Source organism: Glycine soja, chromosome 17 (assembly GCF_004193775.1).
Source record: "Glycine soja cultivar W05 chromosome 17, ASM419377v2, whole genome shotgun sequence".
NCBI classification, from domain to species: domain Eukaryota; kingdom Viridiplantae; phylum Streptophyta; class Magnoliopsida; order Fabales; family Fabaceae; genus Glycine; species Glycine soja.
In genome coordinates, this window is record NC_041018.1 from 11334313 (window position 1) to 11406401 (window position 72089).

Below are 72089 nucleotides of genomic sequence, written 5' to 3' on the forward strand. Positions count from 1 at the left end.
TGTCCTCTTTTGTTAGTTAGTGTTGGCTCATCTATTGGCATGGCTGATACTATTAAGCAATGATCTATTTTTGTTGATGCAAACACATTAGTGACAATCTTTGTTGTGATGGCCTCAAGATTAATGTCACTAAATTAAATATAGTCACAAATGTCAATTTTTTATGATTAAGCCGACACTAATTGACGTTTTTTTAGTGATTTTGTTAAAATTAAAATAATTGATTTCACATTTTATTTATTTTTAAAAACCTTATTATAAGAAAAAAAATGTCAGCTAAAGAATTATGCCCATGAGCATTTTCACTGGCCATTCCTTCAGTATAAAACTTAAATACATGAAAGCCACTTATTTTTTCTATTTTTTACTTTTAGGTTAACTAAGTTTTTTAAAATCTTCACTTTTTTAGATTATAATTTTTAATCCCTCAATTTGTTTTTACAATTGTTAGTCCTTCATTAATTTTTTGTCAGTAATTTTAATCTCTTATTTATTTTTATTACTTAAAATTAATCCCTAAATATGAAATAAACAAAGAACAAACAATAAACAAAATATGAATTAATTTTGAGCAATAAAAGTAAATAAACCAAAAAATGGACAAAACTTTTTCAAGGGATGAAAAATGCTAACAGAAAACTAATAAACCAAAAATGGACAAAACTTTTTCAAGGGATGAAAAAACAGAAAACTAATACAAGACTTAAAGTTGTAAAAAAATGAGAGATTAAAAATTAGAATTCTAAAAAAATTGAGAGACTAAAAAATTTAATTAACCCTTTGCTTTTAAGAAAATCGGTGAGAAAGAAATTAAACAGGGGGCTTATAGTTGCAATAGCTTATACAAAGGAGAATTCTTAGTTAATAACTAAACACAACAGAGAGAGCAATTAATTCTTCAAATTTAAAAAATTAGAAAGTCATCACTCATCACTAACACCAGAAGTTAAATTACGGCTACAACCGAATTCTCACTAAATGAGTTAACACTGTCCGAACAGCATAAGAATCATCACAACACAAAGGGCACAAAAATCACATAAACAAAACACGTCGATGAAATTAAATTAAGTAGTGCATGAATAATTGAGAATGACGTGCTTAATTAACTATGCCTAGTTGCACAGGAAGTCAGAGGGTGGCGACTTCTCGCAGGCGTTAAGTATCAAGCTAAGCGAAATGGGGATGTTAAGGTTAATGCCAAGAATGTTGGCTTTGATGGCAGTGCAGAGGCAAACCGCAACTTCAAGATCAAGAAGCCCTTCTAGCACTGAGCAACATGGGTGGTCCGGTGGTGACCCTACAATAGCACCAATTGGTCCATTAAGCACGTTTGCGCACACTCCGAGCTTAAGTGCGTCCCTGGGGCAGCTCTTCGCGGCAGGACTAGGGTTAGGGTAAGGGAATGGGATAGGGTTTGGCTTAGGCTGTGTGCAAGTGTAGCAGCCACTTGCCATGACAAAGAAAAGCAAATTGATGGTTAAAAAAAGAGCAAGAGTAGTTGAAGTTCTAGAAGACTCCATTGCCTAATATTCTTGCTTAATTACAATACAACAACTGTAATAAAGTTTGTGTGAAGGGAGAGTAATTTGTGATGCGGTTATATATAGGAGTTAATGGTTGGTATGTACTTTTTTGCCCCAGATTCAAGAATATTTTTTGAGTTTTTTAAGTAACTATTATAATTAAGATCTTTGCTTTCTTGGTAAGATTCTAAAATATTTTTATAAAATTTAATCTTTTATATCGACTATGAAATTAATATTTAATCTAAAGTTTAATTACATCTAAAAAAATTTATTCTTACTTAAAAATGTATTTTTTTCACTTACAAACCTATCATGTATTATTATCGGAACTATATATATATATACTCATTGGTTATTTGTCGTGAGTTTTGATGTTTGAGGAACCAGACATGTGAACGGACGAAGTTGTCTTTGTGCAGCTGGACTGGCAGTACAAGTGAATGGACGTAAAATATGATAGGCTTTCCAATTCCCAATAGGAAATTTTTCAGTATAAAGTATTCGAAAACCATGGTGGTTTCCCAGTTTTGCTTTGTAGAAAGATATCAACCACTTGGCATGTGATCAGTGAAGCACTCCCGTGAACTTCATCGATCATGCGCGGGGAAACGGCCTGTGATTTGATTCCCACATGTGGGGCTAGCCTTGGAATTTATTTATTTTTTAATGTATAGTAATGTGGACAAATTTATTGAAATTTCGGAGATCATTATAAAATATTAATAATTATATTAAATTATCAAGAATAATTTTAAAAATATATTAATTCATAATGATTAATCAAACAAATATAGAAAAATCTAAATCTGTAGATAATTCGTGACTTTTTGGTATTTTTTCAATCGTAACATATTTATTCCTTAACAATACTTCCATAACTCTTTAGATGGGGGAGAAAAAAAATTATATGTAACGGCTGAATATATTGATGACCATATCCTTTTTATAGTGTGCTAGTCTAATAAAGTTCTTATTATTTTCTAATGGGTCAACACATCTGATTATTAAGTTTATATAATCTGATTTAATTGTATAACAAATTCACTTAATTTGATTATATAAAATAAAACTCACTAATAATAAATAAATAATATAATATATTAATTATTGAAATAGAAAATTCCAATAAAATTAAGCTGTGTCCTACAAGGATAAAATGAAGACTTGAATATCAATTTGGACTTCTTTCCCAAATGATGATCGATTATATTTGATCCCTAATTGGGGTATTTGACCACCGATCCCACTGCAAAATGTGCCTTACTTATATATAGCCCTCTCCGACATTTGATTAAGAGGTCTTACTAGTTACAGTTATTACGGATTATGGTCGTCTACAGTTCTGAAAAGAACATGCTTCAATATCAGTTGTTTAATTAAATGATAATTTTATGTTTCAAAATCAATATAATGCATTCCATTGGTGGGATTTAAAACTGCACACACTGCAGTTTATTTTGAAACTTCAGGGACCCCATTCTTGTTGGTACAAATGTTAATATCACCTAGAATAATAATTATGAACTAGAATTTAAAGGATTTATAGTTACTGATCCAAGATTGTCCCATTGGATTAGGCTCACACAGTCACACTCAAGTGATTCTTTAGGTGGTAAGGTGATGGGCATCTATTGCTGTCTGACCTCAAATATTTAACATATATCGTTCCCGTCTGAACATGTATCCACCCATTTTCTGGTTTTATTTCAATGGATAGATTGTGGTGCTTATGCTGAATTTTTGGATTCTTTATTCAATTGTCTCATTTTTATATAGGGTAAATAGTCACTTTTATCTCTCAATGTATAATTTGTTAAAAAATGCGTCATTCAAAGATGAAAATATAAAATTTAGTCTCTGAAAGTGTAAAAAGTACAACAAATATATCATGCCGTTAATTTTCGTCCATTACCGTTAATAAGATAGTCTACGTGACATGGATGAACAAATTCATCACTGAAATGATTGCTAACATGGATTGTCAGCATAGGGGCATATTTGTCATAATATTTTTTTGACTTTTCATCTTCCCACTCTGCTGACAAATATGTCCCTGAAAAATGAAAATGCAAAAATTTAGTCCTCGAAAGTATAAGAAGTGCGACAAATATATTCTGACGTTAATAATGAATTGTATAGGAAAGAAGCTATGGAAAAAGGGATTAAAAAATAGTAAAATACACCTTAAAATTTGAACTCTTATACTTTGAGTATCTATCTATTTATCCATCTATTAAATTGTTTATTAGTTTTTTAATTAACCAATATAATTACTTATTTTCCAAAATAAAATAAAATTCTTTAGTTTTATGATATAAAAAAATTGAGTTACCATTTAAAAAAACGAAAGTCTTTTATTTCTTGAAATTTTTTGTTTGTTCAATTAATTATTAATCTTTATTATGTATTCTACCACAATATGTCAAATGAAATGTAAGGTCGTTGCAGCCCCTAAATCAGCAAGAGATACAACTCTGCAAAGAATAAACCTCTGCATTAATTTTTGTTGTTTTAAAGTTAACATTTGTATTAATTTGAACATTATTGTATTTTTATTTAAATTTATTTGGGTTCTTTATATGTTAATAACTGTTTTCATTTCATTCATATTCATATTATGTATAATAAGTGTTGTCTGGAATGGAAGCACACAAGGTTTATAGAAGGGATTTTTTCATATATATATTATTGATTAAGGAAAAAGACTAATAATTACGCTTTATCTTTATCTAGTTTAAATTTTGTGAGATTTATTTTAAAAAAAATAGTTGATTAAATTCTTTTTTTAAAATAAATAAATAAATAAATTTGGTCTCACGGTCGGTTGTGTTTTTTCTACTCAAAACTCTCGACATATTATTTTTAATCTAAATATGAGGACACTTAAGTTGAAATTATAATATGAAATAATTTTAAAGATTAAAAGTAAAAAATTTAGTAGAAATTTGATAAAATTATAAGATATAAGATAAAGTTTTATTAACTGTCATGGATGAAAGTTAACGATAAGATATATTTGTCGCACTTTTTACACTTTCACAGATTAAATTTGATATTTTTATCTTTTAATGACGCATTTATCAACGAATTAACAAGAATAACTATTTATCCTTTTCTTTTATTAATTTGAGCGAGTCTTTTCCACCTTTTCGGCTGTGCACACCAACGCGAATTAAGGGATTTTTACTGTGATTAAGTATTAATGGACTTAACTTACTAAACTGATTATAGAATTCACACAATTACTTGACGCACTTCATTTTTTGCCAAATCTTCTAAAATCCCAATTTTACACTTATTTTTCTTTCAAGCTTCCTCTCTCTCACCACCTCAATCTCATCAACGTGCTTCCAGCGACTAGGCTCTTCGTCTTTCCAACTCATTCTCTTATTCTCTCCATCTTCCTCTTCATCGCAAGGATGATTTCCCAAGGGTGATGGCTATTACAAATTGCTCAATTCGTAACAAATATTGGTGGTGTGGCTGGATGGAGGTGAGGGGTGAAGTCATGTGCACGAGGAAAACAGACACACTGTCTCCCTCCTCGGATATAAAATCAACAAAACCACACACACACACTCCTCCTTCACATAGAACCGCAACAATGTTGACGAGGATTAGCTTCTCCAGATGGCGTAAAGAAGCAAGAGTAGCCTACGACAAATCCTCCTCCAATTCCTGAAAGCTCGCCGCAAATAACGTTCAGCCGTCGAAGAAAACCATTCATTTGTTGGAATAGTCGCAAGCAAAGGCAGAGACACCATCACTGATGATCACGATTCCAAACTCAAGATGCTCAGCATCTCCTGCGACGACGAGGGAAACATCCTAGATCTGGTTGCTGCCTCCAGGACCAAAGGTGCTGCCACCGTTGGAAGCATGTTGACCGGGCTGAGGTGGTGGGATAGAGGAAGTTTAGAAGAAGGGTAAGATGGAGACTATACAAATTTTGGGAGTGCACCAAGCAAAAACAGGATGCGTTAAGTAATTGTCTAGAATTTGTGATTTCAGCAACAAGTTAAGCCCATTAATACTTAATTACAATATAATCACCATTAAACTTGATTAGAGTAGAAATCCCTTAATTCTAGAATGCAAATCTAAACCGACAGTCTCTCTCTTGGAGAACAGCATGCAAATGTAATCTATATTAATTGTAGCGTGTTTGATAAATTTCTTGAAATTGTTTTTAATATAGCATAGGCCTTAAACCTCTGAGTTTTAATATATGCAAAAGCTATAGGCTTATAACTGCTCCTGATCTTAAGAGCTAAGGATGAACTTACTCCAGAACAAGGTCAGGTGCTGTATATATGTCAAAAAAAAAAAACTCACATTTGGTGTTTACCTCTCCCAACTTTGATTTTGAGAACGTAATCTCTTAATTATGAATTATGATGCATCTATTTAATTTTATCAATCCAACAAACAATGTCCTAAAGGCTTGATTAAGGAATAACAAATATTGTTTTTTCTAAGAGAAATCCAGTGGAATTGCAAGGAAATCACAGTAACGTGTAAGTCCTTTGCTAGGCAAATAATAAATAGAAAAATTATAGTAATAAAAACTTTTGGCTGGCAAAGTTCTTCAATCTTCCCCGAAGACCAAGCTTAACTTTGTACTCAATTCGTAGGAGCATACTGTAAGTAATTTTTGTTTTAAAAAAAAATACTCCTCAAAGTTAAATAAAAATCTCCTATAGTACGTAGATATATAGCCACTCATCCAACTGAAACTAAAAATTAAAATGAGGGACAAAATTTTATTTTATCCTAAAATAAAAATTATAAACTACAATAATAATTATAATAAACAACGAAAAATTTCTTAATAAATAATAATATAAATATTATTATAATAATCATTTTCACACCCTTTTGATATAAAATGACTTATTTTTTGCCCACGTCACATGAATTTAATCACTATTTTTAATAAGTAAGTAATACCTTTTTACAAGTAAATAATCCCTTAATTTGTATAAATACTATTTCATCATTCTCTCTATGTAAATTATCATATAGTGGTCTTGAACAAGAGTATTTTTAGTCAACATTCTTTAATGAGTGTTTTTAGTAGTTTTTGTTTAACATAGTGTTTTTAGGAGAGAAAAAAAATCTCTTTTAATATATCATTTTCAATATTTTTAATTTTAACTTAAATTTTAATATTTTTAAAATAAATTATTAATAAATAAAAAAACATTACATCATAATATAAATTATTTATCACAAATATATAATATAATTTACATGTTCAAAAAAATTATTTCTTAGAAATTTTAATTTAATTATACATTCAGAAGTATTTATTTATTATAAATTTAGTTATATAAAATAAATATTCATTCTATGCAATGCACATACTAATTAAAATTCTGGTCAATAATAGAAAAGAAAATATCAACAAGTTGGTAAAACACAGTGTATAGATAATTAGATTTTTAAAACATATTATTAAATGTTTGATTGGATAAAACTTTTTTGGAACTTTGGGAGAGATGAAATCCACTTTACAATCTTTATGCTTTGAAAGGAATTAGTCTCTCACTATCGATTAGGTATATTCTTAGTGAAAAGATAAATTATAGAATTAATAGTTGACAATATAATAACTACACATGTAAAACTATAAATACTATCTTGTCTAAAAAAAATTCAAATAGGTCCTATTTGGTGATTATTTTTAAGAATATAATTTTATTTTTTTTATTTTTTTTAAATATAAAATTACTTGGCTAGATTATTTTTTTAAAAAAAAAAATCAAAATAGGTTGTTCCTATTTTTGCTTTCTTTTTTAAAATTTTAAAAAAGTAAACATGATATATATATATATATATATATATATATAAAGGAACCAATTTGATTATTTATCATAATCGACCTTATTTTATTTATTAATTAAATAATTATACTTATCTTAAATATTATATTGTGTTTTTTAAACAATTTTTGTTTATTGGAAAATGCAAAGCAACATCGGATTTTTAAACAATTTATTTACAACAAGTCTGAAGTAACTTTAGTCTTATTCTTACAATTTCTAACGATATGGCTGTATCAAAAAAATTTCTTTGATTTCAGAAAATAATGAGAATAAAGTTAAATAAAATAAAACATTCAAACGAGATTAGTATTTTTTTATGTTTTTAAAATGTATTTTAATTTCAAAATAAATTTACAAAGTATTTTTTTTCATCTATAAATTAAAATTATTTTCAAATTAATACTTATTAAACAGTTGTTTTTCTTATTTTTTTTTGTTTTGAAAAACAGTTATTCAAAACTTTTGTATAAAATATTTTAAAAATAATAAAAATTAAAATTACTAGCTTGCCCTTAGACTCTACGAAGCTGAACGAAAAATATCCTTGTAGACATAAATTAAACTTGACAAAGAAAAAAAAAAAAGAGAGAGAGAACAAAAGAGGAATGGCTACTTTCCATTTGCGATGTCAAGCTAGCGCTGCAAGCTTCATCTTCAAGTTAATTGGTGGGGTTTCGATTGCAAATTTGTAATCATTAATTTCTAACACTTTTCTTAGGCTTCAACATTTTAATGATGTGATTTTGATCGAGAATGGGAAGCAAGAAATGGTCCACACAGTACACATATATCGTTATAAATGGATAACCATGCATGTGAGTGTTAACTTTTAATTTATGATGACTATTATTCTTGAAATGCAAGAAAAATTGATTGGACCCTTTTAAGAATTGTTAGAATGTTAGAATTATCGATATTTCTGACGTTGGTTGTTTTTCTCAGATACATTAGATCAATTGATGATCAAAGATGGCATGCCAACTTAGCCAGGTTGGTTGCCAACCTATGTCTCACCATCGGTGGAAAACTACAAACAATAATCTGTGCCTTCTTTGAAAAAAGTGTAGACACGGTTTGGTGATTGGTGAAAATTAAGATACAAATCCAATTAGAACCATGCAATTGATTATATAAGCATGGGTAGTTGGTGATTCAAATCAAACTATAGGATAAATTATATTTATTCTTATATTTTAAACAGCTTATATAAAATATAATTCTCTTTAATTTTTTTACAACCTTTTTCAAATAGATGATTTGATTTTATAGTACACGGATCAAATCTATGACCATATATGTTTTAAGAGATAATTTTATTTGTAAATTATGTCATATATTATGTTAGTGTAGTTTTTTTTAACTAATTGATAAATTATATAAATATATATTATTTAGATTATTTGTATTAAATATTGTAAAAATATAATGACAAAAAGAAGAAAATCAAACATTTCATCTTTCTTTTTTTATCTTTCATACTTTTTTTGGTAAGAAAATATTTATATTTTTATGTATCTTAAAAATATCATGATGTTAATTTCGATGTACATCAATAAAGTATATATAAATAGTTTTGGATCGAACTAAAATTTTGTAAATATGATTTATATAAAATAAAATTTTAATCCAACAATCAGTTTTTAAATAAAAAATTTAATTCAATGCTATTCAACAATATAATTTAATTTCTCCCATATACGAGAAGGGATAGTACTGTATTAGTTATACCTATTTTTATATCTTAAATAATTTTGTATAAAACACCAAAGAAATTAGTTTAATTGATTGACCAATATACCTAAGTTATTATAAATTTCTTTTGGTATCATATTTTGTCTCCTCATGTTGAATTTTTTTTATAAAACCAATTTTTTTTATCAATTCAATAACTGAATTATATTTATATATACTACCTAAATTATTTGTAGCAAATCTTCTAAAAATTGAAATATAATACGAAGATGATCTAATTATATTTTTATATACTATAATTAAAAGTATATAATATTTTAATTTTGATGTGCATAAATGAAATAGCCAATCATTTTAATTAATCTAAAATTACTTAAATATGATTTATATGAAATAAAAAATTAATTAAACATGTATTGAGATAAAATTATCTAAAAAAATTATTGAATAGCTTAAGAGTAAACATAACTCGTTGATTCCTCCTCTTTTTCTCTAGGAAAGAATCTAATTGTACTATAACAAATAAGGTTAAACATAATTGATAGATAGTTAGCTAGGATCTTTAATCATGTTGTCAAAGATTCAATTCTTGATCATGTGAATTGAGAATACTTGTTAAAAAAAAAGATAAAACTTAATTCTGTGATTACTAATTTATTATGCTTCAAAAGGAGTTAGCTTTTGACTATTGATTGAAAGATATTTTTGGAATACACACAAAAAAAAATTACACTATACTTTTTTTTTGTTATATCAACTTATCCCATTGATAATTTTATAAAAAAATGTAATTTTTATTATCTAATCATTCAATTATAATATAATATCTTGATTATTTGATTTATTTCAAAATTGAATTAAAATTATATAATCTACGTGCGAATTCTTATTTTTTATACTTTAAAAGTATATATTGCATTGAGTTCCATGTATATCAATCTATTAAATAATTTTTAATAAACATAATTTTGTAGGTGTGCTCTATATATTGGATAAGAAAAATTTAATCCAGTGACAGACTTTAACTTAAAATTATAAAATAAAAATTATTAAATAATATAATAGTTAGTATAATAATATATCTTAATTAAAGTTGAACTTATTGAAAAGAAAAATACCCATATTCGCAATCGCAACAGTATCCATTTGACATTGAGATCTTCGTCGAGATGTGCCGTGTGCGTTAGCTTGTAGTGGAGCCCACTTTAGTTAAACCAAGCCCGTGACTCCAATATGTAAGTGCTTCTTTGAATAATCGCTATTATATTATAAAAAAAAATTATCTTACTAGAAGAACTTCCATGTGAACTTGCCCTTGCCCGAACACGTGAAAATCATTAATATTTGCTTGTAATAGTAATTAGCAGTCGCGACACTGGCTAATCTGGATTGTATTTATTTTAACTAAACTTCAAGTCAATAATTGTATATTTATCCGGAATGGAGTATCTAATTAAGCTGCTTCTACGTTAATTATATATATAAAAACGCCTAGAACATCAAAATATTCAACGCAGGGCTTGATCATTAGTGTGGGACTAATAGTGAAAAGTTTGGGTAATTTGATTTAGGTCTTTAAATTTTGTTGTTCTCATTTTAACAAAAAAAAAAATTCACGGCAAAGACTCTTATAGCTCACATTCCTATTCAACCAAGTGAGTTAAGCTCTCTTAAGAATAGTAGGCTTCTCTATCAACCTAAAGAATTAAAATTGATGAAAAATAAGAAAATGATATTTTATTATTTGTATTTATAAATAAAAAATAGGTGACAAATAAAATAATTATGGATATTTGATTTAAGAGAAATAAAAAAATAAGAAAAAAATACAAGATAATCCATTGTCTTTTATGGCAATTGATTGTTAAAATTATAATTTTGAAAATTGGACTGATCGACCTGTTAAACTAGGAACCCACATAATGACCGGTTCATTTATTCTAAAAAAGCAAACTATTTCAGAATTGGTGAGCACTTGTCAAATCGGTCTAAAATCAACCAAAATCGGTATAAAATCAGATAGAAATTGGTTAATTTGAACTGGTATTCTGATTTTTTTTCTGTTTCTTTAAATTTAATATAAAATATTCAAAGATAATTAAAAACACATATTTAATCAAGATTAAAAATAGGTATAAATTTTCTTATTGATGATTTATTTTATAAAACACATAATTTACTCACTTATGTTAATTTACTATTTTTTTATCTTAATTTTATTTATAATTTTATATTATATTAATTTTTTTCTTTTCTATTTTAGATGTGAATTTTTTTTTAATGAATATTTTTATTTTATTAAAATTTAACTTTTATTTTGATATTTTTTAACTTTTATTTGTACTTTCAATGTTATAAACCTGGAAAAATGATACTTTATTTTAGTTTATGATGCTAAAAAGTTATGATATTATTATTATTATTAATAATATCTTGAACTAATGAACCTTAAATCAGTACATTGAACCGTTCGGTTCAATTTCAAAAATATTGGTTAAAACTATGAAAAATCGATCATGAATTAACTTTGACAATAAACTATTTTAGTTTTTCCACGGTAAGACAATTGATTATGAATGAAAACAATCAATTATTTTCAATAAAAAAGTTCTTTTCTATTTTCCCACCATTTTTATGCAATCAAATGAAGCTTTATGGCGCATATGTAGACAAATTTTTTTGAACAAAAGAGTAATGTAGGTATTGAAATTACGTTCCACGGTTCCAACTGTCAAAGTTTCTGATTACAATAGTTCATGAGATTGTATATCTTGCCTATCTTGAAAGCAACTGCAAAAGGATGTCAATCAGGAAAAAAAAAAAAAAAAAGAGATGTCAATTAGAGCCAAAAAGATTGGACTAAAATTATAATATTTCCAATATTATTAAGGAACGGGAGGTGGGAAACGTACATGTATGGAAGGAAAGGAACGTGAGGTGGGAAACGTACATGTATAGAAGGAAGGAAGAGGAAAAAAGAGAGTAGAAAAAGATAATAAATAATGTGATATAAAAAAATAAAATAAAAAAGATGAAAAGAATTTGAAAAGAATAAATATATGTTAATAATAACGGTAGAAAAAATACATAAAAAATAACGTAAAGAAAACAATCTTGTATTCTTTTTGTAAAGGATATTATATATGACTATTAACGAAAGCCTTTTTTAGAGAGGTTAAGGCTATGCTTCTATAAAAGTTAAGTTCTGTTAAACGAAAAAGCAACAAATTTTTACTCTTACACTTGCTACTTTGAAAAGTGTAAAATTAAAATTGCCTTGGAAAGCACGCAACAAAATTTCTAATTGATTTTCAAGCATACCCCAAATTTAACTAACTTACAACTTAGATGTGAGACCCTACATCACCTCACAAAATACAAAACCTAGTTCAAGGGTTTCTCTGCCAGCTAAAACTCATTCTAATACATGGTTATTGCTTCATTAACATAGTTTCTCTCAAATCCGTTAAACTATATTTTAATAATTATTACCTCGATGACCATTTTCCTAAACAATTTACCCCACTTGCATTCCAAAACCCTATATAAACCACCATTCACTGCCAATGACTCCCATCCCCACAAAAACTCTTAAGCTCCCGTAGTTAAATCTGCGAGCCATTAGTTAAAGAAAAAAAAACCCTAAAAAGTTTAAGATGGGTTCCAAAACTCGCTCTTTCCTTGCTCTTTTCCTCACGATCAACATTCTCTTCTTTGCCCTTGCCTCTGCCTGCGGGACATGCCCTAGCCCTAAGCCAAGGCATAATAAGCACAAGCCTGTTAAGCCAAGTCCTTCAGGTGGCTCAGGTGGTTCGGGTGGTTCAGGAGGCTCTGGTGGTTCAGGTGGCTCTGGTGGTTCGGGTGGTTCAGGTGGCTCGGGTGGTTCAGGTGGCTCGGGTGGTTCAGGTGGCTCGGGTGGTTCAGGTGGCTCAAGTACCTCTTGCCCTCGTGACGCACTCAAACTAGGAGTGTGTGCCAATGTGCTAAACGGGTTGTTGAACGTGACTTTAGGTCAACCACCAGTTACCCCTTGTTGCTCCCTCCTCAATGGTCTTGTTGATCTTGAAGCTGCAGTGTGCCTTTGCACTGCCCTTAGGGCAAACATTTTGGGCATCAACCTCAACCTTCCAATCTCACTCAGCTTGCTTCTCAATGTTTGCTCAAGGCAAGTCCCACGTGATTTCCAATGTGCTTAATCATCATGGTCTATGATATGCACAAGTTGCTTCGTGCTTATTCGTAGTTGTGGCTTTCCGTTAATGTCTTTTATTTTCCAAATTTCATTGCTCATGGTGCGATTCCTATACGTGCATGGATGGTTAACTTCTCGTTATTCTGTCGCTTTAATTAGTATTTGTTTTATTTAGCAAAGTGTCGAATTAAATAAACTCCCGATGTTTTTCTTATGTAAAAGCAAAAGGAATCAAAGATGATAGTGTTATTTATTTGACAGATAAATGATTAATGTTACGAACACTTATTAATTTTTATTGCTGTCTCTTTTTGTTTTTTCTTTTTGCCGAATGAGACATGAGAGCATGGCTGATCTGGAAATTAAATTATTTTTCTCTTTCTAGCTAACTTCTGTTCAATGCCTGACATGAGGAAAACAAAAATTCAAGAAAAGAATAAAATCTAAAGCTAACATGCACAGGCACCAACACTGTAATCAGCCCGTGACTAATGTACTATATGACATCACGTGCAAGCAATATTATTTTATTTTATTAAAAAAACTGAATATATATAATTAGCTAATTAAACTGAATCAAAATGATAGGTTTACGACTTTGGGCCTATTCGTTCATTTGAATATACATTGTTCTGTGCCTGCTTCCAAGATATGCATACGTAAATCATTCCCTCTCAGTAATGAAGCAAATGCATCTTAGTTTTGTTTCACCCGAACAAGTGGTCCCTAGCTCCACTTTTGCTCTACCGATCAGTTTATTAACCATAGTAGAAGTATATTTGGTTGCACAAATTCCATAGATATATTAAGCATTTATTCCGATTTCAAATATTAAAAAAACATTTTTTTTATCTCAAACATATTATTTTTAACTATCTTTATCTTTGACTAAAAAAACTAATTAATTTTATCTTATTTAATATTATTATTTTTAATTAATGATATTTTTATTTCTAATATCAAATTGAATGAATAATACGTTAAAAAATATTTTTAATTGAGATTGATGTAATTAAATATAATTAATTAAATTTTTTAATTAATGTGAATAATTTTTTTTTCTTAATTTGAGACCGGATAGAGTAGATGAGAAGCAATGGTTTCTTACTTTTGGTTCAACTAATGCATTTTTCAAGATGCATATATATAAATAAATAAAAAACACACACGCACTAAAAGTTCATCCTCCCACATGTAATTAAGGAGGAAAGAAGTTGGGGAGATTAGAATCAGGTAGAATGGTTTATAATTTGCAATTCAAATGTATGATTTCATACCTGTAAGGCTGTAACCAGTTGGCACTAGTGTATTTTCTTTTTCTTTTTCTTTTCGTATTTCTTGCACCGTTGCACATAAGAAATAAATAAATAAATAATTTCACCACACATATCTATTTGTTGTGTAAACCATATGACACATTGGTTTAACTATTTTATTGAAGAGAAGTAGTACAGTGATTATTGAGGTTTATGACAACAGGCTTTTCGATTTTCGAAGTTCAATAATTTCTATACAACTATTTTTAATTATAAATACACTATTGGGAATCTATTATCGTACATTATCAATATATAAATTAAAATTATCTAGCAGCTTGTCATGTGTCAGTTGCTTGCTGGACAGTGCAACATCATTAATTTTTTTTCACTTTTTTGTCTCTTTTTTTTTCATTTTCTCATTATTTTTTTTAAAAAAAAATCTGTGCAAAACACAGGCCATACACCTAGTTAAACATAAACCTATAATTGTGCACGAGCATTGGAAATGACTTTCTGGAGTTTGTCCTAACTTTTTTTCCGCAAAAATTTGAAAGCTAAAATATTAAGTAAGTTTAAAAAATAAATTATTTAATTAGTAATTTTCATTTATTTAGTTTTAAAGCTTCTTTTAAATGAAAAATTGTTCGGTAGTTTTTTTTTAAAAAAATAAATTTATTTAAAACTAACTGACACATTCAAAGAAGAATATGTTGGTAAAAAAAAATATTATACTTTGTACAATTGATTTAATCAACATAAATTTTTAATGATAATAAAAATACATAAAATTGAGCATTAATGTTTCACTAATCAAACTAATTTTAAATAAGTATTCTTTATTACCATTTTTTACTAAAAAGCATTTTCTATATCACTTGGCACAACAAAATTCTCTCCCTCATGATACTTAAATATTCTTGACTTTCTCAAACAATAAATTAAAGGTTTGATGGATTACAAGTAATCTACTCAAAGAGTAAGGATGTCAAGTTAAAACACAAAAACAAGTAATTTTTCATAGTAAAGGATTGTAATTTTTTCCCTAGAGCATTTCGTCCATCCAATGAGTATCAAAGTGTCACTGCTCTATTTCTTGAATGCCTGATAATTTCTTTAACTTGTCTCACGATTCTTCTACGGTTCAATCTTGGATATTATAGGCTTCATTTGAGAGGACCTTATTGAGTGAGAGCCCATAGATATTTTCCTATTAGGAAATTTGACACATGCTACTTTTGATGTGTCTACTTTTGATGTGTCCATTTCTGGTGAAGAGAGAAATAATAAGATATAAGTTATTAGAGATAAGGGGAGCAACATGAATACTAAATCTTGAAGCTTGAAGAAGTTTTATCTTTTACATGTCCAATTCATTTGAGTGACATTTGTATTGATTGTTGTGTTGTTTATTATATTTTAGTCTCTATCTTTTCATGTGTACATCATGCATCATCATATAGGAGTAAGGAGATTGTTTCTAAAGTTAGAAACTTTCTTCAATGTATAAAACTTTTTGTTTAATTGATTACAAGGCTAATCGTAATCGATTACACAAGTGTTTACAGCTTGTAGAGAGACTTTCGTATTGGTTTAATCGATTACAAGCTAATCATAATCGATTACACAGTTCAATTGAGACTATGATTGGTTTTTCAAGAGTTTATACTTTAATCGATTACTAGATAATCATAATCGATTACTTTATTCTTAAAAGTATTACCATAAGTGATAAAAAAAACACTTTAATCAATTACATCAAGAATCTAATCGATTACATTGTTCTTAAAAGTTTTTCAAATGTTGGGAAGAACACTTTGATCGATTGAAATGATAATATAATCGATTACTTCTTCAAAATAATCAATTACATTGACTTTTTAATCGACTACAAGCATTTATAACTATTTTCTCTATAAATAACTAGTTTGTATTCTCACTTATGTGTGAGTGTGCAAGCTGAAATAAGTAAAAGAAAGAGAGAAGATTAAATGCTTAGAAAAAATGAAACTCACAATTTCTAAAATTCGTTTTTGAAGATCTCATGGTAAGAAGTGAGTTGTGAATTTCTCTTGAGTTCAAGAAGACACTTATTCATTCAAGCAAGGTTATTGCGCATGATTGATCAGGTTGTGTCTTTCCTTGACTCAATTTTTCATGCTAGAATAGGTTTTTCTAGTTTGGGTTAAGGGTAGGTTTCTCTTAAACTCTTATTCACAAAGGACCCTAGGGTTAGGTGCCTTAGCCTTTTTTTTGTAGAAACTGAGATTGATTGTGATTGCTTGTAAGAATTCTATATGCATAATGAAAATCTAATTTGGGTTGGATTAGCTTCTTTAGAGATAGAGAGTGAACCTATATAAAAACTAGTGTACTTCTTCTCTTGATCTTATCTTTTTTTTTCAATCTAGTCTTGATCAATTTAATGAAGGTTAAAGAAAATATCTTTTTGAGAAAGAACTTAAAAAAAAGATTGTGTTAAGGGTGATTGATTAAATATGGTTTATCAAAAATTTGTGATGCGATCCTTGGAAAAGAATTTAATAATTTTTTTTAAAGTCTGATTTGATATAGAAACCAATTCATCCTTTCTCTTTGTTTGTGAGTTCTACCATCTTTTTCATAAGTTTTTTGAGGTGTTAGACATCTTTTTTGAGTTTGGTTCTAACAATCTTTTTCTTTTTTTATGATGACAAATCATATTAAATTTTGATCACAAATAGCATAATCATGTAAAGATATATATAAAAAATAAACATGATATGTTATGTATCAGAGCATAAAGGATAGAAAGTTTTACAAGAGCTGAGGTATCAAAGCAACACATATTAGATTAGAACAACAAAATCAAAAGAAAGACAATTGTATCAAATTATAACAAGGTAAGGATGATGCTGGTCCCTAATAAAAATTTTGTTGCATTGGATTCCTAATATATTAAAATTTTTATTTTGAGTTTTTACCGTCAATTAAGTGATGATATAACATTCTTTAAGTGATTGATATATATTGAGAATATTTATTTACGAGATACCACATCATCACTTAACTAATAATCCACAATAACTCAAAATTAAACAAAAGCTTTAATATACTAAAGATTGAATGTAATGATCAACTTTTTTTATTAAGGCCCCAAAACAAAAATTTATCATTTATCAAGGACTTCAAGCATATTTAAGTTTAATTATTTTTATGTTTATAAATTTTTTAAGCTTAAATATGTTTGTGATATGTGATAAATTAGTAAATTTTGTTCTAAATCTCTAATAATTTTTTGTACTACGAGTCTCTAACAAAACAAATATTTCATTTTGGGTATTTGTTATTTTGTTAGTTTTTATAATATTTTGTTTATTTTGTGTTAGTATATTTTAAAAATATTTGATAGGGAGTAACGGATCAGAAATGACCTACATATTTTAGGGATAAAAATAAGAAAAATAAATATAGTAGAATCACCAAAACAATATATATATATATATATATATATATATAAAAGAAACCCAAAATAAAAATTTCCTAATTTATCAAGGACCAAAATATATCTGAACCAAATCTTTAATATAAAAACATTCAAAAAGCGATTTTCTAATGATTTAAAACCACTAGAGTATTTAACTCATACGGTTTTGTGGTGGTTTTTTTTTTTACATATTTTGGAGATTTTAAAGAAAAATAAATAAAAACATGAATGTGAAATTGTGACGATTATTTATTTTAGATATTTTGACGATTTAAAAAAAAAATAACTGACGGTGAATAATTGTCACAAATTGTAACATTATTAGTGCAGTAAAAGAAAGAGACTAAATTTAGTTTTTTACAAATTTGAAGGACTAATAAAAATAAATTTTTTTAAGGATAAAATAATAATTACTCAAATTTAAATAATTAAAAACATATTAAGTTTAGATATTATGACAAAACTTTTAAAAAGGGAGGATCGAGATTAATCTAATAATAATTGAGTGAACCTCCTTTTAATCTGTTCTTGAATTTGTAAAACATTGTCATGATAGTTTCTTGAAATTAGAAAATATCTAATAAAATTTTGAAATTAAAAATATTACTTCCTTTGTTTCATTATAATTGTTGTGTAAGAGAAAAAAAATATCCTAAAATAATTATCATTTTTAATTTTTTAAATGTAATATTAATGGTGTTTTTTCACTAATAATCCCTTATAATATTAATTGTAGAAAACAAAATCTATAAATGAATTAATGATGATATAAAGTTACTTTTGAAAATTACTACTCTACTTTATATATTTATTATTTTTTCTTTATCTATGTAAAAACAATCTAAAACAACTATTATTTTAGGACAATTTAAGTATTATTTTAGTCTTTAATTAATACTCTCTCCAGTCTCCATTACAAGCAAAAATTGACATACTTCACACTTTTTTAAGAAAATTAATTTATTCATTAATTGTATCATTTTCAATTAAAAAATAAAATAAAATTCTTAAATTATTCTTTATTAGAATTTGATATTAAACATAAAAAAGTGTTTGATATTATTAAATGAAAAGTATTTTAAAGAGAGACTAATTAAATAAGATATAAATAAATAAATTTTTCTTATATTAAAAAATAATAATAAAATTTTGTTGCATATATTCGAGATAAAAGGAAATATAAACAACATACTAACATAATAATTTCTAAATTTTACAACTTACTATCATTATATGAAGCTAACGGCAAAGATTAATATTATAACCTATTTCAATTTCACATTTATCTAAATCCAAAGACTACTAGCATAACAAATAAATTGAAGACTAAAACCAGAATTAAATCACTCAATAATAATTATAACTTGTACTCACTCCGTATCAAAATCACTACAGTAGCCTTTAAAAAACTCAAATTAACTGATGAGACATTTTTAATGAGATATTTAAATATTTATTTTAATTTTATCTTCTACTAAATATTTTTGTTTTGGAATATTTAATATTACTCCCTTCCATCTTAAAAATATTAGGAAAAAATTGATTCACGTCAATTAAGAAAATTAGATAATAACATTTATAACTACATCAATATCAATTAAAAAAATATTTTTTAATTTATCATTTATTGAAACTTGAAATCAGAAATAAAAGAAATATTAAAATTAATACCTTTATTAAATAAATAATATTTTAGAGATAATAATATTAAAATAATTAAAATTTTATTATAATTTAAGACAAAAGAATATATTTTTTTCTTCATTATATATTTGATACCGACTTGAAGGAGTACATTTATTGAAACTAAGAAAAAAATAAAATATTTTAATAAAATTATTTCCTAATAAATTAATACTAATTCTGTTTTAATACTACTGTTTTCTTAATATCTGTAAAACAAAATGTTTTCTTAATTCTGTTAGAATATGTGCAATATTTATGCAGTCAATCTCATGAACTATTTATTGTAATCAGGAATCATGGACAGGTGGAACGTTAGTTTCAGTACCCACATTACTTTTTTGTTCTCAACAATTTGTTTACATCTGCGTCATAAAATCTTAAGGGTTGAAACCTGCAGTCCTGCACATACTAAAGCTCAGAATACTCCGTAATTTATTGCTCAGCGTTGATTAAATTAATGTTCTACGTTAGTATTATACTCCTTTCTGAGATCGCAGCTTAATTAGACCCTCCTTTCCGGATGAATATATAATTATTAACTTGAAGTTTTCTTACAGATAAACGCAATCCAGATTAGCCAGTGACTGCGACAGCAAATTACTACTAAAAGCAAATTAATGGTTTCCACGCGTTTGGGCCATGGCATGGTCACATGAAAATTCTTTACTAGGCTTTTTATATTATACTATAATAGCAATCATAGAAGCATTTACAGATTAGAGAGTCACGGGCTTCGTTTAACCAAAGTGGGCTCCATTAATATTACACGCTCACGCACACCTGGAGGATCAATATCTCAATGTCTAACGGTTAGGAATGTGAAACACCTTAATTCGACAAAGAACTTTGGGGTAAATAGTCATTTGATCATAAAAACATGAGATGCTGACACCTTAATTCGTGAAAGGCAAAAATTACAAAGATATTTGTTATCGCTAACATTCTGACATGTTTTATTCACGTGTGAATGACACATGATAGTTAAGTGTTATTCACATTGGTTGTCACATGTTTTAAAAAATAATTTTTTTTATTCGTCTTTAAATTTAATTTCTTATTGTTTTTTTGGTATATCAAGGTCTAAATTTAATGAATTATTGATATTTTGATCCTAAACTTAATTACTTATTATCATTTTGATTTTTGAATATATTTTTAAATTTTCAATCAAATCTTACTTTGCATATAAATTATTAACATAATTTATTATGACTTTCACGTCCACCATCTACATGTCAAGTAAACCATTCAAGTGAAACAATAAATTTGAATAGAAAATAACACAAAAAATATCTAAAAAAAACTATTTATTTTTTCCTTAACAAACATTGTCTAACTTTAAAAAATTACATTTTATTCAATTAAAAAAATCAAATTACCTATTTAGTATTCTTAAGTAACCAGTACATTCAAAATTCTTTCATGTCTCATTATACATGTGACATTTAATAACATTTTTTTGCCTAACATTTAGTAAAAACATTACATTTAAAAAATATCATCAAATATAAATAAATGTTACTAATATATTTTTGCTAAGAAGGGAATGAGAGAAAAGTCACGAGTTGGATCCTCTTGTTAACAAAAACTAACAAACTTACAATTAACATTTGTCGATAAAAAAAACTGATATATATTTATAATATTTTATCAAATGTTGTGTATAACCATGTTACTAAAACCTTTAGCAACATGAGCTATACACAATGATCAATAAAATTTTGTACAAAGATATTAGTAACATTTATTCATATTTGAAAATATTTTTTAAATATTGTCAAAATCTTTTAGCAACATTTTTACTTAGTGTTAAGCCAAAAAATGTTGCTAATTAAAGACCACATGTGTGATAGTATCTATATATATCTTGCGGTAATAATTCATGAAAATAACAACTTTTGTTGTTTACATTTTTTGCTTTGCTTGAACATGTTACTTTGATAATCAATAATTTACCTATTGATAGCATGGATTATGTGTCATGCCTTTCACTTACACCTCCTCATATTAAAAAAATTCCACCCGTTACATTTCAAATGTACTCAAAAGAATAAAAAAAGATATGTGCTTTGTGTGCCATTAGAGAGCCACTATCCACGCACTGGCCACTCAAGTACTCTAATATAAAACCCTTGAACAATAATGTAAAAATCACAAAAATAAGACCTAAGACAAGGTGTAGGACACTTACCCCATCACAAAGGTATGCATGTAAACAAATATTTCTAACATTCTTATTTTTCTTTTTTTTTTATGATTTTCAATTTTTTTAACTATCTTTTTGTGATGACTGTTATTCCATAAAATTAATCTATTATACTCATATTAATAACATACAAGTTAATAACTTGATTTAGATTGAAGCTTTGGTTTAGAACCTTACAAAATTTTGTTAGGTATGTCTTGGATTTAGGTGCTAGCTATTGTTATCTAATTAAATCATTTATAAATTAGATTCATATATAGTTATATTATAATTCAAATGGTGGACTTGGTAAGCGAAAGGTGAAAAATATTACGGATAAGAACTGAAAGTAAGGACATATAGTAACGATTATGCTAATAATTTACAAACAACAAATGATTTAATTAAAAATTCATAAGTGATTAAGTTTAAGGACTAAAATATTAGTAATTCTTGGCTACTCATTTCATTAATCTAATCATTGAATTTTTTTTAAATCAATAACATTTACTTACATCAAATTTATTTAACAAAATATAAATTTTTTAAATTGTTATAAAAATTAATATATGTACTTAATAAGAACTTTAAATTAAAAATTAGATTAATAAAATTTAATACATACAAAGAATAATTGAAGGGGTAACTTAACCAAAAGTTAATTTTGAGTAACATGATCCAAGAGTGAGTTCGAAGATAAAATTGTTCAATTAAAAATTATATTAGTATAATTTAAATCCTTTCACACATATGTATAAAGTAGAGAAATGATATTAATACATTTTTAATCAGTACTATTACTTAAATTTTGTTAAAATTCTATTTTTTTTTATAAATTTTATCTTATTTATTAGTTTCTACCCATAATTTTATATTTTCTAATAAATTTTAACCATCATTATTCCTTCTCTTAATATCATGCTACGGGTGTCCAAAAATGTAAAAGTTATGATATACAAACACTTATTTATTTTAAACATTTTCTAACCTTTCTCATTTCTTTTCATGATTTTTTTTCTATCATATCTATTTTTTTTTTTCACTCTCTAGGTGTATCATAGTATAATGAGTGTCCATAAAACATTTTACAAAACCTAATTATAATGGGGCTGCCATTCAACGTGCAAAAGTAGTGATTGAAAAATCGGCGATTCCAGTAATGAACTTCCGGTGCTATCGAGTCGTAGGTAGGTGCATAACTTTTCTACGGATCCACAAATTGATGGGAGTCCCCACATCACCACACAAATCATCCAAATCCTATTTCATCGATTTTATTCGCCAGCTAAAACTCATTCAATAACGTCCATAGTTGCTTCATTAAATTAATTAAATATTTGAGTTCATTACTCCTCTCCCAAACCCGTTTAACATTTTTTTGTTCTAAAACAATTCACCCCACTTGGCTTTCCAAAACACTATATAAACCACCATTCACTTCAAATAACTCCCATCCCTACAAACACTCTTCTCTTAAGCTCTAGTAGTTAAGAAACATTAGTTGAAGAAAATAAGAAACATTATACCTAGCTATTAGAGTTTAAGATGGCTTCAAAAACTTGTTCCTCCCTTGCCCTTTTCCTCACACTCAACCTCGTTTTCTTCTCACTTGTCTCTGCATGCGGTTATACACCATGCCCTGGTCCAAACCCAAAGCCAAGGCCCAACCCCAACCCTAACCCTAACCCCAGCCCAAGTGGCTCGTGCCCCCGTGACGCACTCAAACTAGGTGTATGTGCCAATGTGCTAAACTTGGTGAACGCCACTTTGGGTCAACCACCAGTTACCCCTTGCTGCACCCTTCTCGATGGTCTCGTTGACCTTGAAGCTGCAGTGTGCCTTTGCACTGCCCTCAAAGCAAACATTTTGGGCATCAACCTCAACCTTCCAATCTCCCTCAGCTTGCTTCTCAATGTTTGCTCAAGGAAAGCTCCACGTGATTTCCAATGTGCCTAATCATGGCCCATGAGCAAGTTGCTACGTGCTTATTCCTAGTTGTGGTTTTCCGTTGTTTTTTTTTTTTTTTTGAAATTCCATTTATCATGGTGTGATTCTTGTTCGTGCATCAGTGCATGGATGGGTAAATTCTCGTTATATTCTGCCGCTTTATTGATTGCTTTATCAGGCAAAGTGTCACATTAAATAAATTCCCAATGCTTAATTTCTTATGTAAAGCAAAAGGAATAAAAAAATGATAGTGTTATTTATATGGCAGATAAATGGTTAATGTTACAAATACATTTTAATATTTATTGCTGCCATTTTGTTTTGTCTTTTCGGTGAATGAGAGCATCAGCTGATCAGCAAAATTACATTGCTTTCTAACTTGTGTCCAATGCGCAACTAGAGGAAAACTAATTCAAGAAAAGAATAAAAATGAAAGTAAGCATGCACAACACTGAGCCCGTGACGATTGTACAAAGCACTCCACGTGCATGCACTATTATTTCATTTAAAAAAAAAGCTAAGAATAATTAGCTATTTAAACCAAGATACATATTAAATTCTATGGTACCACAGTAACACTTTTAGAGGTTTTGGAAAATTTCATATTTGGACCAATAGTTATTAAGTTACTTAGTCATCAATTTACTATATGTGGTAATGAAATTGTTATATATATATATATATATATATATATATATATATATATATATATATAATTTAGTCCCTAATTAATTCAAATATTTTTTCTTTTAAAATTATTATTTTTAATTATTTTAATTAAATAGATAGATCTGATCATTGACTCTGTAAATCTTGAAGTTTTGGCATTCATGTGTCCTTCGACCTTCAAGAAGTGGAAAAATATCCATGTTAAATATACTATGGGGAAGGTTAATTAAAATTCAATCCACAATTGGTGACTCTATCACTTACAATGCTCTACCTTATTCCATGTTCCAAAAGAGCATGTAAAAAATCATATTTCCTCCAATCTTAGTTATAAGCAAAAAAGACATTTTATATTTATTAAAAAAATTAACAAACTTTATTAAATTGTATCATTAATTCCTAATTAAAAAATAAATATTTTTTCTAAACTATTGGAACTTTATATCAAATATATAAAAAAGATAATCTTATTAAATGAATATATTTTAGAAAGAATCTTATTAAATAAGACATAAATAATTCAAATTTAATATTCTAAATCCAATGAAATACTAATTACTGTTCTTTACAAGCCTTCTGAAGTCCTTAGCTTGGTTCCTAATCTAGATCAGTCCCCCAGTTCAAGTGTATGGAGAGGCCTATGTCTTCCTCCTAACCCTCCTATATACTTTAGCCTTTAGAAGGGATGTTCTGATTAATCGGGATATTCATCGGTTGGTGTGAGTTGCGATTGCATCAAAATCCCGTAGATTGTGGGCTCTTACACATCGATGTAGGTCAAGTGTAGGTCTTTCTATTGTGAGTGATTTACCTCGGGACGAATGAGGTGTGGCCCAATGCGTAGTCCTTCAAGCCACGAGTGGAGTATATATGCACGAAGTGGCTTTGGTACACAACCCCTTAAGCCACAAGTGGAGTATGCACAAAGTGGGTTTGTAGAGTTCGGGTTGACCGAGGTGTGGCACAATACACAATCCCTCAAGTCACAAGCTAGAGTGAAGTATGCACTAAGTGAGTTTGCAGAGTACTATCAAGATTGAAAACTTGAAGGTACTTGAAACACACATATTGAATTCTTAACAAAGTCAACGATTATAAATCTTGCAAGAACACTCATTGAATTCTTGTGTAAAGATATAAATGAATGAAACACAAGTAAAAGTGTCAAAAATATCCCTGCTTAATATAATATAGAAACAAAAAACAAAGACTAATAATACAAGAACCACGCCTATTATTACTACAAGATTTTTTTTAACCCATCTTTAATACTACTCGTCAAGATGTCCCAATACACAAAAGAAAAATATCTCTTAAATATGCTACTCTACACCTAGAGAGAGAGAGAAGGAATATAGAAAAATAATAGATGTATAATAGGTATTTGATGTGACAAACAAGAGAGAGAGATAGAAACAAAAAGAAGAATCTTAATGAGATGTTTAAAATACTTGAGTGTGCAAATATCACTATTCTTAGGAAAAACTACAACGACATTGCTTCAACAAGGCAAACTAATTACGGTATGTCCAAGGGTCCATTTGATCTAGTGAAAAGAAATGAAAATAAAGTGAATTAAGATGAAAGTTTTAAATTAAAGTGTAAAAATATGAATTTTATCTCATTTTAATGTTTATTTTTTTTTGTCTCTTCCCCCTCAAACGAACAAAACCTAGGCATGACAATGGAACCCGAACCCGCAGGGCACGCCCCGGACCCATCCCGATTTTGACTGGAAAAATTCGAGTTGATCAGAGTCAAGGTCAGGTTTAGGTTTTTCCTGACAACCAAAGTCGAGTTCGAGGTCGGAGATGAGATTATTAATACCCAACCTAAACCTGCCCCTGAACTCGTCCCATCAATAATTAATTTACAAAAATATCCCTACATATATATAACACACTAAAACGAAACTATTGGATTGGATTTTATGTTACTATTAAATTGAATTTTACGTTGTCATGCATGGTCTAAAAATATATTGTGGTTTCTATTCAAAACTGTATTTTTTATAGGATTTTATAAACATGTCGGGGCGGGGGAAACCCGACCTTGTCAAGGGTAAGGATGAGAGTAAATCTACAGTCCTGTCGGGTTTCAGGGGCAGGGGCAGGGAGAAATGGAGAGTTAGGGTGGGATAAGCAAAAACCAATCCTGACCCGTCCGTTGTCATGCCTAATCCTAAGGGTAAGAGGATGGAGACAATTTCATAAAGATTTGAAGTTTAATTTTTGTTGTTGTTATTGTGAAAAAATGTTAGTACAATAATTGATTAATCGATTGAATAATTAATTTTTCATTCCCCCATTCTAGCATTTAAATTGTCTATCATTTCAATAGGTGAGTTTTTATTTTACTTTTATTCATTAGATCTACATTGAAATGTATGTCACAACAATTTTAACTACAAACCTAACATATACTTAATGTTATTAACTAAAATAACTAATTTTTCTTATTCTAATGGGTTAGTTAATTGAGTCTTATAAAAATAAAAAGAAAAAAATAGTTTCAGTTGAGTATTAGAGTAGTCATCATGATATAGTATTAATATGTGTCAAAAAGTCACAGGTGACTTAAGAGTTTATGTCAAGGATTGTTTATACTAAATACTTTTCTTATTTAAATCTGTTGAAGGACCGGAACATTTTAAGGACAAAATTAAATCTTAACTAAAAGAAGCATGTCTTATGAGATTTCGTGTAGAGGGGGAATACTTGAATCTTTGCTAATGAAATGATCATAATGCGTGAAGCCGTGAACACAAGTTAGGTCTTGGTCTTGACGTGGGGACTGCCTTCAATCTGTGGATCTAAGAGCTATCAAAGTTACTTACATTGAACGATTCGATTTCACTGTAATTAAGATTGTGGAATCCCAAGAATTATTCAAACGCTAACTTTAGCATGTGGAATAGCGGGTCCCATTATAATATCAAAAGTAAAAATAACAATCTTAATCCTTTGACACAATTATTTTTGTTTTAAAATTATTTTGCATCGAATTTTTAAACATACTCCAATTTTCTCTCAAATTTTATAGTATTTTTAAAAAAATTATTCTTAATATTAGGAAGAAAAGCTTTTTTGTTTTGTTTATAATGATCATATTGTACTCAAACAAAATTGTATTCAATCAAAAAATACATGTAGTCTAAAAAAAAATAAGTCAATTTGTTTTCAAGTATTATTATTAGTTTTAATTCCTATAATATATCTCATCATTAATTGATTTATTGACTATGCATAAGAATAGTCAAAGTAAGGTTCTCAAAATGTTATTTGTATAAGACAAAGTTAGACTTTCAAAAAGCCTCATACAATACTAATGTATTTATTTCATTTACTAAACTATTTATTGAACTAAAAAAAATCACAATTAAAAGTATTTCTGTGCAAAAAAAATAATATAAGAGATATTATGAATTGAGTTTTATGAAAAAGACTAAATACAACTGCTAATTTAGATTTTATAATAACAAGCAGAGGGAGAACTGGAGAAGTAAACTTGAGGTCAGAGCATACATCTTTTAAATAATTTTGTCAAATATTAAATTAATTTATTTTAATAAGCTTCAGAAACAATTTGTTTATCAAAAGAATTTGTATACAATGTGTTGGTAATATAGTTTTTTTTTACACTAACATCTATATTCTCATATATATATATATATATATATATATATATATATATATATATGGTAAAATTGTTAAATTTTATAACAATTAATTTAAAAATCATTTCTATACTGATTTCCAATTGTTTAACAACTTCAAAAAATTACGTTGACGGTATTTGAATTAAACTCTTATCAAAATAAATTGCTTTAACTTACTTTAATAAACTTCATATAAAATCATATAAATAAAGTCTTTTCTAATAAGAATTTATTAAATAACGAAGTTACTTAATTTACCAAACATAAATGAAATCCCCCTTTTAGATTTTTAGTCAATACTTAAATTGATTTAGTTAATATTAAACTAATTAGATATTTACAAATTACAAATAAAAAAATTTCCACACTTAAATCAATTTTTATTTTTAAAATTAAAAGTTTTCAATACTAATATATTTTACCAGAAAAATACTTATATTTTTTTATATTCATGAAATAATCAAGTTATATATATATATATATATATACATAATACACGAACAACTTTCTAATGATTATATAGACTCCAATCCCAATCCCTCAGGTGTCAACCACCGGTTATATCTTCTTGTTCCCTCCTCAACGGTCTCATTGACCTTGAGGCTGCACTGTCCTTAGAGCAAATATTTTGGGCATCAACCTCAACCTTTCCATCTCACTCAGCTCACTTCTCAATGCTTGCTCAAGGCAAGTCCCATGTGATTTCCATTGTGCCTAATTACCCAACATATCATATATATCATCGTACCTACTTTTGCTTTGTGTTTTCCAGTTGTGACTTTCCTTTCTTTTTTTTTTTCAAATTCCATGTGTGGTTCTTGTACGTGCATGGAGGGTTAGCTTCTCGTTATTCCTTCCTTTCAGTGTTTTTGTAGTTATCTGGTAAGAGTGACGCGATATATATTATATATAGAAGCTCTCGATGGTTGCTTGTGTAAATCGCAATGTACAAAAGTTGATGAACTAGTCTGTTATTTATAAAAAGAAAACCAAACACAAGCGCTTGCAAATGACCTCGTTATTAATGCTTCTATTATATATATATATATATATATAAAGAGATCAAATATCAATATAGTTTTGATTAACCATTATCTCATTTAATAACTTTCAATTAATTAATATTTTTGTTAAAACTCGTTATTTGATTAAAAATTCATTTCAGATAGATTAAATATATAAAATTTTATATTAATATAAAATTATTTATTATCTTATTATTTATATAAATTAAAATTGATGTAATAAAAAAATTAAAATATACTAAATTATAAATCATTTGATTATTTTTTTATTGTTTAATTTTGATAAAATTTAACACATATAATATATATTGATAATATATAAATATAATTTAATGATCAAATAGGTAAAAATTACAATTTTTATCAAATTATAGAATAATAAAATATTAAATTATATTAATATAATTTGATGTAATACATATTAATTGCATTTCATGTGTAAAGAATTTAGTATTTTTTTTAATTGCAATTAGTCTTGTATAGTTTAATGATATTTTTACCCGTGACTTGGTTTTCATATTGTTTTCCGTTAAGGCATTAATGGTCATTTTCATAAACATTGGATTTGGTAAAAGTCGAAAGGATAAGACGATTTTGCCATATGCTTAACTTGGCACTCTATGGCTTGGCCTTTATGGCTAATAAGTAACACATTTGTTTTTAAAAATGTATCATTTGGCTTGATCTCTTTGTTGGATTTGATTGAATACTAATCTTGGTCGTGGCATATAAGAATATGATTTGTCCACCACTCGTATAATGACATACAAACTAGCCTAGTTTTAAGCCACAACTTCTAACTTTGCATCATATTCGGTTTCTATGTAACCAAATACACCATATGATGCAAAGCCACAAAATCTTCCAGCACTCTATGCATTTCTTTCCATTTGCCAATCCTAAATTCGATTTAAAAAAATGTTGTATTCCATTATTTGGTAGAACCGTATTCACATCTAACTACTGGTACCAAGTAGTCTCTTTTGAAATGGGGAGATTATTAAAGTTAAACTCTTTTAGAATGGAAATAAAAGTCTAATTATGTTTAAAAAGTTTTAGAGTTTGATATTTTTTCATATATATTTTGTTAATGAAAATTATTACACTGTTAATTTGTTATAATTTTTAAAATAATTATTACATTAGATATAATTTTTAAAATAATTATTGTAAATTAAAGCTAACAATTTTACTGTACACAAAAATTTATAATTGTGTGATAAAACAAATATAAGTATATTTTTAAAGCAAAATATAAGTATATTCTAATTAAATACTATTAACATTTGCTAAGGCTAATAATTTGAAAACTTTGCATAATATTTTGTTTTTGTTTTTGACAATCGTGTAATATAAAATTGGTTAATGTGACTTCACGCCCCACCCCCAAATTATGAAGATTTCACGAGCCAAAAACGCGTGGAAAACTTAGATTTGATTTTGATATTAATTGGACATCACAGATTAAGTCAATAATTGCGGACTTGTTCACAAAGGAATGTCTAAACGAAACTCTTTTTAAAATGAAAAAAAACGTAGTACAACGTTCTTCATTGGCTTATGGGCCTTTGCTTGTTAGGCTTCTAGCTATTATAAGCTCCTAGTTGCATGCTTCCTGTCGAAAATTGATCATATTTACATAATTGTTTTTTTTTTAACTTAATACTTTCGTCGTGCAGTGACGACTGATCCACGTATCAACGAGAGGATGCACTTCCAACCCTTCGCTTTTTTGGAAAACACACACACACATATATTTTTTAAAATATGTATATTTTATCTTCTTAATTTTATATATTTGAATCATCTATCCTTAATTTTATTAGTATTTTCATAAAATATTTTAAACATAAATTTAAATAATATAAGTACATACACACTAATTTACCCTTTGTTCCTTTTTCAATCCTTAAAATTTTAAGGCGCAAATGAATAAAACAACAAAAAGATAAGATATGTATTGAAATTATACATATGGTTCCACCTTATTTCTGGTTACGGTACCCAGTTTAATTACATAATATATTGCTTATCATGAAAGAAACGGGAAAAAGGAAACAACTAACAAAAACCAAATTATATATATATATATATATATATATATATATATATATATATATGAAATATATATATATATATACACATATATGAAACCATCAAATTACATAGATTATAGTTGAAAATATCATTTTTAATCAATAGGAAAGGTAAAAGTCTCACTATTTACGGGAAATAAAAGAATTAACTACGACGAAATTGATATTTTTTTTCAAATTACCTTTCTAAGCCTTTTCAATCGGTAAAATATTTTCTTTAATTTATTACACGTATTTTTTTTTTTTACTTTGAGAAAAAATAATTTTTTTGGTTTTATATTATTTTGAAATACTTTTCATTAAATAAACATATATATAACCAAAAAATATTAAAAAATAATAACTATTGAGGTAAATTTATTATAAATTTAACTAACCTAAATAACTAATAATCATTATTCACTTCTTATTTTTGAACAAAATATCTACTATTTACTATTTATAGTTTAATTATAAGAATATAACTTATAAACACTGTACCTTAAAGTATTTTTTATATTAATTTTTAATCAAGGTTTTATTTTGATAACCAACTCCAACTTAATTAATTATAACTTATATTACGTGGATTATGGAAATAAAATTTAACTATTAATCATTGCCTTCATTTTAAAATAAGTGTCACATTTAATTATTTAATGTAACATTAATTGTTTTTTTTTTATTATTTCTAATAAATATCACTTTAATTTTTTAGTCTAATATTAATATTATTTTTTATCTATTTAATAATATTATACTCTATTTTATTTATTAATTAACTTTTTTATATGTATAAAATATTATACAACCACACTTATTTTCGGACTAGGGAGTAAAAAAAACATTTAAGAAACAAGATAGTAAGTTTTCTTCAAATTCATAATTAATAGCTATCAGCCAATTAGCTAGTGGTAGTGTGAGGATAAGATTGAAAATGTAATAATAGCTATTAGCCTATTAGCTAGCGGTAATGTGGGGATCTGATAGGCTGTCGGGATACACACTTTTTTTTTAGAAGTTATTCAAATTTAAAAGAAGATAGTTTTTTTTTAAAGACGTATACGAGAATAAATTCTAATTTTTACTAATAATTATAATTTATTAGTTAAATTCAATGTTTATATATACAATTTTAAAATAATTTTTTTACTATTAACGAGCTAAAACTATTTTTCATATGACTTTTAAAATAGTTATTACAACAATTTTATCACAAATAACATTATACATCAATAACTAATAAGTGGTAATGTTACAAATTCCTGAATAAGATGACCCGGCCGGCCCGGAAAAAAACAAAATTAGTCGAGATTTTTAACAAGATATTTTTATCATCGAAAGTTATATACTATCTTTTAAAGAAGTAGAATATGAATTAAAGAAAAGCTTTTTTTGACACATGTATTATTCTATTCGCATAGCTAAGGATTGAAACACTAATATATGTTTAAAGAGCTCAAATTATTTGCTACTTGTGTAATATCTTGTAGGGGTTGGAAATTTTTTTATTTGAATCATATGTATAAAAAAGTGCATTTCAATTTGATGTCAACCAACACGTACTTTGTTCGAAACAGGCTGCAGGAAGAATAGTCATCATCCTCAAATTTTAGCTATTTTATTTATTAAAAGTTTAAATACAACCAAATTAATCACATCTCGGAAGGAACTGTAAGGGAGAGTGTGTACTGTGCAGTCAATTTCCAACCACAATAAGCAATACTTATAATAGGACCCAGTGACCCATTATTTCACATGCAGAACCTTATGTACTCTCAGATCCACCGATTGATGGCGGTTCCTGCATGCATCACAAGTCACAAGCATATAATACCTAATTTAAGGTTTTTCCCCGCCAGCTAAAATTCTCATGTTCACTCATGGTCATTTCATTAACATACTATTTATTTATTTTTTTGTAAAAAAATTCAAGTGTTGAATATTAATTTTGAGGTACTGAATATATAAGTTTTAATTAAAAAAAATTATGTTTTGGTTTGGGTAATTGGCTCGATTCAGTTTCGGTTGATCTAGCATGATATTGTTCCATTTGGATATCTCGGATAGTAACCCAAATTTTATGTTTGGTGAGACTTATAAGCTATTGTCTTTTTTTTTTCTTCTCAATTTTATGCTTATTTTTTATTTAAAATTTAGTTTTATCTTTTTATTCAATTTAAAAACTTTCTTATTTTCTTTATTGTCCGGACAAATTCTCGTATTTAATTTAATGTTCTTACATGCTTACAACAAACATAATAATCAATCCCTCAATTGTCATTGTTACATCATTCTTTAATATTAGATTTTTTTAAAATTATTTCAATTTTATAATTATTTACTATTTTTTTTATTTTATAATTACCTATTTTGATCCTTTGCATTATTTTTTATTTTATTGATTTAATTTGTTAAGGCAAAAATATATCCTACTTTTCAAGATGATTAATTATTAAAAATAAAATTCAAATATTAAAAATATTAATATATTATTTGATATTTATTAGATAATTTTATTAAATACTTTCTTAATTAGCTAGCTTATAAACTTATAACTTTATAGCTTATAAACTTCCAACCAATTTATAAGTCAATTTTTACGAGACATAGCTAAATTGATCCAAACTGAAAAAAAAAAAAAACACACTAGTTTGGGTTGCTAGTAAAATAAAATAAAATAAGACAACTGAAGCTATCTAACTCAGTACTTAATAATTGAATTGTCGATTAATTTAAGTTTGTATATTTTACCTATATACGTACATAATACACCAACTACTTGCTAATATTTTAATAGAGTCGTCATCATATTCTCATTGACACTTCCAAACACCATGAGCACTATATAAACCCCCCATCCACACCAAATTACTCCCATCTTCACTTACACTCTTCTTTTAAGCTCTAGCAGTTAACTAACAATATTAGCATTTGCTAGTGATTAGGAATATAAAGATACGCCAACCACAAACAGTTTAAGATGGCCTCCAAAACATGTTCATCCCTTGCTCTTTTCCTCACACTCAACCTCCTCTTCTTTTCACTTGTCTCTGCATGCGGTAGTTATTCATGCCCTAGTCCAAAGCCAAAGCCAAAGCCCAAGCCAAAGCCCAACCCTAACCCTAGTCCTTCTGGTGCATCGTGCCCCCGTGACGCACTCAAGCTAGGTGTATGTGCCAACGTGCTAAAAGGGTTGTTGAACGTGACTTTGGGTCAACCACCAGTTACCCCTTGCTGCACCCTTCTCGATGGGCTCGTTGACCTTGAGGCTGCAGTGTGCCTTTGCACTGCCCTCAAAGCAAATGTTTTGGGCATCAACCTCAACCTTCCTATCTCACTCAGCTTGCTTCTCAATGTTTGCTCAAGGCAAGTCCCACGCGATTTTCAATGTGCCTAATCATGGCCTATACACAACATATCATATATATCTAACGTGTTTGGAAACTCGTTGAGGATGGAGAAATCACGTCTGAGATATGAAAAGCTATAACTATTTGCTTTTCCACATCTAAAATGTGAAAAATTACGTCTGAAACGTGAAATCAAACACGTTAATTAATCATCCTATCTACGTACTTTTGCTTCGTGTTTGGTATAGTTGTGACTTTCCTTTATATTGATCAGTGTGTGAATCTTGTACGTGCATGGAGGGTTAACTTCTCCTTATTCCTTCCTTTTAGTGTTTTCTAAATATTGTATGGTTAGAGTGTTGCAATAAATTAATAAATAAGTTCCTGATGCATGCTTATGTAAATCGCAAGGGAACCAAAGATAATGAACTGGTGTGTTATTTATATTTGATTGAGAAATGGTCATTATATCACAAATAATCGTTTGGAAAAATAAATATGTTGGGTACGTTTATGAGTGGGGGGTCACTGATGTAATAGGAGCAGATTATGTATGCAGGGACTGAACAAATTATCTTGCTTGATATATGCTGTGGGGTTTTATGTGCTGCGTCAATAGTTTAGGAGCAGGAGCAGATTATGATTGCTGCATACATAATATGCAGGAGCAGATTATATGTATGTTGTGGGATTTTGCAGTGTAGTGGTTTATATATGATGTAAAAGGGTTTGGTTCCCTTATATTATACCCTCTATTATATAAATCTTATTTGGCTTATATAAAAAGAATAATCCTTCTTAATTTATTTCGTTCTGCCTTTTCCTTTTGTCTTTTTTGGTGAACGAAATCACCAACTAATCAATTAAGTAAATTATTCGGCATACTACTAATTAAAGTGTATCAATTGAACTTTCATATCTTGCTCGGTAACAAACAAAATTGGGAAGTTATGAGTTGGTTTTTCAGGGCTATTGCTTAATAATATCTCTGCTAATTATATCCAATTTAGTTCTTTACTAAGGAGGAAATAGCTGCATACGATTCGCTACCTTTTTTTACCATGCAGGGTATGATCTATTTAAATCATGCATAATGAAATTGTATTTCAAGGTGTATCTTTCGACTTATCTAGTAGTGTTTTAGATTTTTATAAAGATTAGATCGAGGACATTCAGCAATAAATTAAGTATAATATTCTTTTATCTAATTTGTTTACATCTTGTAGCCTGTTAGAGCACTCTGTCTCTTAATAAATTGTTTTTCCTGTAAAAGAATAAAGTATTTAATTGTTGAAAATGTATATTACGGGAAGACATATTACTAATCAAGTATTTGTTGAAAAAGTTGGGAACACAAGAGTCCATCATATTATTATTAAATTGTTGAACCATTTCCCCTAAATCTAAGAGATCAATATTGGAAGAAAAAATCATAGACATTCAAATTACTTTTCCTGGATATAGTGACAATATAATAAATTATACAAACAAATGATATACTTTTGAATCACCATAATGTTCGTGCAAATTATTCATTTATTTTATTAATTACACATAATAATCTTTATTTTCAATTACAAAATTTCAACTTAAAACTTTAAGAAATTTAAATCCAATTTCACTCAAACCAAAATCACATATGTTAGCCAAACATATGATTAGTTATTGTATACTTTATTTTATATATTAAAAAAATCCATGTACATTTATAATATTTATATGGCTAAAATATTGTTCTAATCGCTTATTTATTTATTTATTTAATTGGTGTAATTTGATTTCTTTATTGATAAAGACTTCAATTTAGTTAATTTTCAAAATCATGTCTATGTTGTAATTTTCATCTAGTTGATAAAAATGTAGAACCAACAAAATGGGTAAGAACTCACTAGTTTGAGCCGGGTTGGGTTGATTTTTTATGCCCATTTCAATTATTATGCATAAATATGGCCCACCCAACCCGTATTCAGGTTGACTAATAAAAAAAACATGTATGTTGATGCTATTAAAAAAATAACCCACTCCTTACTTGTCACGCAAATGAAATAGCACAACAATTATAATTAGGTTTGTCCTTTTTTTTTCTCACTCTTTTTTCTTGATTTAGTTATTCTTCTTGCTTTCCTTTTTACAACAATCAACATAGAATAAAAATTATAGGAAGTTTTTTTTTAAAAAAATCATTTCGTCCTTTTAATTTTAGGTGGATCAAACTATTTAATCTATCAACTGGTGGTTACCTAAACTAATTTAACTAACTTTTTAAAGACTCAGCAAAAAGTGAGTCAAGATAGGCTAGTCCACTTTTTGAGCAACACGAGATGAACTGACTTTGTCCACTTTGACAATTGTATTGGTGTTAACAAAAACAGACATGTGCCACTTTCACAGGTTCAAGCCACTGACGTTATTATAGTCATATATGCAATTTTGAAAACTAAGGGTAATTATTTTTTTTATAATAAAATGGCCAAATTGGATAAATAAAATAAAAATAGAGACAAAAGAGTATTTCAGTCTATTTATATTAAATAGTTAATTTTCGTAAGAAAAAAAATACATACAGAGAGTAACAGACTAATTCAAAACTTATTTATTAGAGTTTTATTTTTGTTTAATGAAGTGATTTAATAATCATTATTTGATTCTGATTTTTTAATAAAATATATTAATTATTTATTTATTTATACCTTATGTTAAAAAAATTAAGTATTTATACTTTAATTCAAAGAATAAAACTTATAATACATCATCTATTTTTTTGGTATTGTTTTTTATATAAGGTTATATTTTAATGACCAACTCCTTGTTTTTATTTTAACTTATAAAGTATTACTAGATTATCAAAATAATTTTCTAATTTTAATTTTAAAAACGTTTAAGAAGCAAATTAGTTTTCTTCAAATTAATAAATTAATCGTTGCTATCAGCCAAATAGCTAGTGGTAACGTAAGGATCTGATTAAAAATCTAATAAACTTATAATAGCTGTTAGCCTATTAGCCAAATAGCTAGTGGTAATGTAAGGATTGGGTAAGCTGTCGGGATATACATCATCATCTCTGTTTTGTTTTGTTTTTTTTTTTTTTTTTCCAAAATTATATTTTAATCTCCTTAGTTGTCTCTAATTTTGATTTTAGTATCTTTTAAAATTATTGATGCATATAGTAATGCATTTAGTCCTTCAAGTTCAACCCCGTAAACATGATCCTAATTTAGACGTTGACTGTTATTATAAAAAAATGTTGACAGTCACGTGTTACATTCTGATTGGACGATAATTGACACGTGTCACATTTTGATTGAACATTGACAACAACAATACATTTTTCATCATTCATAAAGTCAACATTTAATTAGAACGTGACACATGATAATTTACGGGATTGAATATAATTAAAGGACTAAATACATCAATAATTTTAGGATCGGAGGATAGAAGTTCCAAATTTAAACCAAAATGGATTTTCAATCATGTAGAGGTATACGAGATTAAATGATAGTAAAGGTATATAAATTGAAAATTAATAATTAATTATACTGATTATATATACATATATAATAAATCATAAAATTTATCAATTTAATTAATTTTTATCAATAATTATACTTTTATTTAAATTTATTTTTTTATATAATGTCAATGCAATTTATTTACTATTAACTATTTAAAAAATATTCTACATAATTATTATAAAAATTAACGACCTCATCATTCAAAACTTAATGCATTACAATTAAATTCTTCCTACTTTGTTGTTTAAAATTTTAAATCCAACATAATTACTTTTTTTCCTGATAATCCAACCAAATTACTATTCACTCCAATCTTAAATATAAATAAAAATACCTCATATAATTATTTCAAATATAAATAAATTTTAACTAATTTTAAAAAAACATTCTCCAAAACATTTTTATTTTATTTCAATAACCTCTTTAATTCTCGTTATATCAATTGCATGACTTTTAAAAATAAAAAATATTTTCAATTAAAAAAAATTCTATTAAAATAATGTTTTTTAACAATTAGCGTGAAGAGTAGTTTGAATAATGATTTTTTTTAACAAGATACAGAAAATTAAATTAAATTTACTAAATTATTATAAAACAATCACCGTGGTATTCATGCAAGTGAAACTTATCTCAAATTTCTTTAGTAAAATTTGAAATTTAAATTAAACTTTGTAGATGAAAGAAAAAAAAATAAGATGAGAGATTCTATATAGGAAAAGTGAGTCACTCATATTTCTTAACAAAAGATTAATAATTATTAGCAAAATAAATATATATTTCTCACTAAAATTATCTTGTAGTAAAAATTACCATGAATTTTTTTAACACAAAATTTAAAAAAATATCTAAAAAAGATTTATACGTTTGTATAAGTGACTTATCTCTTTTAATTATAAGTGATATAGAATTTAAACTATGATTGTTAATTTAATATAAAATAAATCATATTAAAACAGAAGTATTAATCTCAAACAGCTTTCAATAGAAATTATTTACTACTCACACTATAATAAAAAAATAAAAAAATCTGGCAAGGGTTTGTACTTTGTAGAGAAGTTGTGGTGAATTTACAGCCACAATTAGTGATACTTATATGGGACCCGCTATTCCACATGCAAAAGTTAGTAATTGCATAATTCTGGGGACTCCAAGGATCTTAGATCTTACGGTCATGGAATCAAGTTGCCCAACGGGTGCATAACTTTGCTCCCCAGATCCACCGATTGATGCCAGTCCCTACATCAACAAGTCACGAGCATTAAAAACCTAATTTAAGGACTTAATTTTCCTGCCAGCTACAAATTCTCAGGTTCACGTTCCATTAATTAAATATTTATTTATTTATTATGAAATATATTCAAGTGTTTAATTTTTTATTGTCAAAAATCAAATACTGTATTTTAAGTTGTTACGGAGTTATTCTTAATCAAAATTAGCATTTATCTATATAATTATTCTTAATTTTAGTTATAAAAAATACTGATTATTAAAATAAAATTTTCATTTTGATTGAAAAATTACTCCAACCATTTTTATAATATATACAATATCTAGGTTTAATTTATTTTTAAGAGAAAAATACTCTCATACATATATACATTCATATGTTCCTTTTATAGGCAATAATAATAGTACTTATTTATATTTTTCATTATTAATAAAACTAATCTATCATTGATTAAATCAATTTTTTAAATGTCTTTTAATTTAAGTTTTACATTTTACCTATATCGTACATATATAATACACAAACTACTTGCTATTTTTTTAATTGACTCCTCATCATAACCCCCTTCCACCTTCAAAACATCATGAGCACTATATAAACCACAATCCACATCCTCACAAACACTCTTCTCCTAAGCTCTAGCACTTAACTAGTAATATTTATTAGAATTTGCCAGAGAATTAGAAGAATAAACATAATACCCCAGATGGCTTCAAAAACTTGTTCCTCCCTTGCCCTTTTCCTCACACTCAACCTCGTTTTCTTCTCACTTGTCTCTGCATGCGGTTATACACCATGCCCTGGTCCAAACCCAAAGCCAAGGCCCAACCCCAACCCTAACCCTAACCCCAGCCCAAGTGGCTCGTGCCCCCGTGACGCACTCAAACTAGGTGTATGCGCCAATGTGCTAAACTTGGTGAACGCCACTTTGGGTCAACCACCAGTTACCCCTTGTTGCTCCCTTCTCGATGGTCTCGTTGACCTTGAGGCTGCAGTGTGCCTTTGCACTGCTCTCAAAGCAAACATTTTGGGCATCAACCTCAACCTTCCGATCTCACTCAGCTTGCTTCTCAATGTTTGCTCAAGGAAAGCCCCACGTGATTTCCAATGTGCCTACTAAGCTTATACTATAAGTATAACATATCATCTTAAATCTTCTTTTGCTTCGGGTTTGCTCTAGTTGTGGCTTTCCATTTTTTCTTCTTCAAATTCTATTGATCAGAGTGTGGTTCTAATTGTACGTGCATGGGGGGGATTAACTTCCGATCGCTATTCCTTCCTTTTTAGTGGTTTTTTTTATTTGTATTGTTAGTGTTGCGATAAATAAAGTTCCTGATGCTGGCTTATGTAAATCGCTAGGGAACCAAAAAGATGATGAACTAGTGTGTTATTTATTTAATTTGATTGAGAAATGATTATGTATTGCGTACAAAGAATCCTTCTTAATATATTTTTGGCTTTTGTCTTTTTTGGTAAATATGAGATCAACAACTGATCAGGTGAATTACTTGGCTCGTCTAATTAACTTTTGTCCATGCGCTCCAACAAGAGGAAAACAAATTCGTTCAGTAAAATAATTAAAAGAAAGAAAAAACACAGGCGTTTGCAAATAAGCTTGTTACTAATATGTTGCATCTAATATCTACTACCATATAGTATATATTACAAGATGACATAATCAATTATAGGTTGAATTACTGTAAAAAAAAAGGTATAGGTTGAATATGTCGGGAAAACAACAGAGTCCATGACATTATTAATTAATAGTTGAACCATTTACCCTCAATTTAAGATAGATCACGACTTCTGCTCATTACGGGCGAAAAATTAATTAACTAGAATTAATGAATTATTAAATGTTTGATTGCACTGCTTATAAAAAAAATGATTGCATATCTGAAACCATTGGCATCTTGTATGTCTTTTTTTTCCTTGGACTTACTTGTAAGGAATAAAAAAATAAACTACTTATTTAACTACTTATTTAACTACTTATCCAACATGTTCAAATATGAACTTAATGATTATTGAATTTAACCATGATACACTAATAATACGAAATAGTTTAATGATGATACCATAGATTTGGAGCCTCCTTCCGGATGATCCAATTGAAGAATTAATTGAAAGTGGGACAGGAATGAGCGGTGGTGTAGGTACTTGGGGTTTCAGGAGGTGGAAGGAGATTTTTATTTTATTTTTTTAAATATTATATATATATATATATATATATATATATATATATATATATTAAATCATTATTATTTCAGCATTTAAAAATAAAATAAAAAACTAAAATTATACCAGTCAATGTTAACAAATTAACAGACAATATTTTAAATTTGGACGAGAGACTAAAGTTATTGATTTTAAAAAATTGAGAAATTAATCGACTCTATTTTAACCCTTTTTATTACACGTATGTCAAAAATAGATTAAAAATTCGAATAACATTATCTAAATTGTGTTCAAAAAATATTTTTCTTATAATTATAAATGTATAATTGTTTCAACTAAATTAACCCACTAATATGCATGTTTGAATGAATTTGTTTAAAATTTTATTTTTTTGAGTTTCAAAGAGGATTTCTGGAAATGATTACTGAATAAAGAAAATTGTGCAATATTTATTTTTTTAATTAATACTACTATTTTATAAAAGTTTTGTGCTACATTTTTTTTAAGTCCTGCTTCATATTTTTGTTTCTAAGGAATCATGGCCATTTTGTGCTTCACTAGCTGGCCATCATTCACCTTAATCAAAGTCATCATTGCATATTAATTAAGAAGCTCTTGTGGGTGTAGACTCCACTGCAAAAGACACTCGTGACATCTCACATCAACCTCCTCTGATACACTCATAATGAGAAGAGCCATTAAACTTGTTGGCACACTGCCTATAAATACTCTCATGACAACCTTAGCCAAGTACATATAATTCATACATCTTAGTTGTTATTCTGCCAAACATTGAAGTCTTTGCAGATACTCCGGCACTGTGTAGCCTATCCTCGTCGAAGTTCACGAATTACTATAACAGTGTACCATTTCATCAGTTCGTCCAGAACAATACTATTACTTCCTATTAATTTTTTTATGACAGCACGCAGATTAATTAAACCTGAAATCTTTTTTAATAATTAATTAAACCTGAAATATGTCTCGTAACATCGTTGCTTTCTTGTATGGACAATATTACACATCACTTGGCTTTTGTTGAAGTCTATGACAGCTAGCTTTTGAATAATCGGAGCACTATTTGTCCCGTGACATGCAACGTGGAGAAACTAGAAAAAACAAAAAGATATTCTTGTCACTCAAGAAAAAAATGTCGGACGAGAGTGGATTTCCTTTTCCCATTCATGTCGCACTTCTTAAAAAAGCTAATGATTCCACGCCTCAGAAATCTCTTTCCAGATATTCGATCAATAAAAACCCAAAGAATTTACGAGACAAATCACGTGAAAAATAAAATGGTTTTGCACTTTGTTCAAGTTCGAACACCGTGATGTTTAAAGGTTGACTTCATTCCACATAGAGTGGTGTCTAGCTGAAAAAGAAAGGTTAATGTCATAACTACATTAATTTAGATTATTTTATATATTTTTGTTAAATATCGTTTATTTAGATTTAAATATAGTTTTAATTTCATATTTTTCAATTTTTTATTTTTATTTTAAAATAAAAATATCTGATTCTCCTATTTTTTAAAAAATTAAATTTTAATATAATCTTCAATTTTACTTACATTTTTTGTGTGAATACATTTATTTATTTTTATTACATTTTAAACTAATTGAATCCATTAAACTAAAATAAAAAATAAAAAATAGACAAAATCTAGAATTGAATCAAAATTGTAAATTTTTTAAAATAAGAAAATTAAATGTTTTTATTTTAAAAATAATGGAACCAAAATTAGGACTTAAGCAAAATAGGAAGATAAAATTTGTGTTTAAACCTTTTATTTATTTTATAGAAGTCATGTAATAGAAGTTTCTCTATATATATTCCGTCTGTTCCTTTTTCATTGTCGAATTTTGGACAAATTTTTATTTTTATTTATTTGTCATTTTCAAAGTTCAACATCACACAAATTACTCTTTTTTTTTCATTTACACTCTTACTTCTCACCAAAATTTTAATTTAATTTGCACATGCATTCATTATATGGAGTAGAAATGAAAAAGGATAAAATAGAAAATCTTACAACTGTTTTTCAAAATCAAATAAACTTATTGTATTTCTTAATTTTTACTTAAAAATCTTAAAAGATGAATAAAAAGAAATAGAGAAGGTAATAAATTTATTGTATTCTTATACTTTTTCTTCTCTCGGTTTGTTGTCCTTGATATACACACATATTTACTCCTAATGACAATTTTAATCTAAATTAATATTAAAATATTAAATGCATTCTTACTTTCTCTATTTATACAATTAGTCTCTTTAAAAGAACTATAAGTATAAAATTTTTCTATTTGAAATTAAACTTGTATTTTAGCCTCCAGAAATAATTGGTGCCAAAAATATGTAATGTACCCTTAAATGTGAATTGGTAAGAGCTAATTTGTGAGTTGAACACTAAAAGCAATGTGAAGTCGGGGTGGCGAAAGAATCTATTTGTCCATGACTCATCTAGTTTGCCAATGCTATTTTTTTCATTAGCCAAAGAATATCATTGGAAAGGGAGATGGTACAAGAAATATCACTCAAAGATATACAGAATAAAGTGTCGAAATAAGATCCTAAATAAGTATGGTTACAAAATATTTAAGTGCTATTGCCGACATAAATATGCTATAAAAAACATTAAATTAAATTACAAGAACTAACAAATATATTTAAATTTAATTATTTTATAATTTATTTTTAAAATTCATTAAAATGCTTTAGAATAGTCCCTTATATTGACTTATATATTCATAATGGTTTAAATTAAAAAAACATTTACTTTTATAAATTATCTTAAAAATAACTAAATTAAATAATCATTTCTTTAAAGTGAATCAAACAAAAAAGTTACAATTTTTCAATTGTTAAAAGTGTTTTTGTGGATTTTTCAATTGTTAAAAGTGTTTTTGTGGATGAATGAGAGAGAATATCTTGAAATAGTCATAAGGAATATTTAATTTTTAAAAAAAAATTATGAATATTTTAGATATGACATTCATAAAAAAAATGTTAATGGACAAAATTGTATAAATTTTATTAAATGGGTCATTGATGAATTATAATTTTTAATGAATAGTAAATAGATTAGTGGATTGTTGTTAATCAATCATTATAATTCATATAAAAATATATTCAATCTATTCATTTTATATGACGTGAAGTAAAGATTATACAAGGAAAGATAAATCTCAGGCTCCGTATGGTGGAATTCAATAAACCGAAAATTAACAACTATATCTTTTCATTAAGAATCAGAAATATATTATTGTTATAACAATATGGAAAGGTGTCTGTGCTAATCATTGAGGGTTGAGAGGGGCACCTAGGCTTTGTTGAGCTGGTTTTCGTGTTGATGAGATGTTTAATTTACTAATTTAGTTTTCGTTCCTACTCTTAGATAAAAGCTTGTTTTTATCTTCTTTCTTCGTCTGGTCCATAGATCGATATATGAATGATTAAAAAATCTCACTATATATCTTCGAGAAAAGACAATGAAAAACTGAAAGGACGAAGAAGATACATGTAGAGGGCTTTCTCACTTCAATGCTCAGATATATTTAAAGAGCTTCAAATCATCTAGAATATGTGTATAGACGAACACTTTTATAAAGACGAAGGAATCTTTCCATGTTTAGCCTAGGTAGAAACAAATCACTCTATTTATCATGTAAAAGAGGGGGACACAAAAAAAAATGACGAATCTCTCCTACTATATAGGCTCATTGTTTTTTTATTTGATGAATTATATACACAGTTGTGAAACATAAAAAAATATAAATCTAAACTATCATATATAGATAATCAAGATTAAATGCTAATTATAGTGATGATATAACTACAAAAATAATGTATATTTGTCTTTTACTCTTCAATATTAAGATCTAATTAATGATTTATATTTGTAGCTTATCATAAGATGTCACGAGCAAGGTTCGCAAATCACAATAATTAACATGGCCTTGTATATCGGTTGATTATCCAGTCGTGTATGTGTGTGTCAGGAACGGTTAGGAACAGTACAGCAAAGCAAGGTTCCCAAATCACAATAACTTGGCCTTGTTTATGGGTTGATTCTCTAGTACACTCTAGCATATGCGGTTATTAAAATCGAGTTATATAATTCATTTTTACAACACTTAGTAATTCTCTTTTCATCACAATAATTATGTTATCTATCATTTTTTATTTTACTCTTCTTATCTCTTTCTTTTTACTGTGAAAAATACTGTCCAAACACGGCGTAGAAATAAATTTTCTGATAAGCACTTGGATCATATGGTCCCGAATTGGTCGTCGTTGGCCTGATCTCGTCAATCTTTTGTTCTGACTCCCCACACTGTTCACAATAGGAAAATAACTCTTTTCACACCTCTTTACTTATCACTTTATCTCATTTTTCTCGTATAAAGGATTGTAATCATGCAACAGGAAACACGGTAAAAATTTGATCAATTTTTGTTGAAAATGAAATGCATGGTATAACTTTTACAACCAACATTTAGTGAATGACAGTATACAAATATATACCAAAATACTTGAAATAATGCCACATACAAGTGCAGCAATTTAAAGACAACTAATCTACACGAATTGTAGTTAGATCAATTAGTCAACAATATTATAGTAATTGGCAACAGCAACGAGGATTCATCTGTTACAAATTGTACCTGCCATGAGTACAGTGCTCTCGTTTATTCAAGTATTTTCCTTTCCAAATAATAACTCGAACTAATTTTCATCACAGATACGTTAAAACTATCCAAATTATACATAAATAGAAAACTAGGACAGTTCACAAAAACTTGCAGATGCATAAGGTTGTTCAAAGAATGTTTATAACCTTTTTTAAGTTAAGGAAATCAATTTGAAGTTTAGTGAAATCAGAATAAGGAATAATGAAATATGAAGGGAAGTATTTTGACTCACGAGACAAAATATATATTTCAAAATATTAACAACACATTTTTTTTTCAACAGACTCTTTATTAGTTAAATTTGTTAAAAAAGCATAAAGTTTTCTCAGTCACTGATGGTATTTTGCTATTTGCTAACAACCATCTCACGAAAAAAAAGAGTACAAAACTAAAAAAAAAAAATCACAATCTTTCAAACCTATACGTAATACATATATAGGTCATGAACTATCCCGATTGAAACATATACTTTAACGTAAACTCTTGTATACGTGTTATGAGAGAGATAAGAGTTAATTTGTAGCAAAGAAAAATAGATGAAGCAAAGAATAACAGTAACAACATTAAACGAACTTTGTAGCAAGTTAATCCTGCGAAGTATTATCAAAGCGTAAACCCATACACATATAACGAAATAAGAGTCATTACATAAACCCTAATAGAAGAGATAAAGACATATTAATCTAGTAGTAAGTAGTAACTAACTAAAACTATATATAGCCTTGATAATATTAAGTATTGGGTACTATGAAGTAGTGCATGCAGTGGTTTAATACAGAGGTGGACAAACAAAACCAGGAGGAGCAGTCTTCCCGCAAGTGACCAAGAGTTGAAGTGCAAGAGGAAGAAAGATATTGAGGTTAAGAAGCTTAGCCCTAATAACAGTGCAAAGACAAATTGCAGCTTCAAGATCAAGCAAACCCTGTATAACGGGACAGCACACGTTCTCAACTGGGTTCCCTATTCCCACATGCACCAACCCTCCAAGCACATCCAAGCAAAGCCCCAATTTTAGGGCATCAATTGGGCAAGTCCTTTGAGGAAAAGGACTGCCACCGTGCGGCGGCGGGTACGGTGGTGAGATTGGTGGTGGGTATATCACCACCGGCGGCGGTACCACCGGAGGGTTGATTATGATCGGCGGCAGCGGAGGGGATACTTTCGGCCGGCCTCCGCCGTGATGCGGCGGGTGTTTGTGGTGACGTGGCGGAGTGCATGGCCCACATGCATATATTGGTGGCAAAAGATTTAACATTATTATTTTCAAGATGAAGAACATTGCTTTAGCCTTTGATTTTGGAGACATGGTGACTTAGCTAAGGTTTCTAAATTCTTATTTATTTTCCGTGTATGAGTTTGATATTCCCAGACTTTTAGTGCAATGTGTATATATATGAGTTGAATTATGTTTTCAATGGGAAAGCTTGAATAAAATATTGAAGCTGGCGCTAGTAAATGTTACACATGGCAGCATGTACGTAGAACATCCATCCACCAAGGCTTCTTCTAAGTGACAGAGCGAGAGAGAGAGGCAATTGAAGTTTTTGGAGTTTTCTTAAAGGTTTCTCTGATTTCGAGAGTGACTCCGTGACTCGTTCAGTACAATCCGTGACCTGGTTCGAGTTCTGAAACCTGTGTGCAGTCTCACAGATTTTCATTGTAAATTTTCCATACATAATTTGCAATATTCGGCCTCTCTGGTGAAAGATGTTTTCGTTATATCTCCATTCATTTCTTTCCGACTTGTTAATCAGAGGAAGCATATATAATTAGAGTGATAACGAATTTAAGGGTAATTAATAAGTGTGACTACACATATAGATAGACGGAGAGAGCTAGAAATTGAGTTTCTTAACAATACTAAAATCTTTAAATTTCGAAAATGTTATTAAATTTTTCTTATGCTTAAGGTGACAATTAGAGTTTGGGGCAACGGAATATATATAACAGTATTTATTTTAGATATGACATCCAACAGTTGATTTCATGTTGCTTGTATATATAAACCATTTATGTTTAAAGTTCATTTTTTCTAAAACAAAAGAACACGATGGATCTATGTTGAGCCGAATGCTGTTAATGTTAATAACCATAATTAAGTAATGAATACTCAATACAACTCATAACTAAATTTCTTGATTTTAGCATAAATGATTTTAAATTATTAAATATTGAAATGTGTAAAATTAACCTTAAGATAGAAGAATTTATGTTAGTATAGACGTATAATCCACCAGTTCAAAGTGTGCATCTCTTCAAAAAAATATCTCTTATGAATAAGGTAAATACTTGTTTAATATAGATTTTTTTTATTAATTTTATACGAATAAAATATAAACAGGGAATGCAACTATAAGTATCTAGGTATAAATAGATATTGAAATGCAATTAAATTGTTATCCACACAAATATAAAATCAGATATGAATTTATATAAAACACTGATATAAACACAGGTACTACAATATCTTATCTAAAAAAAATATAAAGTCTTATTTAAACCCTACTTGTTGTCATCACTAGTTATCTCCGAGAGTCCATGGCCGTGGATGCGTTGGCTTTGTGCATGAATTGTCACAGCAAGATGTTGGGCCACGCGGATTGGGAAGCTGCTTAGCTGTCTGTGCAAGTCCAGAGTCACGACACCTATCATACTGTTTGAGGATAAATTCTAAAAGATTCAAGATGTAATACTTAATATTTTTATTTGAAATAAGTGTTCCCGTTAAAATATTTACTTTTTATTATTTACTATAAAAAATTATGAGTTTAATAATTTTATTGTTGCTGGAAAAATATTATACTTAATCGTTAGAAATCATTCTTAAAATGATGTAAGATAGTTAATATAAATGTTAACAAATGTCCTTGCACTGTTGACTATTGTTTAGTGCGAACAAGGAATATTTTTATGGGATGTAATTAGCAATCCTACTAGCTGCTTATCACAAATCAAATTTAAGAGTATTAGTTAAACTAGAACAAGACCCAAATAATCAATACACTCAGTCGTAATCTTTATACTACTTGTACATATATTATTTATTCAAAATTATTCCTTGTATCTGTTTATTAAATTTAAAATAATATTAATTATTATTTTTTAATTACTCGTATGTCTATTTATTTTTAAAAAATTATACATATCATACATGATATAAAAATATAATAAAATCCATATTAAAAAGGGGAAAATAATTTTAATATAAATAAAGATATTAATAATTAAATGTTTTTAATTTGTATCCTAGCGTTTTAAATTAAAAAAGGAAGCTTAATTACTTATTCAAATTATAATAAGACATTAATTTTTTTTTTGGTAATTTTATCTTCATATTTTAATCATAGTTTTTAAGGTGGATATTTAATTATAGTTAATTTTACTAAAATGAGATAAAAAAAATTACTACCAATGAAATAAAATGATAATTTAATTGAACATAACTATATTTAGATATTTATTAAAATTAAAATGTATTTCTTAATTTTAAATGAAACTTAAATCATTATTTTGAGGATTAAAATTTTAGGAAATTATTTTACACAATTTATTTTAAATTGGTACTCTTATTTTTGTTTCTATAAGTTAAGACAGATTTGTTCAAGGAATGGTGAAAGTGAAACACTGAATGTAAGCACCTTTCATGACGGTTGGCTTACATTGTTATTCTTAAAAATCGAACATAAATATTAAGAGTTTACAAGTATATATATTTTTAAAAAAAATTAATGTTAGTTGTTAATTTTGTTTGAGGTTAGTGAAAGGATTCAAACTCACGATTGTTTTTTTTTTCTCTGCAACATTGTTACAACTTATAACTGCCTTGATATATATATATATATATATATATATATATATATATATATATATATATATATATATATATATATATATATATATATATATATATATATATTGCGTATAAATAACAGTCAACTTTGTATGCATAAAAAATATTTTATATTATTTTAAAGAAAAGAGAGTCATGATTTAGCCAAAATTAAAGTAAAACATCGATTGAAAAATAATATTTTACTGATTTGAATTTTTTATTTATTAGGATTTTAAATAATATACCAATTTTTAAATTGGTATATATTTTGACTAATAAAAAATAATATATTTTGTTTGCTAGTTTGCTAGTAACCAATGAAATGAAATATTATATTATGATTATAATTTGATCTCGATTTTTTTTAAATTTGAATTGGGTGCAAATATCATAGTAAATAAATAAAAAGCAAACACAGTTGTTTATAGTAAAAATAAAATATTAATATAAACCTTGAATATCAATACATGTCACTGCAAGAAAAATGATTATATCTATGAACAAAAACTGTCATAAGTAAAACAAATTTAGATAAATATATAATAAATTTTGTCCTATAAATATTTCTTCTATCAATTTTGAGAAAACATATAATGATAACTAATAGTCTGTGAGAAAACATATAATGATAATTAATAGTCTGTCAGTATAAAAAATTTGTAGTGTGCATAGGTAAGATTTATTAATTTCTATTTACAATCTCCCAATAATAGGTAAAAATTATTAACTTGTACCTACCGTCTTTAATTATAGGTGAAAAATATATTATAATAATAATAAATCTTCTAGCTATTTTCACTGCTGCTTTCCCATTTATATGTTTTTTTTTTAAAAAAAAAAGTTACCTTGTGAAAAATGATATTTAAATTGAAAGAATATGTAAGTTGTAAAAAGAAAAGAAACAAGGAAAAATAAAAATAAAAACCAATAGCATCAAGATAAAAAAAATATCAACAAATAAAAAACATTATGATTTTAATAATCTCAACAATAAACACATTAAAAAATAATAAAAATTAAAATTCTTGCGATTACCCCCAACAACTATTTGTAGAGTCCCAAAGCCATAAAGTGATCCATATAACATTACTATGATTTTTAACAAGAAAAAATAAATAAGAATGGGCTAAAAGAAAAGAAAAGGACTTGCTGGTCAAACTGCAATGACAATTGATCTTCAAAAGAATCTTTCATCCATCCAGGGAACTATCCAAAAGAAGTTGATATACTCCTTCAATGGAATCACTAGACTCATGTTCCCCACCTCATGTTGAATGTTGAATGCTCGTGATCATTGTTACTTTTATCGTAAATTCTTTTATTCCTTGTTGAAAATTGTCAAAGGACAATTTCTTGTTTGTCCTGTCCATCTTTCCTATCCAAGCAATTGAAATTCAGAATAACAATCACAATAGGAATAGATACATTTATGTGAGGCTCGACTACTAAATATGAGTTCTTTATCACCAAACAAGTTTTCATATGTGAGAAGACGGTAAACTAAGTACAAACCATGAACAAGAGATCCAAAACTTTCTAGTGGAGACTAGAGATAGTTCAAAAACAATAAAAATATTTCTCTAGGTAAATGTTTCACATACCATGAAAATTCAGTTAAGGTAGCTTAAAATGGTAGAATACTAGCCTATAATAGTTTCCTCCTAATATATGGGTGACTAGACAATCAAAGTCTCTTATTATTTGCTAACTCGTGGTCATTGTACTTCAAGTCTCTCTCAGACATTTTCACAAATAAGTCATCCACCACTAATTTAGACCCGTTTTACAATAAATCTAGGATGAACACATATTCACGAAGTGTAGAACACATATTGAACCATAAAACATGTACAAATAACGAAAGTGACAAAATAATACTTACAGAACATAGCGTATAGTAAATGAAAAGTGAAGCAAATAATGATGATAAGATGAAGATGTGCAAAACCTAAATTTTATTTCGCAGAACAAATTCATCCATAGAAATCATAGTAAGAAATAAATGAAATTACCTAAAAATCAAAATCAAATCTGTAGAAGATAGGAATGAGAAAACCCTAAGGTAGAGAAAGTAAGAGACGCGAATTGAGAGAGGAAAAGAATAAGTACTTCCAATGGATCCGAGTTGAGGAAGACGATGTCACCACCTTCCATTTCCATAACTCTTTTTATTAATCTCTCTCTCTTAAGAGACCTCTATTTTATTCTAAATTATAGAATTAAAATGATACAATAAAATTAGAATGGGATGGACTAATTCTGTTATTTATTAAATTATAGTTACAATTAGAATGATCATGATTTGTGAAAAATAAAAAAAGAGTAAACACCTAATTAAATTAAATACTAGTAATATCTTAAAATTTCATTAATTAATCCTTCATACATGCATATTTAATAATTTAAAAATAAGTGTATGTTAATTTAATCCATAAAAATAATTACTAATCTAAATTAAAATGAATTCTTAAAAATATTAATTAATATATTTCATCTTTATAATTTAATTTTTTTTTTAGTTTTACCTACACAAAATGATTTTAGGTACAAGTTTTTTAATTAATCTATACCAACCGGCTGTTAGCATAAGTTGTTTTTTAGAATTTTACGTACACTACTCATTTGTAAATAATTTTTTTTTACCTACAACAATTAGTTGTAGGTATACGTTTTTATGGGATTTTACCAACGCCACATAATTATAGGTAGAAATCTTTTTATATTTTACTAAGATATACGTATATAAAAAATTGTAGGTTTGAGTCTTTGAGTTTAACTTACATTAAATAATTATAGGTAAAAATATTTTTAAATTTTACCTATACTAATTTAATTTGTTATAAGAAATTTTCTTGTAGTGTGTTATGTTGATTAAACAGTTAAGTTTTACCTACACTAATTTAACTTACATTAAATAATTATAGGTAAAAATATTTTTAAATTTTACCTACACTAATTTAATTTGTTATAAGAAATTTTCTTGTAGTGTGTTATGTTGATTAAACAGTTAAGTTTTACGTAAATATATCAACTTTACATAAAACTACAATAATTGGATTGAAATGAGTTGTAAGTTAATTCAAAAGCATTTATATCATTTCTATTTTAGTAGGCCCATGGTAGGGTATGGGTTTGGACGGATGTTGACAGAACTAATTGGAATGAGTTATATTTTGTCTTTATCTAATTATAAAAATTATAGGTTTAAATAACTTTATAGTACTGATAAAATATGGTCTTTTAATTTTGGTACTGAATTTATTATCTTCATCATTGTACTATACCAATTATTCACTCCCTTCTTCTTCCTCATTCCTATATGGTTGAGGGAATTCCATGCTTATGTCGTTAGTAGTAAATGTAAGAGTGGATACAAATTTCCATTAATTAAAATGAAAAAATATAACATAAGAGACATTAAGTGACGTGAGTTAAACTGTATATTATATAACAATGATGATAATTAATTTTTTATGCGTGAGAGAGTTAAGGAGTATCACAACATTTTTTTTAGACTTAAATAATATTTCGATATCTAATCTTTGTATTTTTTTATTTTGGTATCCAATAAATTTTTATTTTTAAAAAAGATACCTATTGTGAAAATGACTCAATTAATAGTTTTTAAATAACCTAGACTTGATGATGTGGTGCTTCATTAGCCACACATTAACAATTAATGAAGATTCTCTCATGATAGGTATAATTATGTACGAATTCAAAAGTAAAAATTTGTGAAGTATCAAAATGCATAAAATTTAGATATAAAATCAAAATCTCCCTATTTTAGGGCACCGTAAATTTATTTAAGTCTAAACTTATTTTTAATAGAAATTAAATAATCTATGTCTATTTATGACTGACTTAAATAATATAATTCCTTTTAAATAAATAACTTAATTAAGATTTTTTGAATATTTTTTTATATAAGAGTATATATTATAAGTTTTTTAAATTCAATAGATTATTTATATTTAGATGTATATTGATAAGTGCTTATACATTGTTTAAGTCGTACTTATAAAATGTTGTCTTATTTTAAAAAATAAAAATTAAATTATGATTAAAAATAAATTAAAAATGAAAAAATAACTGATATGATGAGATTATATAAATCTAAAAAATGTTAAAAATAGAAACCACTAGTCACCATTTACATAGTTTTAGTTTTCAAAAAAAAATATATATTAGAATCACAAATTTTAAAGTTTGTAAGTCACAGCTCACTTCTATTATGACTAATACTATGGCTACACGTATTATTATTATTGAGAGTGGGAGAGGTGAGGGGAGTTAATCTTGATTACAGAACTGGTACTTGGTACGTACGAACCTACGAGGAATGATTTTCACGAACTGTACGTAATAATTTTCAAAAAATAAATAGCAAGTAACTATTTGGATTTGACGGAAATCAAAGTGGTAAAATAAACAATACTGACCAATCAAAAACCCTTCAACTGTTCTGTTATGTTATATGTTACACTAGCTTGTTATTATATATGCTGTCATGTTTTTATTATGATATATTGGCGCAGGATTTTAGTACTACTTTTGTATCTCCTTTTTACCAACTTGAGCATATGTTGCATATGTTGACCTATGATCTTGCATAAGTTACCCACATCTGATCATTTTTGTCTGTTTTTATACCATTATTAATTCTTCGTACAATTTAGCATTTTCCGTCAAAATATATTTATTTATACCTCCCTCATTTTGCATGAATGCTCCGTTTTGAAACGGATACCTCCAAAATAAACGAGTAATAAAATACTACTACTTAGTGTGCCCCACTGTAAATATTGGTCTAACACATCCCAGAATTGCATTTATTATCTGCTTTTTTTTTTTAGAAGTGCATATATTATCAGCTGCTGGAAGGCGCAACTAAGGCACAATTCTATCTCTAATTTTATTAGCTGGAGTTATATATTTACGTTACTTTTGTACCAGGGGGCATTTAGAGTTTTCTTAGACAATTATTTGAATGCTTTTGTATCTCTTGTGTTCAACTTTGACTCTTTAATGATATCTTTTGCTTATAAATACAAAAGTTGCTATATATTTACTATGTCTAGGTCGTTGATGCATATGACTATACATCACAAGGGCAAACAGGTAGTGGCAAACGACAATAATTTGAGAAACAAAATTACAAAACATAAATAAATAATAATTGAGGTTACGCACGCAGAATATCAACCACGTTCAAACACATATAGATACATATATCTTTCACGATTTTCTAGTTATAAAACTTATTCAGCTTACAAAAGCCATATTTTTTCTCGCAACAAAAAAATTTACAATCTATATTAAAAAAATTGCATTCTTTACAAATTCAAATGACAAATCCTAGTTGGGCACGTACATCTTGTGCTGCAAACCTTTTGCCCTCTTTATCATCAATATATTTATCTTTTGCTTCTCACAAAAAGAAAATGACAAATCCTAGTTCTGTTTAGCCAATGAATATGGACGTGGAACTTCCTTGAATCATTTGTGTTAGAATTAATTTCATTGCAGAATTTTTTTCTTATCGGCAAAAGAAAATATATTTCTCTGGAGGTGCAAGGCATACCAAAAATCCATATAAAAAAAATAAACTACAAAGTATTCCTGACTTCACCAAAAAAGCAGTACTGTGGACCCTCCCTCTATTTCTACCAGTAAATTATCTCTGTCAAACTTTCTTTCACCAAAAATCCAAAATACAGTTCATTGGTGAAAGTGAAAATCTTCTTTTAAGTTCTTCTCGATCTTTTTAATTTGTACTCTTTCGATCTCTCTCTATGGGAAAGAGTTTTGAAAAGCTTCCATTTCAATCTTTTTTCTATGGATTCGATTAAGAAAATAAAAAAAAAAGCAATTAAAGAATAATTTTACTCAACAGCCTCTGTCTCTTCATTAGAGTTTTACAGCCGATACATATATACATATCATTTCATAAGCAGCTTCAATGCTCAAATAGAAATTATGAAAGGAAAAGGGCAGAAAAAACAGATTGAAAGAGGAAATAAGGAATCTTAGCTTAAATATAGAACTTTTATTAATTAGTAGAAATTTCACTTAGATTACAAAGGACTAGTGAGGCTGACAGGGAAGACCAAGGAGCCTTCCATGCTTTAACCATCACCACAATAATAATGACCAATCTAGTACGAACGAAATGTTCGTTTCCTAAGAGTGCCTAAGAGTACGTGTTACTTTTCGTTGAACGAACATTTGAAGCTTGCTCAACAGAAAAACAAGCACAGATTAAATGGCACGTGCCAAACAGAATACCAAAATACACAGAATATTATGAATAAATAACCAATATAGCAAAATATAGAACCTTAAGCATACTAATTAACTTTAGGAAACAAGTTATATGAAGTGTTGATTTAAGCGCAGACGAATCCCTTGGGAACACCCTTTCCACAGTAGTTGAGAAGCAAGCTCAACTTGACTGGGACATTAAGGTTGATGCCCAACACATTAGCTTTGAGAGCGGTGCAAAGGCACACCGCAGCTTCAAGATCAGCAAGACCCTGAATGAGGTTGCAGCATGGGGTCTTTGGTGGCTTCCCAAGTTGCACGTTAATCAAACCTAACACATCAGCACACACACCAAACTTAATGGTGTCTTTGGGGCAACTTGGTTGCTTTGGGGAAGGTGGCTTTGGGACAGGTGTGTGTTTAGGAGTTTTAGGGGGTGGGTTGCATGGGACATATGTGGAGCTTACCACAGTGAAGAAGAGAATGTTGAGACACAAGAGAAGTGCACCCTTGGAAGCCATTTCTCACAATGGTGTTTGAAGTTGTTGCTCACTCTTAGAACACTATTCTTGCTTTGGTTTGGTGTGTGAGCTTGGGATGGAGTTGGAGAGGAACGAGTGGGGGTTTTATAGGCTACACTTTGGGGAGTGTCTTGGCGTTTTAAGGTTTAAAATAATTGGGTTTATTTTGTGGCCCATGTTAGTGAACCCATTGGGTGGAAATTGGGCAAGCTGGCAGCGGGTCAGCATGGAATAAGAAATACAATAATATCAGGTATGGAACCAAATTTGCATTTTGCAATGTGGTTAGTTGTCAACTCGATGAAATCATTATGTTAATAACTGGTATTACATTTTCAATGGTTTGCTTACTGGTTTGTGGTCATGATTAGTTGCTACTCATAGTATTTCCGTAATTAACGAGGTCTTTTATTATGATTTATTAATAGCTTATTATTTCACAATTTTATTATCACGATGTACATCTCTAATATGCATATAAAGGACTAGGACTATATTGCAATTTTTACAATATTTCGTAGATCGACCATGTTGACTTGCATGACCTACTTACACACACACATATCATCAATTACATCAACTACATTTCATGACCTCAAATTTACAGGACATAGGAGAAAATATAGGATTGATCGTGAATTAAATTAATTTGAACATAATTTGAGATTCAATTTAACAATAGGCCATGAATTAAATTAATTCAAACATAATTTGAGATTGATCAACTACATTTCTTGACCTCAAATGTACAGGAGATAGGAGAAAATATACGATTGGCCATGAATTAAATTAATTTGAACATTTGAAATTCAATTTAACAATTGAATCGTTAAATTTGATTCTTGAGTCAAATGAGTTGAATTTAAATTAAAAGTTGAACTTGTCAAATGAATGAGTTGCACTTGAGCTGTATATAACTTGATTTGCTAGGTGCATGATGAACTAATTCAATTTCTGTCTATCTATCTTTTCTTTTCTTTTTTAGAAAAACCAAAAAATATGTTAAAGGAAAAAATGGAACAAAGCAACAAAATATGGGAGACCAAGCCAACACCAATGAAAAAGAAAGTAGCAAACCTATAGCAATTAAGGAGAACCTATGTTATATTGCTAGAGGAATCCTCCAAACATGAGGGAGGAGCAGAAATGCACTAGCAGGATGCAAATATGCAGAGAAATCTGCATAATGTTTTATATTATTAAATTCATATAAATATTTTTAATAAATTTAATATTATTTTTTATGAAATAAAAAAAATAAAAGCATGTAAAATAATTATAAATTTAACATATATATATATATATATATTAAGTAATTATATATTTTATATTATTAAATCAATATAATTATTTTATAATTAATTTCATATTAATTCTATTTATGAATTAAATAAATAATTATAATTATAATTTTAAACGAGTTGAAGTAACAAGTAGAACTAAATTGTTTGCGAGCTTAAATCATATCAAGTTTGAGCTGAAAGTTCATTTTAACTCAAGTTGATTTTCAAATTGAATTAATTCTTATGAAGTTGAGTCCAACTGAATCCAACTTAGTTCTCGATTCATTTTTGGCCCTTAAGAAAATTTCTTTATTTATTCTAACCATGCTTATTTTCGATGAATTTTCCATTTTGAAATCTCTATAGCTCCAAAATAAACGTCCGTTAGAAAATAGTACTTACTGTGCGACTGTAAATATATTATTGGTGCATGTAACACATAAATTCCCAGATTTATTAATAGACATATATATTTATATGTACTGTGTCAGTGTCATGATCGAGATGAATATGACTATACACATATATAACAAGGTCAAGCAGGTAGTGGCATATGACAATTTGAGAAACAAAATTCCAAAACAAATAAATAATAATAGAGCTTGCGCACGCAGACAATCAATCACGTTTGAACACCTATATACAGCACATATGCATATATCTTTCACGATGTTTTATTTTTAAAATTTATCCAGCTTACAATCCATACTTTTACACCCAACAATAAAAGAAAATCAACCTATAATCAAAATTTACCTTAAGTGACAAATCCTAGTTCTGTTTTGCTTCAATGAATATCAATGTGGAACTCGTCGTATCATGAGAATTATTAGTCTCAGATTACCACAAAAACCTGCGAAACCAGAGCTACATGCCATCTACAGAGGTTTACAATAATTTGCTTGGTCCAAAGGTATCTGAAGCCTTATGTGTGAACCAGATTCTTAATTTGGCAGTGTTTTGAACTTCATTTCAATGGAGTGAAACTTTCCCATCCTGCAGCAGCCGCCATTATAATGCTGATTAGAGATTTCATGAGCAAAGATTGGTCCCTCTCTTTCCTTCATATCTTGAGAGAGAGGGAAATAGTGTTGCAGATAGCTTGGCTGAGTTAGGTTCTTCTCAAGATAATAGCTGGCATGGATTGCTTTTAATAACTGCTCATCTAGCTCAAGGATTCATCTTAATGTGGATGTTGCTGGAACTCAGTTCTAAAAACTGAGATAGCTTGCTAGTTTCTTGTTTTCTTTGTTCTTTTGTCTTTTATATTTCTGAAGCATAAAAAAAAAGTCACATATTATTTATGTTGATGGTCTTGATTAACCTTTATATAATATATAATTTATTTTTTTAATTTTTGAAAAAAAATAAATACACTTATTTACAAGTCATATAAAGGTTAGTTCAGACAATAATGATTAACTCTTATTAGTTGAGCAAAACAGTATGGATAAGTTATTATAAATTTTATAGTATATGTCTTTAATTTTTATGAATAAAAAAATTAAAATAATAATAATTTCTCATATAGTTTGTCTTAGAATAATTTCATCGGTTAAAGAGAAAATTTTAGTTCTTATTATTTTTCTTTTGTATTCTTTCGATTTCTCTTTATGCAAAAATAACTGAATAGCCTTTTCAGTCGTTCTATGGATTCGATTTAGAAAAGAAAAAAAAATGCAGTTAAACAACAATTTTTTTACTCTACAGCCTCTGTCTCTCCATAATTATTAGAGTTCTAATATGCCGATATGCATACATCATTTCCTAAGTGTGGGCTTCAATGATCAAAAGGAAAATAAGAAAGGAAATAGGAGAAAGAGAAAAATAAATAAATAAACAAAAAGATTGGTAGCGGAAATAATTAATCATAGCTTAAATAATGTAGATTATTTATTAGTAGAAATTTCACTTAGAATACAAACGACTTTAGTGAGGCTGCGACAAGGAAGACCAAGAAGCCTTTAAAGTTTCAGCGCATCACAACAGTAATAGTAACCAAGTATGAACGAAATGTTCGTTGGCTAATTGGCACGTGCCGGGCACAAATACTGAAATACACAGAATAATGATGAATGACGAATATAGCAATAGGAAGCTACACATTATAAGTGTTTGATTTAATAGCAGACGAATCCCTTGGGAACACCCTTTCCACAGTAGTTTAGAAGCAAGCTCAAGTTCACTGGAACATTGAGGTTGATGCCCAACACATTAGCCTTGAGAGCAGTGCAAAGGCACACTGCAGCTTCAAGATCAGCAAGACCCTGAATTAGGTTGCAGCATGGGGTCTTTGGTGGCTTCCCAAGTTGCACATTAATCAAACCTAACACATCAGCACACACACCGAACTTAATAGTGTCTTTGGGGCAGCTTGCTTGCTTTGGGGATGGTGGCTTTGGGACAGGTGGGTGTTTGGGAGTTTTGGGGGGTGGATTACATGGCACATATGTGGAACTAACCACAGTGAAAAAGAGAACATTGAGACACAAGAGAAGTGCAGCCTTGGAAGCCATTTCTCACAAGTTGCTCACTCTTAGAACACTATACCTCTTACTTTGGTTTAGTGTGTGTGAGCTTGGGATTGAGTTGCAGAGAATGAGTGGGGGTTTTATAGGGTAAGATTGTAGAGCGTTTGAAGGTTTTAAATAATTGGGTTTATTTTGGAGGTTCATGTGAGTTAACCCGTGGATGGAAATTGAACAAGCTGGCATCGGGTCAGCATGGAATAAGGAATATAATAATACTAATAATATCAAGTATGGAACCGGCCTCATGCATTCTGCAATGTGGTTAGTTGTCAACTCGATGAAATCATTTCAGGCATATGCTAATTGGTATGAAATTTTCAATAGTTTTGTTACTTGTTTGTGTTCATAGTTAGTTGTTATACATAGTCAAAATGGATGGTCTGATCTAGTTTGATTAACATGTTAGTATTATAGTGAGAGTTATAAAGTTAACTTGAAGGTGAACAGAAGGAGAGAAAAAGAAATCATAGATTCAAATTCTTCTCACTAATAAAAATTAATAATAATAATTAATAACATTTGTAGATAAAAAGATGTTGATATTATGATTTTAAATCAAGTGAGGTAAATTGATTTATTTTTCAAAATCATGAAAAATTGAAAATCTTTTTCCTCAAATCATATTTGGATTATGAAAACACTTATCAATTGAGTTATTATCATTGCATGCCTTAGTTCATATCCTCAAACACAATGTTTACACAAAATCATTAAAGATAGAATAGGTAATTAACAATTTTATCCAAGAAACAAAACTAAGGAAGGACTAGAGAGATACACCAAGAATTTTATACTGTTTTGATCATGGTTGATCTACATTTAGTTACCTCAACAACCTAAGTTGAGATTTTTGCTATTAATTTCAAAGTTGTTACAAAGTACACACAATGAGATTAAAATAAACGACCCTCTTCTTGAACCCTTCAAGAAAACACAATGACCCTACCTTTATACAACCCTTCCATAAGAAATGTCTGAAAAATCTTGTCTCAGATCTACGCAAACCTTAGAAAGAAAATGTTTAGAAAAAAGATCACCTTATGTGAAAAATCCAACAATTAAGCGCAATTACTCAATGGAGATAATAAAGCTTTGATGATTACTTGATGTAAACCAAAGACGTAATAAAACATGTATTTCTTCCTTCTTGATAAGCTTCAAAACTCTCAAAGAAGGTGGGTCTCATGATTTTTGAATGAGTGTTACAGTTCAAACGAGGAGTTGTGAACTTTTATAATATCTCGTAATTTAACTAAAATAATCACTTAATATAAGTATGCTATTGATTAAATTTGTATTGGTTGATTCAGGGTAAGCTCTAGATTAATTATTTTAATGATTAAATTACGTGCATAATCGATTAAAACAGTAAGGCACTGTTTTTACAAGAACCACAAGGAACCTGATGTAATCGATTAACTCAAGGGGCAATAGATTAAAACATTGAAGGTGCATTCTTGTATGAACATGTTTTTGTTCATGATGTAATTGATTATCTTAATTGATAAGTATAATCAATTAAATCAGTAGCATTATTTATTTCAAGACTCAGTTTATACTTGGTCTAATTGATTGCAATTGATTGATAATCGATTATAACAGTAACATGTTATTTTGGTAAGAAGCCTTGGGACTTGGTTTAATCGGTTACAACACCATGTAATCAACCATCCTAAGTTTAATAAAAAAAAAAAGGACTAAATGTATTTTTATTTTCAATTTTTTTATTGTTTGACGAATTTTATCCTTAATTTTTTAATTTGGTGTATTTTACTCATAACTTTTAAGAAATTTGTAAATTTTATTTTCTATTATTTATCCATTAATAAGCATAAAATTGAGGATACAATTTGTCAAAAAGATAGAGATAAAATTTGTCAAAAATTAAAAAATTAGAGTGAAATTTATCAAAAAAAATAATAAGTTAGGAATAAAATGCACCACAAATTAAAAAGTTAGTGATAAAGTTCAATATCATGCTTATTGTAGATTTACATAGCTATACTATGCTAAACATACATACTCTAATCTAAACAAGCAATACAATATGCCAAATCAAAATGGTATTGGCATACAAAATCGATCAAAATCAAAACAAATACAAGTACAAGTTTTCAACTTTTCAATTACGAGAATGACTTAAATAAATCTTGATTACTCCATTTGGGCTCTAATATAAACAACAAAGTTTCTTATTATTTTTTTATTTCAAATATAAGTAAATATCATTTATTTATGTCTTATTTAATGAGACTCTCTTCAAAATATTTTTCATATAATAAGGTTAAAAAATTATACTTAATACCAAATTCTAATAAAAAAGAATTAATTTTAAAAAATTATTATTTTTAATTAAAAATAACATAATTTAATAAAATTAACTAATTTTCTTATTAAATGTGAAGTATATCCTTTTTTTTTCCTTATAATTGAGACAAGAGGGAGTACATATCCTAGATTACATAAACAATTTCTCATTATAGGCTTATATATATATTTTTTGTCCATGTTATATGTCATTTTTTTTGTTTTGGTTCTTGTAAAATTATTTTTTTAAAATGGTCCTTGCAAATTTTTTCTTTTTTATTTTGGTTTTTGTTATTTTGATTTGATCCTTTTAATATGTGCATAATTTGCTTTTAGTCCCTAGCATTTTTTTAAAAGGAACTTATTCTCAATGAACAAAATATTATAGGTGCCAAAATAAGAAAAAAAAATACTACAAGAACTAAAATAAAATAATAAAGACCAAAACAAAATTACAAATATTATTTAAAAATATTTTTCCAAGACTAAAAAAAATAACATCTAAATTAGGTACCACCAACATATTTAAACTCTCGGCATCATTTTTGTTAAAATTATTTCATTGCTGAAAGTGAAAATCTTCACCTTTGTCGTTTTCCTTTTGTACACTTCGATCTCTCTTTATTCGGAAGATTATTGAAAAGCTTCCATTCAGTCTTTCTATTGATTCGATTTAGAAAAGAAAAAAAAGCAATTGAAGAATAATTTTACTCAGCTAGCAGCCTATCTCTGCATTATTAGAGTTCTAATTGTTTTTATGTAGAATGGGGATAATAAAGTCTGAAGCCAAAATTAAGCTCCTACAAGTTACCCAAACATTCCACTGTCAAGCCATACATTTACAAGATTTCATAAGTACTGTAGAATGCTAAAATGGAAATTGAGAAAAGAAATAGGAGATGGGGAAAAGGAATAGTGATAAATAATGCATCTTAGCTTAAATGTAGAATTTTTATTAGTATAAATTTTCACTTAGAATACAAAAGGAGTAGTGTGAGGGAGGCTACAAGAAAGACCACGAGAAGACTTTCAAGTTTCAACCATCACAATAATAATAATAATAATAATAACCAATTGCGAACGAAATGTTCGTTGGCTATAAATGGCACGTGCCAGACGGAAAAACAAAACAACAAAGTTCATAGATTGATGAATGACGAATATAGCAAAATATAGAACCTTAAGACATACTTAACATTAAGAAACTACACATTAGAAGTGTTGATTTAGTAGCAGACGAATCCCTTGGGAACACCCTTTCCACAGTAGTTGAGAAGCAAGCTCAAGTTCACTGGAACATTGAGGTTGATGCCCAACACATTAGCCTTGAGAGCAGTGCAAAGGCACACTGCAGCTTCAAGATCAGCAAGACCCTGAATGAGGCTGCAGCATGGGGTTTTTGGTGGCTTCCCTAGTTGCACGTTAATCAAACCTAACACATCAGCACACACACCAAACTTAACAGTGTCCTTGGGGCAAGAAACTTGCTTTGGGGAAGGTGGCTTTGGGACAGGTGGGTGTTTGGGAGTTTTGGGGGGTGGGTTGCATGGAACATATGTGGAACTAACCACAGTGAAGAAGAGAACATTGAGACACAAGAGAATTGCACCCTTGGAAGTCATTTCTCACTATGGTGTTTTGAAGTTGCTCACTCTTAGAACACTTACTTTGGTTTGGTGTATGAGCTTGGAGAGAATAAGTGAGGGTTTTATAGGGTAAGATTGATGCGTGTCTTCAAATTTTAAGGTTTAAAATAATTAGGTTTATTTCCAGGCCCATGTGATGATGTGAGTGAGCCCATTGGATGAGAAAATTTGACAAGCTGGCAGCGGGTCAGCATGTAAGAAAGAATATGATATTATATAATATCTAGTTTGGAACCATGTAAGAATTTTGTAATGTGGTTAGTTGTCAAGTCGATGAAAATTGAAATCATTTCACGCATACGTTGTTCTGAAATTTTTCAAAGTAGTTTGATTAATCTCAACAACGCATAGGATATTGCGGGTTTTTGTCATTTTTCATGGATTATTGAGAATGAATAATTACGAGGGCTCAAGATTGTTCTCATTACTCTGTATTTGTCTCTTACAACTCAACTCCTGTCGTCGAAGAACATGCAGAGAAATTACGATATGCATCTAATCACACTTAGCTTATCAAAGTTGTCTGCTTAATTGAGTAATCGTTACATGTACAGGACTACATATACACATGTCAGCAGATCGACGAGCCACGATTTTTAAGTTAAACATTCCCTAAGTTTGATTATAAACACGGGTTTGCAGTAGGTGTTCATATTTGAACGCCTTTGATCTCAAGTGTGATTAATAATAATAATGCAGCTGAACTCTGATCATGTGAAAGGCAGAAACCGGTGAAACATAATTGTCACTTGGCCTTGAAAATAGAAACCTAGGAACCTTATGTGTATGGATAATCAACATTAGATTGGAGTCCAAAGTAACTCACAGAGGCACAAAGTTAGCAATCAAAAATTAATTTATTAAAGTTGATTTATAAATTAAATGAGTTGAATTTGAATTATAAATTAAATTTGTTAAATAAATAAGATTAATTTAAACTATATATATTCAACTCAAACCAATTTCATATATATACGTGTGAGTGTGAATGCTTACGTGTAGGCATGTGTGTGTTGGGAAGTGTATAAAACATAATAAATATTTTACAATAAATCATAATTTTTTACATTGATTATAATAATCAATTTGAACTGATGTAGAGATTTTTTTATATTGATTAAAATTTTATTCGATGCTAAAATACTTTTGGCATCAGTTAAAATTGTGAACAATGCAGAAAGTCTCTATCTATTTACAGAATGTTATACCACTTATTTTTTTAGCATTGGTTTGCATATAATTGATAGCATAATGGACGACCCAAAATGTATGTTTTGCACTAGTATTGGTTAAGTCCGTTAGTTGATCGTTGACATGACAACATTGACCACTGGCATGGGATTTTGATGCTAACATAGCATTGACATGTGTGAGGTGTCAAAACTTACGAAAATAATTGGGTTGACTACAACATGGTACTTGAGGAATGTCCGTAAGATTTCAGAGTCCTTTGGGGTAGAATAGGTGCCAAGTTGTGATTTCTCACTGGGCTGAGAGACTCATGTATGTCAGCTTGGCGTCCTTGACAAATACAAAGCATATCCATGGTTAGTTGTCAGTACCCTAACAGAGTACCAAGAAGGGTGTGTACTTCCAATCGTCACCCAAATATAGTTCATGCAAGATCTCTGTGATCTGGAAGGTCAAAAAGCATAGGAACCATAAGTGTGAAGTCTAGATAAACTTAGTCGAAGAATTAGGTTACCCGGTGGGAGGTGTTTGTGCTTAAATAACTGCAAGGTGGCTATTATTAGGTTCATACCTGTATGCACGCGACCTATAAGAGAGGAATAATTTGCAATAGAAGTTTGATGATGATTCAAATAGAATGGAAATTAAGGGAAATTAAAGGTATAATCGAAATCATAACCATGTGTCTTCCTGTATGTTATTTTCTCAAAGTGATACAGTTTAATCGTGACAATTTGATTTCTGCAAAGTAATTGACAAAACCTTCTCAACCATTGATTCTCTTAGACTGCTCCTTATTATATGCATCATAATATATTCACTCATTTTTCATTAAAGTAGATGTATTTATTGAGATATTAATAATATAAGTCACACATATTAATTGAAAATTTATCCCATAAATTACAAATAGTTTCCTTAAATATAACTACTTTCTCGGGTTCTTGTTATATGGTTGGTATGATTTTATTCTTTTTATTAGATTTAATTTAAAATATCTTATATATTAATTATTTTTTTACTAAAATAACAGTAATTAAAATTAGTTCTAGAATAATGCGATAGTGTGAGAAATATAATTTATTAATGTTGGTTAGTCTTCTTCATATGAATAATTTTGGAAAGAAAAAATAATTTAAGAAAAATTTAATGTTCTCAATTAAATTAACTAAATTTTTAATCTTGTTGAATTAATAAGGACTTTATAATAATGACAGGAGAGAGTACTGCTTAAATTATTTAATTATATAAATATTTTTTAAAAAAATAATTTAATTTAATTTTTTTTATCTTCATAAATTAGATATTTTTTATATACAGAGTGGAAGTAAGTAATATTTTTTTTTATAAAATATAAAAAAAGAGGCTTTCACGATCACAAAAATAAAATTGTAGGTTACGTTTAAGTGTTTAACACATGATTCATTAATTAATCCAGAACATTAATGTTTTGTCTTGAAACCATTCAAAATATCACGGGAATCATGGACCTACAAGTGCAACGTGACATGCAGATAGCAATGGCTTTGCAGTTTGTTTAAAAATTACTGATTATTAATTTATGTATCATTTTTTGTTTGGTTTTTGTATTATCTATCTGCCTTTGGAATCCTACGATAATAGTTTTATTCATCTATTGATTATTCTTTGTTCAAATTGATCACTTGAAGGCTCACCATATGTAGTATAAATCAAGCTTGTTATATACTATAATAAATATTATTTTAAACACACTGGTTAAAGAATTAATAATAAAGAAATCATATATGTATTTAAAATTATGTCGGAGATATATGTATTAGAAATTATATTGGAATATTATAGATTTACAAAAATGCGATTTTAATCATACAAATCTTCATTCTCCTGCATTTTTTATGCTTAAAACAAAAGACTCTTCGCATAAAATAAAATTAAAAAAAATAAATTAAATTAATTTATATTTTTTATTTTAAGATGCAAATTTCAACCTTTTGTATATATATGTGATGTTACATTGACGGGTGTGTATTTTTCTTTTATTCATAGGAATTAAGTATGAAGAAGGGCAAAAGACTTTTTGCATAAATAAAAAACTTAAATTAAATTAATTTATATTTTTCATCCGCAAATTTCAATCTTTTGGATATATATGTGATGTCACATGGATGAGTGTGTATTTTTTTTTATGAGTAAGAATTAATTAAACATGAGTTATAACACTTATTATGTACAAATGTGTATATGTTGAAAGAAATATGCTAATTGTACTTTTCTACGGATAATCCATGCAACGCGCTGCGTAGGGAGTACATAGTCTGATGATAGTCACACGTAGATTATCAAAACATAGGGATACTTATGGGCATTCAGTATATTATTTTTTACTGCAATATATTGTTATTATATCAATAAAACATAAGCATATATTCGTCACATTCAGTAGATAACTATTATTCCTGATTTCTATTCATTCTCTAAACATATATTTTACTTATATTATAACCTGCCCATAATTTTATTAAATACTTTTAATTATTTATAAGAGTAAAAATTAAAATTATTAATATTATTAATAAAGAATCACTTTTATTTTTAATTGAAATTATAACCTGCCCATGAATATATAAACACTAATTGAAATTTTTTTATTTATTAATTAAAAATAATTGTTTGGCATATAATTTATGATAAATATTAACTAATGTCCTCAAAAAATGTTAAAAATATTATTAACTCATTCTAGTGTAATTTTTAATACGTTCCTAACATAATTTTCAATAAAAACTTTTTGTTATTAATTCCTTAATCAATTAGCTTGGGTTAACAATACCATTGATTAAAATCATAACATGAGCTCCATGTACGCATTAATTATGTAATACTACAACAAGTCTTACTTTTTTTTTTACTCATTTCACAACTCTACTTGTTTTTTTATCTTATACTCCATTTATCCAATAATAAGTTGTTATAATATTTATTGTGGATTAGTATCAATCAATAATTAATAAATTATCTTTTAACATCATCGATATCGATAGACAATTAAAGATATCATGATCAACATAATCATATGTGAATTATAGATTGTTTTTAGATGGAATTAAAGATAAAATTGACTCTCTAATGGATTGGATCAATCATTCAGTAAATAATAATCTTATGAGAATTGAGAGGTCCCTATCCGCTGATAGGTGATTATAAATTTGTTATCTCATTAAGAAATTTATACTCTATGGTTGTCTTCCTCTTAGTTACATTCTCTTAAACAATCCATTGAAAAGCAGACAATAATCCTCTTAAAGTTAATTAAGGGTTTATATTATCAAACCATGTTCCTGGGATAATAATGCGACTTTAGGTGTGTCTTTTATAATCTATTAGGTTTTATCGTTATATTCAACATCAGAGATGGGCCCATGATTGAAAATTAGAGGGGTCAATAATGACAAATTTTCTGAAAATTTATTTTTATTTGTCATTGACAATGGTCAATAATAGAAATTAAAATAATTAAATAATGTAAAAAAATATTTAAATTAATTACATTTTTTATGCATACAATACAAATTAACATACATGAAAATAAATAAATAAAACTTCATTTTATGTCATAAGAAACAAACAAAATTATCAAAACATGTTTTCTAATATTATGATGTAAGAAAAATGAATATGCATTAATAGGGTAAAATAGTTTTACATAATCATCTAATCAATAAATTAATGTGTAATAAATTTGTTGATTTTTATAATAATTAACTTAAAAGTCATGTAAATGATGATTTATAATTAAATGATAATGTAAAATTATTTTATTACTAATGCCTAACCATTATACTCTTATAATATAGTTGTGTAACTCTATATTGGTTACATAATTGAATATGATATGTTCTATTAATAAAAGAATTTATTAGACCATCATCTACAATACTTAACAAAAAAAATATTGTTTTGATGTGTCATGTGATTTTGAGATACTTAATATTGGAGAAAGTTGTTTATATAAACAACTATTACTCATGAATTGCTTAACTATTGCCAAAGGAATCTAGTTTGACTGCTTGCGTAAGATATACGAATATTGTAAATCTCTTGTTATTGTCTTTGATTCTTACAAATAAATTACGAAAGAGAAATAAAATATTTGTGCGTTAAACAACTCGTTAATAAAAATTACTCATGGGAAAGAAAATCAATTGAGTTGCTTAATGTTGAAGTAATATAAATTAAGTTATTTATATGAATATCATTAAATATGTTCTACATTTTTACTAATAAAAGAATTTAAAATTTTCAAAATACAATAAATTAAATTAATTTTGAAATTTTATCCTATATTTATTTAACATTCGTGGACTGGAACCGCAAAGAAAAGCCAAACAAGCCAAGTAACAAAACCTTTTAAAATAGAGTAAAATTTTATCTAATAATTAAAAATTAACAATACAAAAAATTATAATTAAAATATTTGTATTACTTATGAATTTTTTTAAAAAAAAATGAGGGGGGCCATGGCCCCATTTATTCAACATGTTATAATCTGTATCTATATATGTATCAATGTTCTATAATTTTCCATCATAAATGTTATCTTAAAAAATAAAAAAGATAATAATTTTATGAAACTAATCGTAGTAATAATATTACATTAAAAAATTAAAATAACATTTATTTTGTGACTTTATTTTTTCTTTTTCCTAGACACTTATTATGAGACAAAAATAATATATCCTATAATAATTTTATAATATAACTTATTTACTTCATGCTCAGAATTATTAGTATTTGAATTAGTTTATTTAGTGATTTTTTTTTCTCTTAACTAATTTCTAATGACTGAATCAGTTTATTTTTTACTCACTGTCATAATGTAAAAAAAAAATAGATTTTCAACTCATAAAAAATATCATTCTACAAGTATGAGTTTTTAAGTCATTAGTTGAATAAATATATAGACAAATTTATTAAATATTATAATATTTACTACTTTAGACTCATGCTTGGAATGATTTATGATTATTTAATGGTATAAATTTTATAAATTTTTTATGCTAACTATATATAAAAATTAAACTCTTAAAAAATTATATTACGGTCATTTCTTTGTCTATTAATAATTAACAGTTGGTTTTTTGACAAAAAAAAGCTTTTTGATTATGGAAAAATTATTACATGTTCAAGATGAAAATAGTTACGTGTCATTTGAAAATCGATCCAAATGGTATGATCCAGAATCACATATATGATTTATCGTACTTAGGGCTTTGAGGTTTGTAGTCGTGGCGTTCTTGTATTACATTGAGATAGCGTTATGATTTGCTTGATTCGTAAGCTGGGTTTATTATAATATATTCATTATGTTCTTTTTTAAAATTGTCGAATTTTAAAAGTGTTTTGTTTTTATTTATTTATTATTTTCAAAATATAAGATAATATTGATTACACTGATAAAGTCTAGCACAGTTAATAGATTATTGAATTTTTTATGTATAATAATTTTCTAATCATCAATACGAAGAAGATTTAATTAGAAGAAGTAAAACTCATTTTGGTGATTTTTATGTCTCTAAAAGTTGACTATAGAGATATTTTAATTTTATAAAAAAAAACATTAATTATTCTTTTGATAATTATATCCCTACTTTCCACGTAATATTTAATTAATTAACACATATTCTTTTACTGTAAAGTATAAATGAATAAGGGTAGAATAGAAAACTTCATAACCTTTACTAGAATAAAAAAAATCATTACACTTTTAAATTTTTACATAAAATTTTAAAAGATAGATACAAAAGAACAGAGGAAATATTTTCTTTAAAAAAATGAACTGAAGAAATATAACAAAACCTATTTTAATTTGGAAGCAATTAATTATTCCATTAACATATCAACTAATAATAAAAAATTCATTACTTGATCTAACAATAGGTTGAAAACTTGGGGATTTGCCTCATTTAAACTGGTTTAGGTAAAGTATACAATAGATCTTAGTCTTTTAAAAATAAATAATGATTTATATTTTTCCATATATATATTGATCATTGATTTTTTAATTAGAAATTGAGATTTATTATTTTATTTTTAACAATATCTTTTTTAAAAATAAAATAGCAACTATAAGGATATATAGAATGATTTGCTCACGAGTCGGCACCCAAGATTGGGTGTGTAGAAGTCCTTTTCCAGTAAACAATAATTTAAACGCGCAACTTCAAATTTCAATAGATGGTTGACTCGTAATTTCTATTAAGGCTGCGGAAAAAACAAACCGAATGCAATTGGCAAAGGTGCACTCTTTTGGCGTATTATCGGCAATTAGCATGAAACCTGTGGGCTAGATCAGCGTATCT

At 27.8% G+C, this 72089-nt stretch overlaps 9 protein-coding genes and 1 long non-coding RNA gene across 10 annotated transcripts; 4 read left to right on the top strand and 6 right to left on the bottom strand.

Annotated features, from left to right (window-relative positions):
• Positions 1-880: 880 nt before the first annotated feature.
• On the bottom strand, positions 881-1586 carry LOC114392746 (14 kDa proline-rich protein DC2.15-like). Its single transcript, XM_028353973.1, has one exon. The coding sequence runs from the start codon at positions 1521-1523 to the stop codon at positions 1116-1118; it is 408 nt and encodes a 135-aa protein (XP_028209774.1). The 5' UTR covers positions 1524-1586; the 3' UTR covers positions 881-1115.
• An 11026-nt stretch (positions 1587-12612) lies between these two features.
• Positions 12613-13539, top strand: LOC114392549 (putative lipid-binding protein AIR1). Its single transcript, XM_028353722.1, has one exon. It carries the CDS (start codon positions 12706-12708, stop codon positions 13243-13245), a length of 540 nt encoding a protein of 179 aa, XP_028209523.1. The 5' UTR covers positions 12613-12705; the 3' UTR covers positions 13246-13539.
• Positions 13540-23301: 9762 nt separating this feature from the next.
• On the top strand, positions 23302-24082 carry LOC114393780 (14 kDa proline-rich protein DC2.15-like). Its single transcript, XM_028355220.1, has one exon. It carries the CDS (start codon positions 23380-23382, stop codon positions 23788-23790), a length of 411 nt encoding a protein of 136 aa, XP_028211021.1. The 5' UTR covers positions 23302-23379; the 3' UTR covers positions 23791-24082.
• On the top strand, positions 23302-40752 carry LOC114393779 (14 kDa proline-rich protein DC2.15-like). Its single transcript, XM_028355219.1, has 2 exons — positions 23302-23379; positions 40011-40752. The coding sequence occupies exon 2, from the start codon at positions 40011-40013 to the stop codon at positions 40422-40424; it is 414 nt and encodes a 137-aa protein (XP_028211020.1). The 5' UTR covers positions 23302-23379; the 3' UTR covers positions 40425-40752.
• Positions 34090-35316, top strand: LOC114393778 (14 kDa proline-rich protein DC2.15-like). Its single transcript, XM_028355218.1, has one exon. The coding sequence runs from the start codon at positions 34192-34194 to the stop codon at positions 34606-34608; it is 417 nt and encodes a 138-aa protein (XP_028211019.1). The 5' UTR covers positions 34090-34191; the 3' UTR covers positions 34609-35316.
• A 5985-nt stretch (positions 40753-46737) lies between the features above and the next one.
• On the bottom strand, positions 46738-47547 carry LOC114392917 (36.4 kDa proline-rich protein-like). The gene has a single exon (XM_028354175.1). It carries the CDS (start codon positions 47477-47479, stop codon positions 46943-46945), a length of 537 nt encoding a protein of 178 aa, XP_028209976.1. The 5' UTR covers positions 47480-47547; the 3' UTR covers positions 46738-46942.
• Positions 47548-51036: 3489 nt separating this feature from the next.
• On the bottom strand, positions 51037-52192 carry LOC114392065. Its single transcript, XR_003662236.1, has 2 exons — positions 52018-52192; positions 51037-51375 (listed from the first exon to the last, which is right to left on the bottom strand). It is a non-coding gene; the product is annotated as an uncharacterized LOC114392065 (long non-coding RNA).
• A 3842-nt stretch (positions 52193-56034) lies between these two features.
• Positions 56035-56882, bottom strand: LOC114392171 (14 kDa proline-rich protein DC2.15-like). Its single transcript, XM_028353215.1, has one exon. It carries the CDS (start codon positions 56788-56790, stop codon positions 56395-56397), a length of 396 nt encoding a protein of 131 aa, XP_028209016.1. The 5' UTR covers positions 56791-56882; the 3' UTR covers positions 56035-56394.
• A 3055-nt stretch (positions 56883-59937) lies between these two features.
• On the bottom strand, positions 59938-60677 carry LOC114392484 (14 kDa proline-rich protein DC2.15-like). The gene has a single exon (XM_028353637.1). It carries the CDS (start codon positions 60587-60589, stop codon positions 60194-60196), a length of 396 nt encoding a protein of 131 aa, XP_028209438.1. The 5' UTR covers positions 60590-60677; the 3' UTR covers positions 59938-60193.
• A 3166-nt stretch (positions 60678-63843) lies between these two features.
• On the bottom strand, positions 63844-64605 carry LOC114392125 (14 kDa proline-rich protein DC2.15-like). The gene has a single exon (XM_028353161.1). The coding sequence runs from the start codon at positions 64531-64533 to the stop codon at positions 64138-64140; it is 396 nt and encodes a 131-aa protein (XP_028208962.1). The 5' UTR covers positions 64534-64605; the 3' UTR covers positions 63844-64137.
• Between the last annotated feature and the right edge of the window lie 7484 nt (positions 64606-72089).

Coding starts and splice junctions, on each gene's coding strand:
- LOC114392746 (XM_028353973.1), bottom strand. CDS start 1,523: ATGGAGTCTTCTAGAACTTCAACTACTCTTGCTCTTTTTTTAACCATC.
- LOC114392917 (XM_028354175.1), bottom strand. CDS start 47,479: ATGTCTCCAAAATCAAAGGCTAAAGCAATGTTCTTCATCTTGAAAATA.
- LOC114392484 (XM_028353637.1), bottom strand. CDS start 60,589: ATGGCTTCCAAGGCTGCACTTCTCTTGTGTCTCAATGTTCTCTTTTTC.
- LOC114392549 (XM_028353722.1), top strand. CDS start 12,706: ATGGGTTCCAAAACTCGCTCTTTCCTTGCTCTTTTCCTCACGATCAAC.
- LOC114392171 (XM_028353215.1), bottom strand. CDS start 56,790: ATGGCTTCCAAGGGTGCACTTCTCTTGTGTCTCAACATTCTCTTCTTC.
- LOC114392125 (XM_028353161.1), bottom strand. CDS start 64,533: ATGACTTCCAAGGGTGCAATTCTCTTGTGTCTCAATGTTCTCTTCTTC.
- LOC114393780 (XM_028355220.1), top strand. CDS start 23,380: ATGGCTTCAAAAACTTGTTCCTCCCTTGCCCTTTTCCTCACACTCAAC.
- LOC114393779 (XM_028355219.1), top strand. CDS start 40,011: ATGGCTTCAAAAACTTGTTCCTCCCTTGCCCTTTTCCTCACACTCAAC.
- LOC114393778 (XM_028355218.1), top strand. CDS start 34,192: ATGGCCTCCAAAACATGTTCATCCCTTGCTCTTTTCCTCACACTCAAC.